The 71550-nt window shown below is 34.6% G+C and overlaps 4 protein-coding genes and 1 long non-coding RNA gene across 14 annotated transcripts; 3 read left to right on the forward strand and 2 right to left on the reverse strand.

The window, feature by feature from the left end:
• The first annotated feature begins 1231 nt into the window (after positions 1–1231).
• On the forward strand, positions 1232–35185 carry LOC126698793 (uncharacterized). Of its 3 annotated transcripts, none has more exons than XR_007646589.1 (14): positions 1232–1665; positions 4156–4265; positions 5240–5302; positions 5385–5577; positions 5804–5908; positions 6083–6213; positions 6330–6897; positions 10085–10150; positions 10333–10409; positions 10912–11190; positions 13084–13423; positions 13535–13687; positions 33301–34204; positions 34737–35185. XR_007646589.1 is itself a non-coding variant. In XM_050396249.1 (14 exons), exons 1-14 carry the CDS (start codon positions 1396–1398, stop codon positions 34923–34925), a joined length of 3081 nt encoding a protein of 1026 aa, XP_050252206.1. In that variant the 5' UTR covers positions 1235–1395; the 3' UTR covers positions 34926–35185. The 3 variants fall into 3 exon arrangements, 2 of the variants coding, with proteins under 2 accessions (XP_050252206.1, XP_050252205.1); XM_050396249.1 differs by lacking the exon at positions 33301–34204 and adding an exon at positions 14595–15131 and having other exon boundaries at positions 1235–1665; XM_050396248.1 differs by lacking the exons at positions 33301–34204; positions 34737–35185 and adding exons at positions 14595–15131; positions 15681–16171 and having other exon boundaries at positions 1239–1665.
• LOC126698798 (uncharacterized) lies at positions 17741–32373 on the forward strand. 4 transcript variants are annotated; one of them, XR_007646592.1, is made up of 7 exons: positions 17746–17925; positions 18045–18211; positions 18826–18992; positions 19295–19369; positions 28622–28833; positions 31780–32119; positions 32222–32373. It is a non-coding gene; the product is annotated as an uncharacterized LOC126698798 (long non-coding RNA). The 4 variants fall into 4 exon arrangements; XR_007646594.1 differs by having other exon boundaries at positions 28628–28833; XR_007646593.1 differs by having other exon boundaries at positions 19295–19362; positions 28628–28833.
• A 2780-nt stretch (positions 35186–37965) lies between the features above and the next one.
• LOC126698797 (uncharacterized) lies at positions 37966–41316 on the reverse strand. 5 transcript variants are annotated; one of them, XR_007646591.1, is made up of 4 exons: positions 40735–41311; positions 40472–40497; positions 38831–38954; positions 37966–38556 (listed from the first exon to the last, which is right to left on the reverse strand). XR_007646591.1 is itself a non-coding variant. In XM_050396252.1 (4 exons), exons 3-4 carry the CDS (start codon positions 38901–38903, stop codon positions 38067–38069), a joined length of 570 nt encoding a protein of 189 aa, XP_050252209.1. In that variant the 5' UTR covers positions 38904–38954; positions 40472–40497; positions 40735–41316; the 3' UTR covers positions 37966–38066. The 5 variants fall into 5 exon arrangements, 3 of the variants coding, with proteins under 3 accessions (XP_050252209.1, XP_050252210.1, XP_050252212.1); XR_007646590.1 differs by having other exon boundaries at positions 37966–38563; XM_050396252.1 differs by having other exon boundaries at positions 37966–38563; positions 40735–41316.
• A 12083-nt stretch (positions 41317–53399) lies between these two features.
• On the reverse strand, positions 53400–56162 carry LOC126698796 (ras-related protein RABA5b). The gene is made up of 2 exons (XM_050396251.1): positions 55651–56162; positions 53400–54069 (listed from the first exon to the last, which is right to left on the reverse strand). The coding sequence occupies exons 1-2, from the start codon at positions 55982–55984 to the stop codon at positions 53756–53758; spliced, it is 648 nt and encodes a 215-aa protein (XP_050252208.1). The 5' UTR covers positions 55985–56162; the 3' UTR covers positions 53400–53755.
• Positions 56163–65773: 9611 nt separating this feature from the next.
• LOC126698795 (cysteine-rich repeat secretory protein 55-like) lies at positions 65774–66887 on the forward strand. Its single transcript, XM_050396250.1, has one exon. It carries the CDS (start codon positions 65797–65799, stop codon positions 66592–66594), a length of 798 nt encoding a protein of 265 aa, XP_050252207.1. The 5' UTR covers positions 65774–65796; the 3' UTR covers positions 66595–66887.
• Positions 66888–71550: the final 4663 nt, after the last annotated feature.

A 71550-nucleotide genomic window follows, 5' to 3' on the forward strand; every position in this document is an offset into this window, starting at 1 on the left:
CTTAGACCGTAAGACTTACTTTGTAAGACTTGTTACAATTGGAGTGATAATTATAATTTTTCATTATTTAAGGTGTAAAGTGTAAAGTACCCTTATAATTTGGGGTAGATTATATAATTTGACTTTATTTTTAAATTTTATATAAGAATTGTTGTGATAGATTTGAAACCCAAAATATCATTCTAACCTCTTATAAATAAATAAAAATTTGTAAAGAGAAAAGTAATTTTTTCCCCATATGATAAGGAGAAGGATTTGAAACTACATGTTTGCATTAAAAACACTAGAAAATGTCAAGTGGCCAACCACTTGAGTTACAAAATTCTTAATAGGGCTATCTACACATGCTCCACTCAACCAAACTCGATTGGGATTGATCTGTTCTAATTCAAGTGAGAAAGCCCATCTCTTGGAGATCTTGTAAATCTCTGATCCAACTGAGAAAGTCCATCTTTGGATCTCTGGCCAGATTAGCCAAAATCTCTCTTTGTTGATGTGTCCTTTAATTTCATCCAAAATCGATAACCATTGGACAACTGACTCAGCCTGACCCGTCACTTCTCTTTGGTTTAGTGCAAGTCTTGTTTTTTTGCCACTCGACAAGATCAAGTTGTGTTTGGATTGAGCCTAAGCTTGTCTTAACTTGACCCATGGACAACCCAAGCTCTTGACACAAGATTGATTTTTGAAATAATTTATAAGGGCCAAGTTAGGGCATCTATTAATAATTCATCTTCGAAAACTTTTTATAGAAAATTGAAAAAATTGTCAAAAAAGTTAGTCATTTTTTTATTTTCCTATAAAAGGTTTTTTAAAATAGTTTACTAATGTATATCTTAAGAGAATATGTTTGTAATACTCTATATAAAATGAAATATGTTTGTAATACTCTATATAAAATGAAAAATGTTATGTTCACAGTATTTTTATAACAAATCATGTGTATCAAGTTGTTACTTAGGGCAAGAAAGTAATTTTTGTGGTTGATTCAAATTAAAAATCCATAACAATTTACCACTTAAGATTTGTTGTAAAAATATAAAAATATTGTTAACGTAGCATTTTTTTTATTATTTATAAAATACTAGTAATTTGGTTTTTCCTAACTAAAGACACTTTTTAAATTCCACACGCAATCATTTGGAGAAGTTTCTTCTTCAATTTTTTTTTTTGGAAAAGTTAAGTTGGAAACGAATAGAAGAAGAAAAGATTAACAAAAAAAACAAAACAAAAAACAAAAAAAGAAAAGATTGAAGCCGCGGCATATGCTTTGTATTGAAATATCGACACATAGAGATATTCCCCAACACAATCGCAATCACTCCTCTCCTCTTCTCTTCTTCTTCTTTAAAGACAAATCTCTGTGATTGTGTACGGACAAAATAGTATGCAATAATGGAGGGCATACAGCAACGACTAGAGACGTGGATGAGAGAGCAACGAGCGAAGATCCTCAATGCCTCTTCCTCGTGGGGTCCACTGCAATGGCGAGTGATGAAGTGGCCATGGAACAGCAACGACAGAGAGCAGAGGAAGCGGATCCAGGAGGAGTACGAGCGTCGCAAGAAGCAACTCAAACATCTCTGTCGTGATCTCAAGGCTGAGTCTGTCTCTGACTTGCAAGACATCCTCTGCTGCATGGTTCTCTCCGAATGCGTTTACAAGGTAAGCTTCTCGCTTCTTTTATGGAAAACAAAACATGGGTCTTTTTTTTTGTTTTTTTGTTTGTGTGTGTGTGTGTGTTGAACAATGAATAATTCATTTTTCTGAGACCAACCCAGTTGGAATTGGTTAACTTATCAAACAAAGAAAACAAACCCAGTTGAAATTGGTTATTGGGTTTGTTAGAAAAGTGAAGAAATGGGAAGGAATATAGGATTAGGAGGAGTTTGTGTTTCTTAAACGACAGTTTTAGGTTTTTTTGTTAATGGGATTTCTTGGTTTTTAAGAAATTTGTGGACTTCAGAAATGAGACTGATATGTGCATGCTTAAGAGGGGTGTTAAAACTTTTGAATGATAAACAAAATGTACAAGTACTACATTTATAGGCATAGTCTAGGAGTAATTCATTTTGTGAGACCAACCCAGAAGGAATTGGTTAACTTATCAACCCAAAAAAAAAAAAAAAAAACAGTTGAAATTGGTTATTGGGTTTGTTAGAAAAGTGAAGAAATGGAAAGGAAATTGAGGATTTGGAGGAGTTTGTGTTTCTTAAACGACAAGTTTAGGTTTTTTTTTTTGTTACTGGGGTTTCTTGGTTTTTAGGAAATTTGAGGACAGGAAGGGGAAATGAGATTAATATGTTGTGGTGCATACAGAGGGAACGTAATCAACGTACGTTTGAGGATGTGGAGAGTTTGGGAGACCAGTTGCTTGCTTCTTTCATTGGTTATTGGTTTGACTGGTCTCGGGTTTGGGGACTCACATCTTGTGACTCCATCCCTTTGTTCTTTAGTTCTCTTCTTTTTTGTTTTTCCCATCTTAATTTTGTACCTTTTGACTGCTATGTGCTTTTCTTGCATATTGTAGTGTCTTTAATATATTTTTTTTTACCTATCATAAAAAAAGAGAGAGATTAATATGTGCTTGATTAAGAGGGGTGTTAAAACTTTTGAATGATAACCAAAACGTTCAACTACTACATTTATATTTATAGGCATAGCCTAGGACTAGTGGTATAACTAATACAATATATGAAGTGCAGTGGGCCTAAAGAGAACATAATCTAATAGTGGGGTTTATTACCTTAACTGTATACCTATATTTATAGGTATTAAACCCACAACTTCTCCTTCCATCCCGTTATTATAGAAGGAGTACTTGCTATTTTAGCTTGAGCTCATTGGTACATTATAACTATGTTTTATTTTTCTCACTTAGCTCTATGTGGATCGTTTGGAGAGAGAGAAATAATTCCTTCAATGGTGTTGAGTTTTCTACCATTGAGCTGAAGTTCTTAATTTCACATACTTTATATGACTGGTCTAATGCTCTAGGCAATGTTTCTTCTCATCCTTTTGTATATTTCATTAACTGTATCTGATTCTAATTCTTTAAGGGACTCCTCTTCAAACTTGACATATACTAAGGCTCTCCACTTAGTGTGCATTTGGAACGCAGGTTGAATGTGTGTTTCTGCGTTTTGCTGAAAAATGGTGGCCCCATGCACTGTTCACGGGACTCGCAAGTATGGAATTTAGCAAAAGAACCTTTAAAACTAGTTCCCACATGGCACTATTCATATTTAAAAATTATTTTGCTATAGTGTTTTCAGCAATAAGTTTTTAGTTTTCAGCAACTAAGTGGTATCCAAACAGACCCTTATTATAAAATTTTCATAATAATAATAAAAATGTATAAACTTTTAATGAAAATGACTAGAAAAGTGTAGCCATAATAATTGAGTAGTATACAGGAGATAAGTAAAGTAGAAAAGCTAAGATTTAAATCTACAAAGATCAATCAAATCAAGAAATTCAAAGATGCATTGAGATGAAAAGTGATCTAAAAATAGTGACTTAAGTCAATCAATGAGAATTCAATTCCACAAAGTTCCAAGCATACGTCTCACTCCAGATAGCACACATCAAGCATAATGGTAGTAATAGTATGGCATTCCAAACGCTTGAAGTTTTTTCCTCTCTCTCTCTCTCGCTCTCTCTCTCAGTTCAAACAATACAATATTGATGTCTCTTGAAATAGCCTCTCCAACATGCAATTGACCACACTACCAACTTAGGCATAACCCAAGAGATCACATACAAAGAAAATACTAATGATTGCAACACCCTAATAAGGTACGGTGAAGAAGGCGATGGTCCATTGTTTCCTCACTTTTGTTTGCACGTAAACACCAGTGAACTATATATAGCTATCTTGCATTTCTTGAGGTAATTCATGGATCACTACAACATTGTTTTCCCTTGAGCCCTTTTGTCATTCAGATTAGAATGTGGCTATAATTAAATGGGAGAGATGTTTGTCAGTGTCATGTATGTGTGTTTCAGTTGACCTTACAGTTTACAAAATTGGAATGCAACAAAAGCTTTGATAATCATGACATGTCTTTTTTGGTGGAATAGTTATGAATAAATGTTCTGTAGGCACTGAAAATGAATTTGCTTATATTTACGATGTTTTTCTTCATTATGAAGAGACCTGCTGCTGATATGGTACGGGCCGTAAATAAATTTAAGGCCGACTTTGGAGGGCAAGTTGTTTCTTTGGAGCGTGTGCAGCCTTCTTCAGATCATGTTCCTCACAGGTTTATTCTGCTCTATATCTTTTAATATTCATTTAAAAGATTTCTCTATACTGCCAAATGTATTCCTAATCCTTTTTTGTTAAAAATGATTGCTGGATTGGCTTTCTAATATCTTTTACCATTTCTGAAAAAACATAGTTAGCTGCTACCCTCTTACTGTTTCCTTTTTGTCCTTTTTCTATTGGCACATTTTTAGGTTATATGGAGACATTGTGTATATTAAGTTTTTGGGCAACAAAAGGCTACACTTTTTTGATACTAATAAACGTATCATTAAAACAAAAAATGTAAAAGGGTTTCCTAGCACATGGGATGTATATTGCCTAGAAACAAATAGAAAAGATTAGTTTCTAAAATTTAACATATCTAGAAAATTAAGGAAGCTTGAGGGAGAAACTGTATTGATTGCCTGTGTCCACTCAAAGAAGGCTACATTTATAAATATTCGGACTTTGCATTACCTCAGTCTTTTATGAGTTTTTTTTGAGCAATGTATATAAGCATAAATCACGTCATACCACATGTCAAGTGGTGTACCATACCCCTTTCTTGTCCTGTGTACAATGATAATCTTCCAAGTAGTAGAGATTTTTTTCATGTTAATAAATGTAAAACACGGAAGATGCTGATGAATTAGAAGATCTTTATGCCTCTTGCCTAAAAATGCTTTGGATATGTCATGCGTGGTTTCCAGTGGCAGCTGGTGCAAACCAAAGTATGGAACTTTATACAAGTTGAAACTTCAAAATTCTGTAGTTATTTTAGTTAATGGTATGAATGGTAGTGGTGATGTTAAATTTCCATGAAATTACTCTAGTTTCATTTAATTACTAAAGTTATTTTTCTACCTATGCATACTTTTGTTAGTTATATGTCTACTTATGCATACTCTTGTCTTTTTTTCATTTTTTGAATAATCACTCTTAATTTTTTCTGTTTATCATATAACTTCTTTTTCATCTTGGTTGTTGCAGGTATCTTTTGGCAGAAGCTGGTGACACATTATTTGCTTCCTTTATTGGAACGAAGCAGTACAAGTAAGAATGATAGAATATATTGATTTAGTTATCTCAGTCTCTATAATTTTATAAGTATGAATTTTATTTTGTGCAAATCAAGGGATGTCATGGCTGATGCAAACATACTGCAAGGGGCTATATTTCATGAGGATAGTATGGAAGTTGCTGAGGAGATTGAAACGGTTAAGTCTGAACAACATGAAAGTCGAAAAGGAAATTTGGAAAACTTGTGGAATCCCCTTGAATCAAAATCTAAGCAACTAAAAGATAAATCTAAACCTGCTGCCCATCGAGTAAGATAGCAGTTATTGTTTTCATGGTTTTGTTGATTGTGTTTCATCAACATATGTCAAATATGTTAGCGCGTTATACTTTTTTTTCCCCGCGTTTTCTAAGCATATCTAATTCCCTATATGCCAATGTATTGGTTGGTTATTCCTAGATTCTACAGATGCTCTTATTTTGTATAATTGTCTATGTATTTTTCTGATTTTTTTTTTCTCTTTCAAAAATTTTCAGGGCTTTTTGGCCCGTGCTAAAGGGATACCTGCTTTGGAGTTGTACAGACTTGCTCAGAAGAAGAAGCGAAAGCTTGTATTATGTGGACATTCACTTGGTGGAGCAGTAAGTCTGATTAGACTGCTTTGCTTCAGTTTTAGCCAGTTCTCTGCATATAATTAATTGACGTAGTCGGTGTACCTGGGCTGCTGCCCCTTGGTCTACTCAATTAATTGTATATTATTAAAAAAATATAATTAATTAATAAATTTATTATCTGCTCTTATTTTGTCTTTGTAGGTAGCAACATTAGCTACCCTTGCCATTTTGAGGGTTATAGCTGCCTCATCATCTTCAAAGGAGAGTGAAAAAGTTTTAGTTAAATGTATAACATTCTCCCAGCCCCCAGTTGGAAATGCTGCTTTAAAAGAGTAGGCATCTTCTTAGTAATTATATTATTTCTGAATATTTGAGTTCCTGATATTATTCTTTTTTATTTATTTAATTATTAGTTTAAGACAACACATCCATATTTTTTTTCTTTCAGCTATGTTAATAGAAAAGGATGGCATCACTATTTCAAGAGTTATTGTATTCCAGAAGATCTGGTGCCTCGTATCTTGTCTCCCGCGTATTTTCATCATTATAATGCACAGGCTCAATCAATGCCTTCTGATGCTGAATCTACTAATATATCTATGTTAAAACGTGAGGAAGGGATAGATAAGCTAAAAGAGAATGAGGGGGAGCAGTTGGTTTTGGGATTGGGTCCTGTACAGAGTTCATTTTGGAGGCTTTCAAGGCTTGTTCCTTTGGAGGGTGTAATGAGACAGTTGAATAAATACAGAGGAAAACGATTTGTACCTGCGGAAACGTCTACGTCTGCTGATTCTGTTGCAACATCTTTGGTTGAAGATGAAGTAGTTGGGCCACAGTCTCTTGTAATCCAAGAGGGTTCAGATGGCATTTCCCTTAAGCCATTTTCTGACACTGATAAAGCGCCACCAGAGGTAGCAACAAGTGGAAAGGTAGCAGAACAAGGTGACATTAAAGGTGGGGATAGCAAGAGCTGGCGTAGAGTGCCCTATTTACCTTCTTATGTACCTTTTGGGCAGGTATATATAATGAATTCCTGCTTCATTTATTTGTCTGTTTGTTTTTCATTCGTTTATTGTAGATTATTTTTGCCAGATAGAAATAAGCTGGGTTTGATTGACTAAACTGTTCTTAGGAAAAAGTGAATCTTTACAAAGCTGTAACTAAGAAAGTAAGCTGCCTATATTTAGGAATTAAGCTGTAACAAATGAACATTGCACAAGAGATGGAAAAGGAGCTGAAATTATATCAGTACTCTGAATGCTTTGGTGTCCGCTGATGTATTTCATTGTGAGTCTGCATTAACTATGCCTCCTTGGGTTAGTTTTTGATAATGATCTCCTGTCCCATCCTTAGCCAAAAAAAATTCCCCAACAAACTCTATTAACTATATTAGCCATGCTAGTGACAGGAGATCATCATATTGGTTGAGATATCCATATGGTCTCAATATGAAGCATGTCTCTTAATTGTGAAAATGGATTTTTGTAGTTTAAAATATTAATGGTCTTGCTTTTGTTATGTGATAGCTTGGAACAAACCTCTTCCGGGTTAGTGGCTATAGAAATAAAATAGACTCAGTCCCTTTTGGGATTTGGTTGCAAAGAGCAAGTAATGCCTCTAGCAAGATGGTTGGAAATTATATATGGTACCTGGGTAAACTGCAGCAAGATAGAAGGCCACTCTTGAAAATGGTTTTCTTCAAACAAGTTTGACTTATGAGTTTGGATAGTTTTTTATTTTATTTTATTATTATTATTTTTAAAATATTTCTGGGGAAATTACACTCTATCCCCTAAATTATACCCCCTTTTACACTTACCCCTCTAAACTATTACCCGTGTGACACTTTATACCCCATCTCATTGGTAATTGTTTAGGGAAGTGTGTATTCTCATCATTTAAGGGGGTAAGTATAAAAAGAGTATAATTTAGGAGGGTAAGTGTAAAAAGGGGTATAGTTTAGTGGGGTAAAGTGTGCATTCTCGTAGTTTATGTGGTATAGTTTGGGGGGGGGGGTTAAAGTGTAATTTCCCCTATATTTTTATTACACTATTTGCTTATGTAATTTTATTAGAGCCTCACTTTTTTTAGTTACACTTGTACTTTTGCCAACTTTTAGCAAAGAGCTAATCCAAATGCACTGTATTGAGGAAGAAAAGGAATAAGAAGAAGTATCATGAATAATGGAAACTGGAAAAGTTAATGAGTTCTAGCTTAAACGGCACTTACTTTTCCCACAATAATGGGATGTAGGGTGAGGTAGTGGATTCAAGGCCCACTGAGTGCAAGTATGCTTATCATTCAAATATAAAAAAAAATTAAAGAAGGAAAAAAAAGATAAAAAAAAAAAAAGAAATACTACATAAAAGCAATTAACAAAGAGTTCTCAGGTTAATAGGACAGAGGAAGTGGACACTTAGAATCTGGGATGCACGGACGCGGCTCCCAGGCCGGCGCACCCGTGTCCGACGCGGCGGGACGCGGCGACGCGGGAGGGACTCCGCAGACTGTGCGTCCGTCCCGCGTCGTGTCGCGTCGCGCCACGTGGCGGATCCCGACTCGGGCCGATGCGGCCGAAATCGGAGCCGACGCGGCCGAAATCGGAGCCGACGCGGCCGAAATCGGGCCGACTCGGTCCGTATCGGCCTGTATCGGCCGTATCGGCCGAAACGGCCGAGTCAGGCCGAAATTCAAAAAAAAAAAAAAAAAAAAAAGGTGCAAACGCATCGTTTGACTTACCCAGACCCCTTAAGTCACTCACACTTCATCCAAATCTCCTCTCTCACTCCGTCCCTCATCTCCTTCTCTGTGTGCTTCACTGCTTCGTCCCTCATCTCTGTGTGCTCCGTCCGTAGTGATTGCTGTGTGCACACTGCACTGCTTCAGCCTTTAGGTGTGCTCTCTCTGCTCTTTTCTTGAATTTTTATTCTTTGTTCTTTACGATTTCTCTCTTTCAAATTGCTTAGAAATAAATTTGTGAATCTGAAAATTTACGTTTTAGTTGTTATCTACTATTACTCTTAAATTTGGTATTTGTTTATATAATGTGAAAAAGTAAAAGTATGCTTAGCAATATATTAAATATATATTATAAAAATATTTTTAATAATTTTTTAATCGCCGAGTCCTGCCGCACCCGCACCCACCTTTTTCAAAAATTGCCGAGTCCCACACCCGCACCCGAGTCCCGAAACGCACCCGTGCTTCATAGCTTAGAATGCATCTATGGAAGTAAATGGTTAGTTAGTAGCTAGAGCTGGATGAGTACCATACCAACACAAGTGATCCATCAATGCTAGAAGAGTAGATGTCAGAGTAAAGGGATGATGTTTCAAGAAGGTAGCACAGCAACAGACATGGAAGATGGAACTTAAGGGCCGGAATGTGGCATCAACTCAAGAAAAAAATGCATTGTAGATTTAAGTCAGCAGTTGAGAGCTTTGAATGAGAGCATTGACTAAACTACTCCAAATTTATAAATGGGAATCTAAGGGGTTGAAAACAAAATTGTTGAGAAGGAGAAATGACAACAAAAGAATTAAGTATAACCTCAGTATAAATGGAGGGGGAAAAGGAAAGACAACCATGTTCTAGCCTTTTAGGGCTTTGACATTGTGTTACATGTAAAAGTTGTTGAATAAATGTAGAACCAGTTTCAAGTCATGAATGTTAAAAATGAGCATGCAAAATGCATCTAATTCTGTGGATAAGATGTTGCTGGCTTGTATAGGTTGTTTCATTCTTTTTCATTGCTTTTTTGTAGTCTATTGATTCTTGTAGGGGTCTCTGATCATTTGTTTGTGACATTATTGACTTGCTAGTAAGTTTGAGTTCCTGGGAATTACCTTTTTGTCCCTCCACTGCTTATAAGTTTGTGAAATGACCTGAGAGGTCCCAACTCTTTTAAATTCCAACACAAGTGGCTGCCTTCTAGTCTTCTACCCCCAAACAAGTTCGACACAGTCTTTGAGAGTAATTTATGTAAAAGTAAATTTCGCTGGCAATTAATATTTTATTGCGTGAGGTATTAGTGTGCTTGTCTGTTTTCTCTCTCCAACATCAGAGGCATCATTACATGTTGTTTGCCATAATAGTTGTCTTGAACTCAGTCTTCACACATCTGTTCTTTATATTGGGTCTGTAATTTTGGTGTGTTTGATTTTTATTTTATTGACTTCATTGGAATCTATTTATTTACTACAGCTTTATCTCTTGGGGAATTCATCAGTAGAATCACTATCGGGTGCTGAGTATTCGAAGTTGACATCGGTATGTCTTCCTTTGTTTAGAAATCTCCCTCTCTCTTGGTTGGGGGTGGCAAGATTTTTAATAATTCTGCGGCCTAAATCTTATGATTTCAACAGCCTTTTGTGATACTGAGTGGTAGCTTGTAGTAGTATCTTTTGGGATCTCTCATTTTGTTTACTTTCTTCTGGCAAAGACATTTTCAGGTCAGATCTGTGATTGCGGAATTGAGGGAACGGTTTCAATCGCATTCTATGAGGTCATATAGGCTCCGATTTCAGAGGTGTGGATCGTTTTTTATTAAAAAATATACCTATTACATTTGTTAATGAGTTAATCACACAATTTAGTTGTGCTTGTATTTTGTTCCCTTTTTCTACCAAATTGGTTGTCAATGTTTACATTGGTTGGTAGGTTCTTGTTTGCATAATTTCCCTGGTATTGGACCAAGGAGTTTTCATAGGCAGTTCAAGGGTTGTTAGTAAAATTATTGATTGCTAATACTGTAGTAAGATTTATTCAACGTGTTTTAAAACATATAAAACAGTTTAAGTTCGTCAATAAACTACAATTATTCACCCTCTCGCTAATGCAACTTATATACATTTTTTCAAGAAGATCTTGAAATCATTATAGTTCCTTGCGGTCTCTACTTGGATATGTGACAGTGGATGGTCATTTTTGGAATCATATTTAGCAAGAAATTTCAGGATTCATAAGTCTCATATTTGATGGAATTGTCTTCTTCTTCTTCTTCCTTTTTTTTTTTTTTTTTTTTTTTGCAGAATCTATGACCTATGCATGGGTGATAATCCTTCATCTTTCTTGGGAATTGAGCAACTGCAGCAGTATACACATCTGCAGCAGTGGCTTGGTCTTTCAGTTGCCTCTGTAGAGCTTGGGCATATTGTAGAGTCTCCAGTTATTCGCACAGCTACTTCAATTGCTCCTCTTGGATGGAATGGAGTACCTGGCGGGAAGAATGGAGAACCTTTAAAAGTCGATATCACTGGATTTGGCTTGCATCTGTGTACACTGGTTCACGCTCAAGTGAATGGTAACTGGTATGGTCCTTGGCAATTTTTATGGCTCTCCCCACCCTTCTTTTGTGAATTAATTTTACAATTAAGCACATCCTACATGATATATTAGGATACGATGACTTTAGTGCAACCTGCCAGGATTGCTTCATTGTCATCGTGCATATCATCATTCACGATCAGTGTCTTTTTTAGATCACCTTTAGGACTGACTACCAAGGCTTGATTGTTGTTGTCGTGTTTTATAGATCACCTATACTGAACACAAAGACCTAATTTCCTGATACTTTTGGCAGCGGCCATTTTTTTTTTCCTTCCCTTTTTTTAAATATATGCTTCTCACTAATGTTTCTTGATTCAATTGTTTCTTTGCTACACCTGTTTGAGCTTTGACCTGACCAATATGCTCTTCACTTCTGTACCGGTTTCTATTGAGTGCATTCATACATTAAGGGATCATATTAAAGGAATATTTATCTTCTAAGCTTTTTTGTTGCTGGAGCATTGCCTCATGATCATCATAAATTAAATTGCAAAGTGAATTGCACATTCTTTATTCTAGTGACTACCATATAGGTTCAAGGTACACTTACTGTAAATCTTGTTAATATAACTTTGTATTGGATTAGTATTTTTGACAAATCTAACGTTGGATTATGCCGTCTTCTTTAAATCTCCAAGCTTGCATATTATCAAGATATGATTAGATGTCAATAACTATCTTATTTATAAAATGTTTTGCTTTCAAATTTTTCCTATTTTAAAAATTTATGTTAAACATGAATTTATAGACATGTAGTAAGTAATATATGATTGACATGAAATTTGGCATGCTATGTATGTGTTAAGAATCAATAGAACATGTAATTCAATAGTGGGGTTTTCAATTATTTTTTTATAAGTATATAAATTTATTAAAAAAAAAAATTCAAATCAAGTACATGGGATGTATACAAGAACAGAGTGCTAAAGAAAATAAAAGCAAACCAGAAAAAACACAACTGTTATCTAGAGCCCAGGGAGTCCGTGAAATCTGGGAGCTCCTTAATTGAAGAAGACATTGAGCATGTTGGCCACACATATAATGACTTCAAAAACAAAAACTTCATTATGTTGAGCTCTTGGCCCTCAAAGCATCTCATGTTTCATTCATGCCATATATGCCACATGAGACAAAATGGAACCACTATATATATATTCCCCACAGATTGGTTTAGCTTTGTGTTTATTATCAAGTATATATGTTTATTTGCTCCAGCAGCCTCTCCTTGATTGGTTGAGAAAAGGATTTTGTGGGGTTGACCGTTTGTATTACTCACAATTGCCAATTGCTAGGCCCAAGAAAATTTAGAAACTAGGTTAGCCATAGGCGGAGAGTATTACTATATGGCGTTGTTCAGCTATTATTTTGTTTCAACTTTATCTACAGGATTTGATATTTGTTTATTTATTTTTAACACCCGAGTATTTTTGTGAATGAGAGTATTCTTAGGAAGGTAACACTACAGAAGCTATGAGTCATTTGAGATTGTTGGTGATGTTTTAGAGAGAATGATCAACATCCCATTTCAACAAATGGTGCGTTCTGGTTCACAGTAGTGGATTTTGTATGGCCATTAGAGTTTTATGAAATGGTATCTAATTGCTTTCCATGTCTTGCTGTTGAAGTTGTCCTGACACTTGGTGCAGTGTTTATGGTTTTTACTTTTCAATTGTTCTGTTTTTGGCCAACATAATTTTGATAGCATATTTTCTTCTGTAACACAACTCTACTATCCACCTGTCCATATGCATATGTGTGGGCGGAGCTTGAGAATGAAAAAAAAAGAGGGGGGTGGGAGGTTCTTTTTTTCCCAGAACCTCCATGGGTGTCTTTTGGTTTGAGATACATCATGATTTTGTATTTATCCTATTCAGGTGTTCTACTAGAGTGGAATCATTCCCCTCAGTTCCGAATTATTCTTCAAATTGTGAAATGGAGCGAGAATTACAACAAATGCGAGTTTTGGTTGGAGCGCCATTGAGACAACCACCAAAGCATCAGATAGTGGCAGATCCATTGATGCCTTTGTTTTCTTCTATTGATTCAGATGCTGCCCATCTCAATCATGAAAATACTTCAGGTTCCTTTCATGATGAAAAAATTATTCGCCCTGAAGGTTTGAATGATTTTTTTGTGTTCTGCACCAGTGATTTTGCTACTGTCTCTAAGGAGGTTCATGTCAGAACTCGTAGGGTCCGGTTACTTGGCCTTGAGGTACTGATGTTTAAATATATATGAAAAATATGATTTACAAAAGATGTTTCTTTTTTTTTTTTCTTTTTTTTTGTTATTTATATAGTGACACATGACTTATGGGCCATGTAGGGTGCTGGTAAAACTTCTCTTCTTAAGGCAATACTTAGTCAAAGTAGAGTAAACACTAATGCCTATGTTGAGAATATGCTTCCTGAGAGTGATGATCAAGAAGGGATTGCTGGTGGTTTATGCTACTGTGTTTCAGCAGGGGTAAATTTGCAGGTATTCATTTTTTTTTTTTTACTGTAAAAGATGTTACTTGTTTATACGAAATTTTTATTCTCCTCTATTACACTTTAACATTGGCACTATATTTGATTGGTCTTGGGTTTGGGGACTCACATCTAGTGAATCTCACCCGTTGTTTTGTAGATTCGCTTCTTTCTTGTATATAGTTTCTGATTTCTTTTGTATTTTTTGGCTGCTTTATGTTGTTTGCATAAAGAAGTCCTTTATTAATAATATTTTTTCTTATCTATCAAAAAAAAAAAAAAAAATTGCTGTAATTTCTACCAATTGTACCATACTACACTTATAGCTGATCAAGCTGTTCTGTGTGACCCAAGCATGCCAATGAGTTTTAGTTCAAATGGCACCTCCTGCTTGTAAGAGTAAGGTGGAGGATAAGGTTGTGGGTTTGAGATCCACTTGCATGTATAACTTACAAATAAAGAAAAGTAGTGACCCAGGCATATTGACCCTGATAATCTATCTTGGACATGCTTGATATTAGTTCACTTGTGGGGAGCCAATTAACTGTAGTTCACAGGATACTTTCTCCTGCCATAAAGAATGGGTGGAGGTGGACATTCTTCTACCAGAGGTTGCTAAGTTGTTTACATTGAAAAGGACCTTGTTGAAGTGTTTATATTTACCAACTCATGGAGCAATGTAGATGCTTCATGCTAGTTAATGATTTTGATGAGATAAGGCCTCTAACATTAGGATAGATGGAGTTTAGGCAGAGTATGCTCTCAGCTTCTAATTATATCATTGATCTGATTAGGTCGAGAAGGATTTCTCATGTGTTTATCCTCTCTCTCATGGTTATTATTAGTATATTTCTCGACTTTTTGTCTTTAATTTCTCTCCCCCTGTTCATATATTTATTTAATTATTTTCACTGCAGGATCTGAATAGGGAAGTTTCTCGTTTCAGAGATGAACTATGGATGGGAATTCGTGATCTTAGTCGGAAGACAGATCTGATTGTTCTTGTGCATAACCTGTCCCATAAAATACCCCGATACAATCACTCAGATTTGTCACAACAGAAGCCAGTCCTTTCTCTTCTGTTGGATGAGGCCAAATCTCTAGGAATCCCTTGGGTTCTTGCCATAACAAACAAATTTTCTGTCAGTGCACATCAGCAAAAAGCAGCAATAGATGCTGTTGTGCAGGCATACCAAGCATCTTTAAGCTCAACTGGAGTTATCAATTCCTGTCCATATGTTATGCCTGGTGTTGCAAGTGCTTCTTTGTCTTGGGGTGCAACTGGCGGAGATTCTGATGGGAGGATGGGTGCTCAAAAACTTATTTTTGCTCCAATCAATCTTGTTCGGAGGCCTTTCCAGAAGAAAGATATTGTTCTTTCAGTGGAGGGTGTTGCCTCTCTTTGTCAGCTAATCCATCGTGTGCTTCGAAGCCAAGAGGAAGACTCTTTCCAGGTAAAAGCATTTAAATGGATTTTGTATTAACAGAATGTAATGTTTGAACCCCTTCTTACTAATGGTTTTGTGTTAAGTTATGACTATGGGCACAAATTTTTTGATGCAGTAGCAAGGGGTGTTGAATTTGCTGACAATATTCAAAAATGAATTTGGGCATTGAATTTTGTTTTTATGATATTTTTTTTGGGGGTGGGGGAGGGAGGGGGTCTGCAACAAGGGTTGATAAAAGAAATTGGGTGTTTAGAATATTGGAGAATTTCATGAATGATTTCATTGTCGCTGGATTGCATTAATCACCCATGTATGAATCTAGTCTAGGTCATTGAGGAACTTCGTGACTTCTTGTTGTTGGTTAGGTCATATACTTTGCAATCTTTTTTATATGTTGGTACTACTTTAGTTGATTATCCCAAAAACCATTTTACTGGTTACTTTGATGCTCTCTGGTTCTATTAATAACCATGTTGTAATATGTGTTGTGGTTTGTTGTTCATATGGTTTTCTTTTCAATATTAATTTTAATGTTTTTCTTTTTTCAAATAAAAGGAATTTGCTAAAGATAGACTTATGGTGGAGTTGGCACGAGAACAAGCAATGGTTATAGGAGCAAGTAGAGATGCTCAGGCCAAGGCATCCTCCTTAACAGCTGCAGCTGTGGGTGCTTCCCTCGGTGCCGGTCTTGGTATTGTCTTGGCTGTTGTGATGGGTGCAGCATCTGCCTTGAGGAAGCCCTGAGAATTTACTCCATTTTTTTTTTTCATTTTAATTTTTTCAGAATTGAGAGTTTGGTAATTTTTTTTTTTTAATTTTTAGTTTTCCCATGTGGCCATTTTTGTCAATACTAGAGTTAATCATCTTACAAGGCATTGCTTCATATAGGCAAAGGGGCTTAGGCTTCTCTTTGAAGTTCTATTTGTTTATTTATAGTTTTGAACCTATGCCATCTCTCCTGGATGTACAGATTGTATATGTTGGTGAACAATGCCATTGATGATTTCAAGAATATACCCCAGTATAAACTACCTCCCATTAATAAAGAGTTGAGCACATTTAATCTCTAACACCTCTAACCCACTACTAATTAATAAAATATTTTTATTTCTTTCATTTTGGATTTTATTATTTTTACTATTTAAATAAAATAAATGTCAATTCCATGTAAGACACTAAATCTATGGGGAAATATAACGGGGCACTAACACAACCCCACCAATTCACGCGGATAGAGGTGTTCACTAAACTGCATAAACCGCACCAAAACCGCTCGCAAAATGGTATAACCGCATCGCACCACAAGTAATAGTACACCGCATCGCACCACACCGCATGGTGCAGTGCAGTTTGCGGTTTTATTATAAGAAACCGTACAAACTGCACCGCACCCTCTTTATATATTAATATATTTATTTATTTTTAATATTAAATATATTATTAATAGTTTAATAACCCTGATTTTCAAAAAAAAAAAAATTGTTTAATAACCCTAGCAAGTGTTGACTAGAAAAGCTAACCCAAAATAAAGAAAAACTAGCTCAATAATTTAAAACGTGGCCCAAAAAAAGGGAAAAATTAGTTTTGGGCTGAGTAAAAAAAGCCCAAAATTTGAAAAATATATAGACTTCAAACCGCATCTTATACATAGTATCGCACATGTGACTGTAAAAATAAGGTGAGGTGTGGTTATAGTTTTGGCTAAACTCTGAACCGCACTGCATATGTGACCGTAAAAACAAGGTGCAGTGTAATTATAATTTTAGCTAAACCACACTGCAAAGTGCGGTACTAAAAATGGTCCAAAACTGCACCACATCGCACCGCAAACACCCCTACATGCGGGTTTGTCCCAACAAAAAGTTGGTGGATTGAGGGTGGGGCCTCTCACATACTTACTATGATAAGGCTAGTGATACAGGACCAGGAAAAAAAAATGCAATGACTCAAGCTCGTGCCATCACATATACAAATAGAAATTGTGGACTCAAAAGGAATTGGTTATTATTGCAAGAAACAAGATTTTATTGTCTTGGTACTTATTGACCTCATATCATCTTGAAATGTTACAAGCATAGAAGTTATAAAAAGAAAGTGTAGTGCGAATGTGTATTTGTCAAAATTCACATTCAATAAAAACTTGAAATTCAAATATTTTATTGATATGATCATTATTTTTCGTAGAGTTTTAAAATTTTGATTTTACATCTTGAAGATGTATATTGTTTACATCAGTAGCCTCTTCATTTATACTTTTCCACACTTTTCCACTAAGTGCCACAAAATAATGTTGCACGTGTTTAGTTTGTCTAATAAAATAATGTCACGTGACAGACTAAAAATGACGTGAATAATAGACACAATTGATCCTTATAATAAATTTCACAATAAATTTAATTTTTCACAAATACTTATGATATATTTCACAACAAATTTCATTATAGGTAAAATAATTAATTATGAAATAAATACTTAAATAATTTCACAAATACTTATAAAAAGTTGCTTTTGTATAATTATTTAATCCTTAAACTTAAATAATTGTTTGTGGCCAGCAGCCAAGATTCAAAAAAGTTATTCACTGTATACTGTGTAAGCCCTTACGAAAAAAAAAAAAAAAAAAGTTGTGTGGCTCTTTTCTTACCACGTATCCACATGAGGTCATGAGGACAACATTATTTCAGAAAGGGATTGTTGTGTAAGGGAACTTGTTTCAGCCAAGGCATAACTTGTTTCATAAATTTTGTCCTCCTTTCCACTGCTACACCGCAATAAGGGAGGAAAGTCTTGGTCTTCAGTGGTAAATGTTTCTTTCACTTTCAGTTTCACTACACTTTTTTTTCTTTCTTTCCTTCATTTTCTCTCAGATCCCATCTCTTGCTCTGTCTTTTTTCTTTCTTTCTTTCATTCCCTCAACAGACAAAGACCGCTGAAATCAAAGAGAACTCAAGCACGAAATGGGGATGGCTTCAAGGAACACCCGATCATGAACCACGCCTAGCTGATGCACCCATTTCAAGGCACCTCCTGTCGTCGGCAACAAATAGTTTTTCAGCTTTGAACAGTTCCGGCGCTGAGATTCACAAGTATTTAAAACCCATATCGATTTCTTTTAAAAAAATATTTAAGTCATAATTTTTTTTTAGTGATTATATGTTCTGGTTTTGTTCTATAACATCTGAAATTTGTATGAGTTGTAATTTTTGTAAGAGGATATTTTTTTAATGAGACTTTTGTAAGAAGTTGTTTGGTAGTAGAGTGTTGTTTTTGGTTAGCTTGTTTCAGGTGTGTAGTTTGCGTTTCAACCTTCGAGGAGGAGGGGGAGGAGAAATGAGTGAAGGGTAGTTATGTCTTTTTAGAAAAATATATTTTGTCAGATACTTTTCCTTGTTCCCATAAAATCATTGCTGTCCTGTGAAAAAGCAAAACACAACAAATAAAGTATTCCTGACCCAATCACAAATTTTTTTGTTTGAGAGGTTGACCCAATCACAATATACATTACATTGAAAGACCATTAATATCTCACCGACACACACCAACCATTACAAGATAAAGTCAAATTCAAAAAGTTAGAAAACGGACAAAATATTAATAAAGCTACAGCTTCAGTTAATCACAGTTCAGATTAAGTTAGTCTTAAAAGAATAAATCAATAAAGAGAGATCTCATTCATTTCAGTTCCGTTTAGTGATTTCAGGTAAAGAGAGAGAGAGTCAGAGAGAAAAACCTTGAGGGAGCACCGGAGCAGGGAGGCTGAAGGTTGAGGCTGTGGCAGTGACCGTCACTGACGAGCGATCTCCGATGAGGGGCGACGATGTGCTCTGGACTGCGACTGGAGCGAGGGAGGCGTTGCTCTGTTTTTAGGTTTGCTTTAGCTTTTAGTGATTTGCTCGGTTTTTTTTTTTTTTTTTTTAAGAATCCGTAGGTTTGCTTCCTCTATAGTCTGTTGGGTTTGCCGTGGGCGGCTAGCCGTCCGTTGTTTTGCTCTGTTACAATTATTTATTTATTTATTTTTTTCAGATTTTAGTTCAAAATTTTTTTTTGGGCTTTTTTTTTTTTTTTTTGCTTGAAAGTAGAGCAATAAATTAAATTTTTTTTTTTTAAAAAAAAGGAAAATTTGAGGGTGTTCCTAATTTTTTTTAAAATTATTATATATATATTTTCAGGTCAGGGTGTTGCTGGGAACACCACACCCTGAGCATAACGTGGCGCCACCACTGCTTGCAGCAAGCAGGTACACCGTACGTGCATTACTATCATGTTATTCAAAAAGTGTAAAACTTTTATTAATTCTTGTTATACATAATATTTTGAGGCCTTTCATTCCTATTATGAAATCAATTGCTCAGGTTAATCTTTTTATGGTGGAGATATTAATATTTGTAATAAAAAATCCAATTACAAATAATTGAGATCATATTATCATTGTTAGACTATCTTAAAGCAAAAAAAATAATGTTGTGTCCCTAATATGGTGTATATATTTAGTTTCTAAACCGTAAATTAACTAGGAAAGTAGCAGTTTTTTTTTTTTTTGGTTTGCTGAATGAAAAGTAGTAGACATATAGACAAACAAAACCAGCAATATTGAATTATAGAAATACATAAAGTGGCATGGCTTGATAGAAATACAAAAGTGGCATGGTATGAATACATGAAGTGGTGTGAAACAATTGTGGCATGGTAGAAGTACAAAAGTAGTATACAAATAGACAAACAAAACTAGCAAAACCTAAGTGGTATGATAGACCAAAAAAATTTAATAGTAGCCAACAAAGAAATTAAAAGACTAGCAGACAAAAAAATACTAGCAGACTACTTGTGAAAAAATAGTAACACTTAATCATCCATTGTCCGACAATGTCCTAAAGCACGAGTGCGTTTCGGGACTCGGGTGTGGGTGCGGGTGCGGGACTCAGCAATTTTTGAAAAAGTAAGGTGCGGTGCTGCGGGACTCGGCGATTAAAAAATTATTAAAAATATTTTTATTTATATATTTTTACTATTAAAATATTCTTAAAAAACACATTACCATGCCTTGATTCACAAAACAAAGAAAGAAGAAGGCAAGAAACACGTTACTATGCGTTTGAGGTCAGAATTTCGGCTGTTCCGGTGAGTTTCAAGGCCGATATCGGCCTGTTTCGGCCGTTTCCAACCTGTTTTGGCCGTATTAGTTGCCGGCTGATACGACCCGATATGGCTGATACGGCTCGATTCTGGCCGAATCAGCTTGGTTCGGCGCAAATCGAGCTGAGTCGGCGCGAATCTGAGAAAAAAAAAACAAAACTTAGACGCGGCACCGACGCGCGGGCAACCGCGTCCCGTGTCGGGCTGCATCGGACTCGGGTGTGGCACCCTCACAGTCGCGTTTGTGCTTTCTAGGTTGTATTCTTGGTTAATATTCTTAAAAATGTCTTTCATTGTTGGCCTTCCATCTGGTTCTTTTTTTACACAGCATCTTGCCAATTTATAGGCATTTGCGAGCTTCAACTTTTCTAGTATTGTGGGAGCTGAAGCGCGCAGTCCAACACATCTTCATCAGCAAATGAATATTTCTTTTTTTGATTTTTTTGAAAAATCAAATGACCAATTTGATTCCTTCTTCTGACATGATGAAACCATATCATCTAAATACTTGCCATGGACGAGTTCCAATATTAGAACTCCAAAACAATAGACATCAACTTTTGAAGTCAAAATCATTGTTCCAACACATTCTGCAAAGACAAAGACAACAATCCAACATTATTTATAATCTAAGCCCTATGTTACTTCAAGATAATAAGAACTATATTACCAGGCGGAATGTATCCAGGTGGGCCTGCACATCGTTTCTCATATGGGGTATTAAAATCCACAAGCCTGGCTAGCCCGAAATCTGATATATGGGGCTCGTATTCATCATCCAACAGAATATTTTTGCTATTTATATCACGATAGATAAGTTGCTTTTTGCAATCATGGTGCATATAAGATAGCGTTGCTGTCACACCTTTGATGACTTTAAACCGGCTAGACCAATTTAGGCCTCTAGCAGTGTCTTCATTTCTCAACACATTTGCCAAGCTTCCCGTTTCAAAGTACTCATATATGAAAAATGAGACCCTTCTATGTATGCAATAACCATAAAGCTTTACAATGTTTCGATGTCCCGTTTCCTCTAGTGCTTGTAGCTCCTTTAAACTTTCTTTTGTCATATCCTCTACCATCAGGCAAGGCATGGAGTTTCTTAATAGCTACATTGCCAATTGATTCCAACTGCACTTTGTATACACTCCCTTCTCCTCCAATACCAATGCGAAATTTGTTATGAAAATCCTCCGTGACTTGAATTATTTCGTCAAACAATTTATTTCCTTTAGCTGAAGATTGAATTGGGAGGTCGTCTTCATGAACTTCACCTTGTTGGTGAATCTCACATTCTTCTATTATTTGTTCACCTTGTGAGTATTTTTTTCTTCCATAGATCAAGTAAATTACAATGAAAATGAATGGTACAACTCCAAAAGAACCAAAAATAAATGAAATGACATAAATTCTACTAGCCAAAACATGATGGTGTTTCTTGGAGGCATGGCTGCACTGTGTCATCTCTATTTGATTGCCACATAATCCTTTATTCCCCCCAATGCTTCAATGGGAGCAAGTAGAAATGCTGCACTGTTGGGAATAGGGCCTTGCAATTGATTGAATGAGACATCAGCATACATTAGCCACTTCATATCTTCAAAAGAAGAAGGAATTTCACCAGATGATGTTGTGGGAGATGTTCAACATCACTAAGTTTTGCAAAATATCTACATTGCTTGGAATTTCCCCTTCAAGACAATTGTGACTCAAATCTAGCTGACACAATTGTGCAAACTGTACTAGCTGATTAGGAATATTTTGATTGAACTTATTGTAACTCAAGTTCAAGTAAATAAGTTGTGTGAAATTACCCAAACATCCCGGTATTGGTTGGCTAAACATGTTGGCAAACAAGTCCAAAAAGAGAAGCTTGGTTAAAGCTCCTGATTCTTGTGGAATGATGCCGGAAAGTTGATTGCCATTCAATAGCAGCTTGAAAAGGGATGTCAACTTCCCAAGTTGCCTAGGAATTTCCCCAACCAATCTATTCCAAGACAAGTTAAGTACACCTAATTGGGTTGAGTTTCCTATTATTGCCAGTATGGTGCCGGTGATGTTATACGCAATAAGGAGCATATTTAGTTTCGGACAACTTGCCCAGTTGCTTGAGATTTCACCAAAAACATTATTATGGCTAAGATCAATAAAATTGAGCCATGGATAGGCACCAAAATCTTCAGACAGATTTCCGCTCAATTTATTTCCTTTCAATTGGAACCTCAACAAGGCAGAGAAATTTCACAAGCTTTTGGGTATTTGACCACTGAATTGGTTGCAGTGAACTTTCGAAGTAATCCACCTTGGCAGATATTTTGAGGCAATGAACCAGTGAAGTAGTTCATATTGAGTATCAATGCAGTTAAATTCACCAAGTTTCCCAACTCGAGGAATGGTTCCAAACAGTTGATTATCACGAAGGAACAAAGTTTCCAAATTCTTCAACTTACCAATTGAAGTAGGCACTGATCCAGTAAGTTTATTTTCATGTAGTTGTAATCGTTTCAAGGAATTTAAATTTCCTAGCTCCTCAGGAGTACAGCCAGAAAGATTATTTGTATTGACATGGAAAAGTTTAAGTTGGCCAAGTGAACCTATGGAAGCTGGAATTGAAACACAAAGACTATTGTTTTCAAGACTTAAGCTAATCAAAGATTTCATGTTGCTAACTTCATGTGGAATTGGGCCTAAAGTAAATTGCAAAATAAATGTACTAATGTACATTTTGTAAGGTTCCCAAAGGTGGAAGGGATTGGACCTATTAGGCACATAATCATCCATAATGAATCGATGAGGCAGTTAATAAAAAAAGTCACCGAACAGCAGCGATAGCGTGAAGAGAACAGCAGCAGTAACGAAAAACAACAGCAGCAGCATGAGCAGCAGTGCAAGAATGATAGCTACATTATTTTGTACGGCTGGTTGAGAAAAAAAGGTATTGTGATGTGTAAAAAGGGCTGAGAAGAAGATGTGGGTGTTATTGTTATAGATATGATATTGATGTTTGGAATTTCCATTATTCTGAGATCTTCTATTGTATTTAGTCACTGAGTGAAGGAGTATAAGACTTAGCAACCAAATTCAAGCTGTTTTTCCTTTGGACAACCAAATTCAAATTCATCTTTAGAGGTCAATCTTTGAAGTGATATATCATGGAATAGATCTATTTGAAATAGTAATTGTTTATGCTATTTGTATTCCAATTACAAAAAAAAGAAAAAAGAAACTAAATAGAGACATTTAAAACTCCTACCAAATTCAAACAAATGAAATTAATATTTTGCTAATGAAGTATCTCGCGCATTGCAAGGATTATTGCTTAGTACTACATATAATTACAGAAGACAACGTTAAGGCTTTGCAATTTGTTAAGTTTGAGGCTTCTGTTGCTTCACATGGGTTCAAATGTTATCAAGGGGAAAAATTTGTAGACAATATCCAGTAGGCTCAGTCAAAATATGTCCTCATGGACTGGACTGGGAGGGTACAAAAATACAAAAGTTCCCAACTTTATTAATATCATCTTACCTTTGGAACAGAGTAAGTCTAGCACCACACTAATATTTAGAACTTTACCACAATTTTGTCATTTGGCGAGTTCTAAGGGTGGAAATAAAATGGTGGGTCCATGTAAGTCTATGATTCCATCACTAATGAGCCATTACATTACAAATTTATGTCAAAATTGTAGAAATTAGTGTAGTGTTAGATTTACTCTTTGGAAAAAGCTACAAGCAGAGAAGTAAGGAACTTTTTGCTTTTTATGTGCATGGTCCTAGTCCTACTTAATAATTGCTTGTTTTTGGTTTTTGGTTTGATTTTATGCTTTCCAACCATGTCTTTAATATTCCAATTTCCAAATACAATATATAATGGGTCCTACTCATGAGCCTATCACATTTGCAAGTGCCATTGATATTGTGTTATACTTTCAAGTTGCTCTCTGATCATAATTCCTGAACTCTCATTACCTGTGTGAGGTTGGGTTCAGTAGTGTGTATAATCCTGTTCTACTTGAGTAGCGTTTCCTCGTTCAAGCATAGCGCCAATGTCATTTTCGGTTTTCTGGGTAGCATTATCGTTCATGTTCACAGTTTTGGCTGCAGACTCTACTTCTCAAGCCAATGGTTTGATAGAATGGAAATCATCACTTGATGCTCGAAGCCAACAAGTACTCTCTTCTTGGCATTTGCTCCAAATAATGGCAGCCCATGCAACTCGTTGGGTGTTATGTGCCATCGTGGTCCAACCAATACATTATGTGCCTAACAAGTCCATTTCCTTCCACCTTTGGGAACCTTACAAAATGTACATTAGTACATTTATTTTGCAATTTACTTTAGGCCCAATTCCACATGAAGTTAGCAATATGAAATCTTTGATTAGCTTAAGTCTTGAAAATAATAGTCTTTGTGGTTCAATTCCAGCTTCCATAGGTTCTCTTGGCCAACTTAAACTTTTCCATGTCAATTCAAATAATCTTTCTGGCTGTATTCCTAAGGAGCTAGGAAATTTAAATTCCTTGAAACAATTACAACTACATGAAAATAAACTTACTGGACCAGTGCCTGCTTCAATTGGTAAGTTGAAGAATTTGGAAACTTTGTTCCTTCGTGATATTCAACTGTTTGGAACCATTCCTTGAGTTGGGAAACTTGGTGAATTTAACTGCATTGATACTCGATATGAACTACTTCACTGGTTCATTGCCTCGAAATATTTGCCAAGGTGGATTACTTCGAAAGTTCACTGCAACCAATTCAGTGGTCAAATGCCCAAAAGCTTGCGAAATTTCTCTGCCTTGTTGAGGTTACAATTGAAAGGAAATAAATTGAGCGGAAATCTGTCTGAAGATTTTGGTGCCTATCCATGGCTCAATTTTATTGATCTTAGCCATAATAATTTTTTTGGTGAAATCTCAAGCAATTGGGCAAGTTGTCCGAAGCTAAATATGCTCCTTATTGCGTATAACATCACTGGCACCATACTGGCAATAATAGGAAACTCAACCCAATTAGGTGTACTTGACTTGTCTTGGAATAGATTGGTTAGGGAAATTCCTTGGGAAGTTGACATCCCTTTTCAAGCTGCTATTGAATGGCAATCAACTTTCCGGCATCATTCCACAAGAATCAGGAGTTTTAGGGTCCGTTTGGATGGAGGAGTGGAAAATTGGGAGGATGGAAAATTAGTGGGAGGATGGAAAGGAGGGAGGATAGAAAATATTTAGTTTTCCCTCGTGTGTGTTTGGTTGGAAGGATGGAAAAGTAGGAGGGTGGAAAACTCTTTTGTTTGGTTGAAAAGAAAAGTGAGAGGATAGAAAATGCAGTTTATATAAATTGACTATTATACCCTTGTTACATAATAGGTAAGAAATAAATTTATTTGTACTTATTAAATAATATAAAATTTACCAACAATTATATTTTTCAATGAGAAGTGTTACGTCCACAACATTTTTCGCAATACTTTCACAACAAAATTTATGTGGAAAGTTGTTACTAGTTTTAATTTGAACCCACTATTAAAATTATATTTTTACTCACCAACATTAACTAATAACAATCTGTTACTTGAAATTTATTGTGAAAATATTGTAGTAACATTTCTCAAATAGGATTTTTATTCTTTATATTATTTCTCTTTTCTCTCTTTTCATTTCATCCCTACGTTTTTCTTTTCTTTTTTTTTTTTTCTTTTTTTTTCTATGCTATCTCCTCCACACACGTTGTATCTCTATCCCACCCCATCTTTTTCTTTTTCTCCCTCATTCAAGTCTCCAGCACTCTCTCTTTTTTTCTCCAGTTTGCTCTCTCTGGTTGGTTTTTTTTTTTTTTTTTTTTTTTTTTTTCTCCACACGTTGTCCTTATATCTCTATCCCCTTTCTTTTATTTGCTTTGTCTTCCTCATTCAAGAACGTTCCAGGCTTCCACAGGTGCAGCTCACATTCTCCAGCACTCTCACTTTTTTTTTTTTTTTTTTTTTTTTTTTTTTTTTTTTTTTTTTTTTTTTTTTTTTTTTTTTTTTTTTAAGCTTGATTCCAGAGGGCATTATGGACAAAGTCTTCTTCATCAGTTTTCCACTCAAGCTTTTCCTCCGGATTTGGGGAGACGAAATTTGTGGGCCCGGGAGAGAAAATTTTCTCCCGGGTTTTCCACTCTCCCTATTTTCCTCTCTTTCCCAAACAGTGGAAAACACTGTTTTCCACTCAGTTTTAAGCTCTATGTTTTCCATCCCTCCTAAAATCACTCCAACCAAACATAGCCTTAACCAAGCTTCTCTTTTTGGACTTGTCTGCCAACATGTTTAGCCAGCCAATACCGGGATGTTTGGGTAATTTCACACAACTTATTTACTTGAACTTGAGTTACAATAAGTTCAATCAAAATATTCCTGATCAGCCAGTACAGTTTGCACGATTGTGTCAGCTAGATTTGAGTCACAACTATCTTGAAGGGGAAATTCCAAGCAATGTAGTTATTTTGCAAAACTTAGTGATGCTGAACATCTCCCACAACAATATCTCTGGTGAAATTCCTTCTTCTTTTGAAGATATGAAGTGGCTAATGTATGCTGATGTCTCATTCAATCAATTGCAAGGCCCTATTCCCAACAGTGCAGCATTTCTACTTGCTCCCATTGAAGCATTGGGGGGGAATAAAGGATTATGTGGCAATCGAATAGGGATGACACAGTGCGGCCGTGCCTCCAAGAAACACAATCATGTTTTGGCTAGTAGAATTTATGTCATTTCATTTATTTTTGGTTCTTTGGGAGTTGTACCATTCATTTTCATTGTAATTTACTTGATCTATGGAAGAAAAAAATACTCACAAGGTGAACAAATGATAGAAGAAGGTGAGATTCACCAACAAGGTGAAGTTCATGAAGACGACCTCCCCATTCAGTCTTCTGCTGAAGGAAAAAAATTGTTTGACGAAATAATTCAAGTCACGGAGGATTTTCATAACAAATTTCGCATTGGTATTGGAGGAGTAGGGAGTGTATACAAAGTGCAGTTGGAATCAATTGACAATGTAGCTGTTAAGAAACTCCATGCCTTGCCTGATGGTAGAGGATATGACAAAGTAAGTGTAAAGGAGCTACAAGCATTGGAGGGAACGGGACATCGAAACATTGTAAAGTTTTATGGTTATTGCATACATAAAAGGGTCTCATTTTTCATATATGAGTACTTTGAAAAGGGAAGCTTGGCAAATGTGTTGAGAAATGAAGACACTGCTAGAGACCTAAATTGGTCTAGCCGGTTTAAGTCATCAAAGTTGTGGCAGCAGTGCTATCTTATATGCACCATGATTGCAAAAAGCCATTTATCTATCGTGATATAAATAGCAAAAATATTTTGTTGGATGATGAATACGAGCCCCATATATCAGATTTTGGGCTAGCCAGACTTGTGGATTTTAATACCCCATATGAGACACGATGTGTAGGCACACTTGGATACATTCCGCCTGGTAATATAGTTCTTATTTTCTTGAAGTAACATAGGGCTTAGATTATAACTAATGTTGGATTGTTGTCTTTGTCTTTGCAAAATGTGTTGGAACAATGATTTTAACTCCAAAAGTTGATGTCTATTGTTTTGGAGTTCTAATATTGGAACTCATCCATGGTGAGTATTTAGATGATATGATTTCATCATGTAAGAAGAAGGAATCAAATTGGTCATTTGATTTTTCAGAAAAAACAAAAAAAGAAATATTCATTTGCTGATGAAGATGTGTTGGACTGTGCCCTTCAGCTCCCACAAAACTAGAAAAGTTGAAGCTTGCAAATGCCTATAAATTGGCAAGACGCTGTGTAAAAAAAGAACCAGATGGAAGGGCAACAATGAAAGACGTTTTTAAGAATATTAGCCAAGAATACAACTCTAGTAGGACATTGTCGGACAATGGATGATTATGTGTTACTATTTCACAAGTAGTCTGCTAGTATTTTTTTGTCTGCTAGTCTTTTAATTTCTTTGTTTGGTACTATTAAATTTTTTTGGTCTATCATACCACTTAGGTTTTGCTAGTTTTGTTTGTCTATTTGTATACTACTTTTTTATTTCTACCATGCCACAATTGTTTCACGCCACTTCATGTATTCATACCATGCCACTTTTGTATTTCTATCAAGCCATGCCACTTTATGTATTTCTATAATTCAATATTGCTGGTTTTGTTTGTCTATATGTCTACTACTTTTCATTCAGCAAACCAAAAAAAAAAAAAAAACTGCTACTTTTCTAGTTAATTTACGGTTTAGAAACTAAATATATATACACAATATTAGGGACACAACATTATTTTTTTTGCTTTAAGATAGTCTAACAATGATAATATGATCTCAATTAGTTGAAGATGAAGATGAAGTAGTTGGGCCAGAGTCTCTTGTAATCCAAGAGGGTTCAGATGGCATTTCCCTTAAGCCATTTTCTGACACTGATAAAGCGCCACCAGAGGTATCAACAAGTGGAAAGTTAGCAGAACAAGGTGACATTAAAGGTGGGGATAGCAAGAGCTGGCGTGGAGTGCTCTATTTACCTTCTTATGTGCCTTTTGGGCAGGTATATATAATGAATTCATGCTTTGTTTATTTGTCTGTTTGTTTTTCATTCGTTTATCATAGATTATTTTTGCCAGATAGAAATAAGCTGGGTTTGATTGACTAAACTGTTCTTAGGAAAAAGTGAATCTTTACAAAGCTGTAACTAAGAAATTAAGCTGCCTACCTTTATGAATTAAGCTGTAACAAACGAACATTGCACAAGAGATGGAAAAGAAGCTGAAATTATATCAGTACTCTGAATGCTTTGGTGTCCGCTGATATATTTCATTGTGAGTCTGCATTAACTATGCCTCCTTGGGTTAGTTTTTGATAATGATCTCCTGTCCCATCCTTAGCCAAAAAAAATTCCCCAACAAACTCTATTAACTATATTAGCCATGCTAGTGACAGGAGAGCATCATATTGGTTGAGATATCCATATGGTCTCAATATGAAGCATGTCCCTTAATTGTGAAAATGGATTTTTGTAGTTTAAAATATTAATGGTCTTGCTTTTGTTATGTGATAGCTTGGAACAAACCTCTTCCGGGTTAGTGGCTATAGAAATAAAATAGACTCAGTCCCTTTTGGGATTTGGTTGCAAAGAGCAAGTAATTCCTCTAGCAAGATGGTTGGAAATTATATATAGTACCTGGGTAAACTGCAGCAAGATGGAAGGTCACTCTTGAAAATGGCTTTCTTCAAACAAGTTTGACTTATGAGTTTGGATTAGGTGTTTATTTTATTTATAATTATTTTTTATATTTTTTGGGGAAATTACACTCTATCCCCTAAATTATACCCCCTTTTACACTTACCCCTCTAAACTATTACCCATGTGACACTTTATACCCCATCACATTGGTAATTATTTAGGGATGTGTGTATTCTCATCGTTTAGGGGGGTAATTGTAAAAAGAGTGTAATTTAGGGGAATAAGTGTAAAAAAGGGTATAGTTTAGTGGGGTAAAGTGTGCATTCTCGTAGTTTAGGTGGTTTAGTTTAGAGGGAGGAGGGGGGGGGGGGGGTAAAGTGTAATTTCCCCTATATTTTTATTACATTATTTGTACTTTTTTTAGGTACACTTGTACTTTTGCCAACTTTTAGCAAAGAGCTAATCCAAATGCACTGTATTGGGGAAGAAAAGGAATAAGAAGTATCATGAATATTGGAAACTGGAAAAGTGAATGAGTTCTAGCTTAAATGGCACTTACTTTTCCCACAATAATGGGATGGAGGGTGAGGTAGCGGATTCAAGGCCCACTGAGTGCAAGTAAGCTTACCATTCAAATAAAAAAAAAAAAAAAAAAAAAAAAAAAAAAAAAAAAAAAAAATTAAAGAAGGAAAAAAAAAGAATAGACTACAGAAATGCAATTAACAAAGAGTTCTCAGGTTAATAGGACAGAGGAAGTGGACACTTAGAAATGCATCTATGGAAGTAAATGGTTAGTTAGTAGCTAGAGCTGGATGAGTACTGTACCAACACAAGTGATCCATCAATGCTAGAAGAGTAGATGTCAGAGTAAAGGGATGGTGTTTCAAGAAGTTAGCACAGCAACAGGCGTGGAAGATGGAACTTAAGGGCCGGAATGTGGCATCAACCCAAGAAAAAAATGCATTGTAGATTTAAGTCAGCAGTTGAGAGCTTTGAATGAGAGCATTGACTGAACTACTCCGAATTTATAAATGGGAATCTAAGGGGTTGAAAACAAATTGTTGAGAAGGAGAAATGACAACAAAAGAATTAAGTATAACCACAGCATAAATTGGGGGGGGGGGGGGGGGGTAACTATGTTCTAGCCTTTTAGGGCTTTGACATTGTGTTACATGTAAAAGTTGTTGAATAAATGTAGAACCAGTTTCAAGTCATGAATGCTAAAAATGAGCATGCAAAATGCATCTAATTCTGTGGATAAGATGTTGCTGGCTTGTATAAGTTGTTTCATTCTTTTTCATTGCTTTTTTGTAGTCTATTGATTCTTGTAGGGGTCTCTGATAATTTGTTTGTGACATTATTGACTTGCTAGTAAGTTTGAGTTCCTGGGAATTACCTTTTTGTCCCTCCACTGCTTATAGGTTTGTGAATACAAGTGGCTGCCACTCATATAATGACTTCAAAAACAAAAACTTCATTATGTTAAGCTCTTGGCCCTCAAAGCATCTCATGTTTCATTCATGCCATATATGCCACACGAGACAAAATGGAACCACTATATATATATTCCCCACAGATTGGTTTAGCTTTGTGTTTATTATCAAGTATATGTGTTTATTTGCTCCAGCAGCCTCTCCTTGATTGGTTGAGAAAAGGATTTTGTGGGGTTGACCCCAATCAGTTTGTATTACTCACAACTGCCAATTGCTAGGCCCAAGAAAATTGAGAAACTAGGTTAGCCATAGGTGGAGAGTATTACCATATGGCATTGTTCAGCTATTATTTTGTTTCAACTTTATCTACAGGATTTGATTTATTTATTTATTTATTTTTAACACCCGAGTATTTTTGTGAATGAGAGTATTCTTAGATGGTAACACTACAGAAGCTATGAGTCATTTGAGATTGTTGGTGATGTTTTAGAGAGAATGATCAACTTCCCATTTTGACAAATGGTGCATTCTGGTTCACAGTAGTGGATTTTGTATGGCCATTAGAGTTTTATGAAATGGTATCTAATTGAGTTCCATGTCTTGCTGTTGAAGTTGTCCTGACACTTGGTGCAGTGTTTATGGTTTTTTACTTTTCAATTGTTCTGTTTTTGGCCAACATAATTTTGATAGCATATTTTCTTCTGTAATACAACTGTACTATCCACCTGTCCATGTGCATATGTGTTGGCGGAGCTTGAGAATGAAGAAAAGAGGGGGGGGGGGGGGGGGTGGGTGGGTAGTGTAGCCTTTTTCTTTTTTTCCCAGAACCTCCGTGGGTGTCTTTTGAATTGAGATACATCATGATTTTCCTATTCAGGTGTTCCACTAGAGTGGAATCATTCCCCTCAGTTCCGAATTATTCTTCAAATTGTGAAAGGAAGCGAGAATTACAACAAATGCGAGTTTTGGTTGGAGCGCCATTGAGACAACCACCAAAGCATCAGATAGTGACAGATCCATTGATGCCTTTGTTTTCTTCTATTGATTCAGATGCTGCCCATCTCAATCATGAAAATACTTCAGGTTCCTTTCGTGATGAAAAAATTATTCGCCCTGAAGGTTTGAATGATTTTTTTGTGTTCTGCACCAGTGATTTTGCTACTGTCTCTAAGGAGGTTCATGTCAGAACTTGTAGGGTCGGGTTACTTGGCCTTGAGGTACTGATGTTTAAATATATATGAAAAATATGATTTACAAAAGTCGTTTTTTTTTTTTTTTTGGTTATTTATATAGTGACACATGACTTATGGGCCATGTAGGGTGCTGGTAAAACTTCTCTTCTTAAGGAAATACTTAGTCAAAGTAGAGTAAACACTAATGCCAATGTTGAGAATAAGCTTCCTGAGAGTGATGATCAAGAAGGGATTGCTGGTGGTTTATGCTACTGTGTTTCAGCAGGGGTAAATTTGCAGGTGTTCATTTTTTTTTTTTTTTTTTTACTGTAAAAGATGTTACTTGTTTATACAAAATTTTAATTCTCCTCTATCACACTTTAACATTGGCACTGTATTTGATTGGTCTTGGGTTTGGGGACTCACATCTAGTGAATCTTACCCGTTGTTTTGTAGATTCGCTTCTTTCTTGTATATAGTTTCTGATTTATTTTGTATTTTTTGGCTGCTTTATGTTGTTTGCATAAAGAAGTCCTTTATTAATAATATTTTTTCTTATCTATCAAAAAAAAAAAAAAATTTCTGTAATTTCTACCATTTGTACCATACTACACTTATAGCTGATCAAGCTGTTCCCTGTGACCCAAGCATGCCAATGAGTTTTAGTTCAAATGGCACCTCCTGCTTGTAAGAGTTAGGTCTGCTTGTAAGAGTAAGGTGGAGGATAAGGTTGTGGGTTTGAGATCCACTTGCATGTATAACTTACAATTAAAGAAAACTAGTGACCCAGGCATTTTGACCCTGATTATCCATCTTGGACATGCTTGATATTAGTTCACTTGTGGGGAGCCAATTAACTGTAGTTCACAGGATTCTCCTGCCATAAAGAATGGGTGGAGGTGGACATTCTTCTACCAGAGGTTGTTAAGTTGTTTACATTGAAAAGGACCTAGTTGAAGTGTTTATATTTACCAACTCATGAAGCAATGTAGATGCTTCATGCTAGTTAATGATTATGATGAGATAAGGCCTTTAACATTAGGATAGATGGAGTTTAGGCGGAGTATGCTCTCAGCTTCTAATTATATCATTGATCTGATTAGGTCGAGAAGGATTTCTCTTGTGTTTATCCTCTCTCTCATGGTTATTATTAGTATATTTCTTGACTTTTTGTCTTTAATTTCTCTCCCCCTGTTCATATATTTATTTAATTGTTTTCACTGCAGGATCTGAATAGGGAAGTTTCTCGTAAGAGTAAGGTGGAGGATAAGGTTGTGGGTTTGAGATCTACTTGCATGTATAACTTAGAATTAAAGAAAAGTAGTGGCCCAGGCATTTTGACCCTGATTATCCTTCTTGGACATGCTTGATATTAGTTCACTTGTGGGGAGCCAATTTACTGTAGTTCACAGGATACTTTCTCCTGCCATAAAGAATGGGTGGAGGTGGACATTCTTCTACCAGAGGTTGTTAAGTTGTTTACATTGAAAAGGACCTAGTTGAAGTGTTTATATTTACCAACTCATGAAGCAATGTAGATGCTTCATGCTAGTTAATGATTATGATGAGATAAGGCCTCTTAACATTAGAATAGATGGAGTTTAGGCAGAGTATGCCCTCAGTTTCAGAGATGAACTATGGATGGGAATTCGTGATCTTAGTCGGAAGACAGATCTGATTGTTCTTGTGCATAACCTGTCCCATAAAATACCTCGATACAATCACTCAGATTTGTCACAACAGAAGCCAGTCCTTTCTCTTCTGTTGGATGAGGCCAAATCTCTAGGAATCCCTTGGGTTCTTGCCATAACAAACGAATTTTCTGTCAGTGCACATCAGCAAAAAGCAGCAATAGATGCTGTGGTGCAGGCATACCAAGCATCTTTAAGCTCAACTGGAGTAATCAATTCCTGTCCATTGCCTGGTGTTGCAAGTGCTTCTTTGTCTTGCGGTGCAACTGGCGGAGATTCTGATGGGTGGATGGGTGCTAAAAAAGTTCTTTTTGCCCCGATCAATCTTGTTTGGAGGCCTTTCCGGTAGAAAGATATTGTTCTTTCAGTGGAGGGTGTTGCCTCTCTTTGTCAGCTAATCCACCGTGTGCTTCGAAGCCAAGAGGAAGACTCTTTCCAGGTAAAAGCATTTAAATTGATTTTGTATTAACAGAATGTAATGTTTGAACCCCTTCTTACTAATGGTATTGTGTTAAGTTATGACTATGTGCACAAAAATTTCGATGTAGTAGCAACGGGTGTTGAATTCGCTGACAATATTCAAAAATGAATTTGGGCATTGAAATTTTTTTTTTTTTGGGGGGGGTGGTGGAGGGGTTCTGCAACAACGGTTGATTAAAAAAAATTGGGTGTTTAGAATATTGGAGAGTTTCATGAATGATTTCATTATCGCTGGATTGCATTAATCACCCATGTATGAATCTAGTCTAGGTCATTGAGGAACTTCTTGTTCTTGGTTAGGTCATATACTTCTGCAATCTTTTTTATATGTTGGTTCTACTTTAGTTGATTATCCCAAAAACCATTTTACTGGTTACTTTGATGCTCTCTGGTTCTATTAATAACCATGTTGTAATATGTGTTGTGGTTTGTTGTTCATATGGTTTTCTTTTCAATATTAATTTTAATGTTTTTCTTTTTTCAAATTAAAGGAACTTGCTAAAGATAGACTTATGGTGGAGTTAGCACGAGAACAAGCAATGGTTATAGAAGCAAGTAGAGATGCTCTGGCCAAGGCATCCTCCTTAACAGCTGCAGCTGTGGGTGCTTCCCTCGGTGCTAGTCTTGGTATTGTCTTGGCTGTTGTGATGGGTGCAGCATCTGCCTTGAGGAAGCCCTGAGAATTTACTCCATTTTCTTTTTAAGTTTAATTTTTCTAGAATTGAGAGTTTGGTAATTTTATTTTTATAGTTTTCCCACGTGGCCATTTTTATCAATACCAGAGTTAATCATCTTACAAGGCATTTCTTCATATAGGCAAAGGGGCTTAGGCTTCTCTTTGAAGTTCTATTTGTTTATTTAAAGTTTTGAACCTATGCCATCTCTTCTGGATGTACAGATTGTATGTGTTGGTGAACAATGTCACTGATGATTTCAAGAATATACCCCAGTATAAACTATCTCCCATTAATAAAGAGTTGAGCACATTTAGTGCTGGGGTCTCAACCAAAATTCACAACCATTGGCCTCACCTCACACGTCATTAAAAAATTTAAAGTTGCAGATTGTATGTGGTGGGCTCAGCTGTGAGGCAGTAGGCAAATTATGTTGCTTTAGCACCTACAACAGCTCCAATTACTTTTAACACTCGAAACTTATTTCAATTGACACTTTACTTGATTAGACATATGTATCTTATGCCATAACATCACTTAAATCTCATTTTTCTTATTCTTGCCAATGCCTCAAACACCTTCAATTTTTATTAGAATGGGAGAGAAGGAAATTCAAAATTAGACATTGTTAAAAGAAATTAAAGCCTAAAAGCCAGACTTTTTGAAGAATTAACCAATAATAACAAAAAACCATCCTCATGACCAACTCAGAGGACAGGAGTGGAGGGTATATTCAAAGCCACTTAAGAAAGAGGCTCTCACAACAAATCTAAGGGGGTGCTGTACATGTTCAGTACCATACCACCAAGATCCAAATAGAAGGAAAATTTTAAGGTTGGCTGGAGTATCATACAGCAGGTACAATGTAAAGAGAGAGAGATCAAAAACCTACCATAGTGTGATTAGGCAACAGTTCTAAGATTCTTTGGATCACTCCCAAGAAAAAATGCAACAGACATCAAGCAATGGCAATTTTTCAGATAATTTATCCTATAACCTTCAAATATATGTCAATCCTGTATAAAGAGCAGAGACCAAGTAAACTTAGAAGCAAGCAAACTTGCTAGGAAAGCCAACAAGAAACTTCAACCAGTCAAGACCTACTGTAAATGACTAGGCAGTATTGTGACCCACCGAACAATTTTTTTTTTTTTGAAAGTAATGTAATTTTTATTGCCCTCAAAAAATAGAGTTGCCCAAGTATACAGGAAGTATACAACTGGGGACCATACGATTAATCACACAAATTACATGAATTTATCGAAACAATAACAGACCACAAGGACTGACAATGCAAATCCGAGATCCAACTCATCAAAAAAAATAAATTGCAAAACTGACATTCAATCCAACAAAATCTGAACTCAACTAAACACAACTCATAAAGCAAATCTATATAAGACTGCCCTTAAACAACAAAATTACAATATTTTCAATATGGCTGTGAACCTAAAGAAAGTCAGAAACTATCTTATTTTTTTAAAAAAATTGGGACTGTTCATAAATATAAATTCCATATATGTCAGGCGTTTTAATCTGACATGTTTTATACTACTAACTCTTTAGGATTGCTCAAATAATGACCTTTATTTCTGCAAAAGAAAAACATCCCAACTGGTTACCAACATAGACATGGTATTATGATTAACTGATTCAATTCAGTCATTTGATGAAGCCAACAAAGATTGTTTCAGAAATAAAGAAGGCACAAACACATTATTAATCCTAGGCAACCTGAACATGGAACAACATGGGCAAAATCTAGGCAAGGTAGTTTCGGTCAAGTCTTTAAGTTAGAATCAAGCAAGACAGTTAATCAACATTAGCCATCAACGAGGCCAATGAGCTCTAATTCAAATGGCACTTGCTTCCCCCATACAAATAAATGGAAGGCCACCAAGTTGTGGGTTTAAAAGTTAAAACCCCATTAGGAGCATTGAAGCTTACCAACCTAAAAACATTAATCATTAAATAGAGAAGCTCTCTGGGTTTTACAAAATCATTTTGGACTTTTATCTTTATTTTTAGTATGTCATATAATCCAATTAACCATCCAGCCAATTGGATGGTAAAACCATTACACCTGTGATTAAATGTTATCAAGGATCAACGTGGCAGAGAGTTATAAACCATCACAAAGTAATCCTTTAATAGTTCAATTTTGTTTTCTATGGGGAATTTAGTGAAGTGGGAAGTGGTGAGGAACAACCAAAAACTGGAGAGCCAGTCATATAGACTTCCAAAGAAATTAAGGGGTTTACTCATCAATTAAGGCCACAAAACAAAAGAATTCAGGGCATACCAAAGAGCTACCCATAACGACCATGCATGTCCTACATATATAGCAAGTGATTTCCAAGTTATAAGAAGCTGAGTTCCAAATTCCACACCTTGACAAAAAAGGAATATTAATCTCTCCAAACAGAACCCACATAAACCCCATTAGGACATAGTTTTTACATCGGTAAGATCAGTAAACAAGCCAAACAAACTGATTGGGTATAAACAATCCCACAAAGCCAAAGAAGAAACCAAGTATCTAAACTTAACATGAAGAGCTAAAAATGCTCCATCACAACAGAAACCACAATCAATAATATTATATATTAAAAAAAATATATATATCAAATACTGGGGAACCTCACAGAGTCACAGTAGTACTCTTGGACTTGGATTGAATGGCTCCTCCACATACAGTACCAAATTGGCATACTCCATTCCCGCCAACACCAACCCTACATTCTGTTTTCGCAACTCTCTCTCTCTATCTCGCTCTCTGCTCTGGTGTATTGTAATTGAAGTAAAACTAAATAAAATTAAAATTTGTATTAAAAAAAAAAAGTGTCACGTAAGAGTAAATGTAAAAAGTGAGGGGTAAAATGGAGAGTAAGAAAAATTAAATAAATGTTGCGCTAATTTCTTGAATTGCTTATGGTTTGGGTTGTGAATGATGAATAAAAATCCCTTTGTTTTGTTCACTCCCACTCAAAGTCGGATAGATTTGCATTCAATACAAACAAATGTTATACATCCAAACGTAACAAATTAAAATGGTAAAATTATCATCTTGATTACTTCATGAACTATAAGTACAAAGAATTAAAAAATCATATACAAAAAGAATCATCATCAACATGTAGATCATCATCAATGACGGTGATAGCACTTGGATTTCTTGGAAAGATTAATCTCTGGCTCAGGCTTAGGGATGTCTCTCAAATCCACCAATTGAATCTTTCTTTTGGCCTTTTGAACTTGTTGGTATCCAAGTTGTAGCTTTCTTTTTGATGCTTCAAGTTTCAACTCCAATGACTTCCTCTTCTCCTCTTCCTCCTTTTGCGCTTTCCTTTGCCGCCATGCAGCCAAATTAATCTTGACCACAATCCTCTCTTTCTTTTCACCATTCTCGGCAGCAGAAGACAACGTTGAGATCGCTTCCTTCTTGTTACCATCATCTTGCTGCTTTGAAGGAAACCCAGAAGCAGAAGCAGAAGCAGAAGCAGAAGAGAGAGACTTCTTCAAACCCATACGAGGGTTAGGATCTAAACCCATAGCCACACGAGTTCTTGCATCTAAACCCAAAAGCATAGCCATAGCCATGACTACCGAAATCTTCAGGAGAGAGTATTTTTGCGTACTGAAATCTTCAAGAGAAAGTATTTTTGCGTTTAGGTTTTTTCTTGCCAAAGTGGGATAGATATATATATACAAAAATTTACTACATCACTCTCCGACTCCCGCACGGAGACGGAGAAACTCTCACTCTCTGTTTTGTTATCACCGACTCAGAGGAATACTTTCATCCCACGCAACCCCAACTAGCCGTTACTATTTCAAATATTATGCATTACAAGAATTAATAATAGTTTTATACTTTTCAATGACATGATAGTAATGTACGTACGGTGTACCTGCTCGCTGCAAGGGCAATACAGATTTGAATGAATTGACTAAAAAGAGAGAAATTTCCAATTGAATAATCATCTTGAAATGGGCCGTGGATCTTTCTTCTTCTTTTTCTTGAAATGTTTAGAGGCAGTGGCGGCGCCACTCAGAGGTCAGGGTGTTCCTGGGAACACCCTGACTTCAAAAAAAAAAAAAAATTATATATAATAATTAAATTTTTTTTATTTGTTTACCCTTAAAAAAAAATAGGAACACCCCCAAGCAATATCAGGAACACCCTCAAAATTTTTATGCCAAACAAATTTTGAACTAAAATCTAAAAAAAAAAAAAAAAAAAATTTGTAACAGAGAATCTGAAAAAAAAAAAAAAAAAAAAAAAAAAAAAAAAAAAGCCAAAATCATCAGTTTTTGTCGTCACAGCCACTCACCACCACATCGCCGGTCACTTCCATGTCTCCGGCCACTTCCATTTGGTCAACCGCAGTCTCCCCACCTGCTTCAGCTTCTTCTTCCTTGCTGTTTCTTCTCCGTTCTCTGTTTTTCTTCGACTTTTCCGCTTCTCTGCTCTTTGTTATTTCTAGTTTTGAACGCTAATTGCCGTATGTTCTTTGTACATTAGAGTCCTACTCCCCACGTGAATACTGAAGCCATTGAATGAGTCAACAGTTTTCAAAATTTTCAACCTTATCTCCAACCACCCACGTGTTTGGCTATAACTTTTGCACATTAATTTTTATTTCTCTTGTCTTTTCATTATTGCATTTAGTAAGTACATTTACCTTTTTTTTTTTTTTGAAATAAAAAGGTTGTAAGTACATATACTTGATAATATTATTAAACTACAACCCTTTTAAAAAAAAATTTATACTACAACCATAATTATTAATATATTTAAGGGAATTATTACGTCAGACTTTAAAATCATTTTATATTTTTAAGAGAATATATAAAATTTTTAAGAAAATATATATATTTAGTAGTAATTTTAAAACAGTACACCGATATTAATTGGTATCAAAATATTTCGTTTCTCTAACTAAACCAAAACGGCCTCCGGTATGGTATCGGAGAGGCACGGGTGTGTGCACACATGAGGTGTGTGCTAGTGTGTGCTAATGCACAGTGGGGTGTGTGCTAAACTGCTAGTAGTTAGTAAAAAAAATTAACGAAGCAACTAAACATCAATAATTAATAATTTAATTAACTAATACATTATAAAAAACAAAAAAATTAAATTATATTAGGCTAAACATCAATTAATAATTTAATAATTAATGAAACAACAATACAACAAATTATAGTTTATAAAAGAAAAACAAATTTATGAAACAACTAAACAACAATAATTAATAATTTTATTAATATTTCAAATGAACTTATAGTTTATTCTATAGGTACCTTTGTTCATTTCATTTCTTTTTATTTTTATTTTTTTCCTTTTGAGATTTTTTGGTGTACAGAATGCAAATTTGTTTTGGTTTTAAGAACATTTTTTTTTTTAAAGCACAAACTTCATGCGGGCCAAACCTTGAATTTCGGTTGATATTTACCAAAACGTCCTAAAACAGACTGAAATTACCCAAAATTTTTTCAATGTGGAATAGGAACACCCTGGACAAAATTCCTGGAGTCGCCACTGTTTAGAGGCAACTTTCAACGCCTTAGTCCAAGCCTGTAATGAATAGCGTAAAATAAAATAAGAAAAATGCTTTTTGTTTTTGTTTTTAATAAAATGATGAACCAAAATAAATTGCACTCAATAGAGACAAAGTTTTCCTACAAAATCTTTTATTTTTTTCTCTCAAAAGGGCTTATTAATTTCAGGTTAATTATCTCAAAATTTCAGATTAAAAAATATAGAAATAAAGAAAACAAAATAATAGAAATTCTCTAATAGGAATAGAAATACCTTTGTGGTGTGTGGGAAACAAGTAAAAGTGGGCTTCAGAGGAGTTGGGGAGAACTCAGATGCCTTGGTTTTGTTCTTGTGCATGTGCTTCATCTTCAAAACATTAAGATTAAGATTGATGTTGAGCTTCTTCTTGATGTTGGAAGTGACTTTCTTCAACTTGGTTTTGTTGCTCAACACCATAGCACCACCACCAAATGAGATCTTTCTATTTTTGGGTGTCATGAAATCCAAATCTTCAAAATCAGAATCCAAGTCCATGGCACTGTAAGCCCGAGGGACCAAAGGGGACCATATTGAGCTCTGCGTGTAGTCGAAGTCGAAAGCCGATGACTTGTCAGGGAATTTGCAGAGAAGCTCTTTTGACACTAATGGTTCTAAGTAGTACACCACTTTTGTAGTGCCCATAACAGACCTCTCTGTCTCTTCTTCTTCTTCTACTTTGGACATAGCCATATCTAAGAGAGATCTTGTTCTGAATCTTCTATATAAGATACTCTCTACATAGAATGTTGTGATATTTTTTGCCTTTTTTTTGCTTACTGTTTCCTTTGTGGGATTTGGACCGTTTGGGACTTGTGTTTAAAGCAAACGTGAGGGAAGAAAGAACAACAGGATGTTTTGGAAAGTTACCGTTACATTTTCAATTTTAAATGAGATGTGCCTGCTTTGTCCCTTGTTTCTTAACCTTTTTCTCGATTTTGCCCTCCATTTTTGCTTTTTTATCATTTTGGTCCATGGAGTGAGTGATATAGGTGTCATGTCACGTGTACCATACCCACAATAGTTTAGAACAGTGAATAACCTAACAAAAAGTGACCATAGGAGAATCTTAGGAACATGTAGTCAATTTTTGCTACAACCAATAAAATAAAAAATAAAGTATTTACAATGATTTGCTGCTTGTGAATTTATATTACATAATAATACTTGAAATATGTGATGAAATCATAAAAGTGTTCATCTCTTTATATATTAACTAGTACTCAAAAAAAAAAAAAAAAAAAAAACACTAGCACTTTCCATAAAAAAATACAAATACTAGCACTCAAAGTAAATATTTCTTTTTAGAAGAACTAAAAGTGGAGATTGATCAAGAAAGCTACTTACAGCTTGAGGCTAGATCAAGCATCCTGATATTCAAATCCAAATTGTCTTATTTTCTTTAGATTTGAATATTGTGGGTCTTAAAAATTTAGAGCCCTAATTTGGAATTTGGATGAATGGTGAGTCCAAGCTTAATGGCTCAGAACATAGTAGACCTACTACCAAGAAGATCATACCTCAATGACCACCCCTAGCCATGGAGGTCGACTAAGTAGGCCTCTTTTACTGTATGTTTGTAGTCATCGCATTTTTGTATGTATTATTTCACTCACCATCAATCTTATTTAATGCTACTTGATATGTGATTAGTTCTCGAACTCATAATGCAAAAAGGTTGATAGAGGATGTTGTCCTTCACTCACTCCTATTTGGAGTCTCTATGAGGCATAGGGTGACTAACTTGAGCCCTATATTCAAGAGATAGTAAAATTCCAATTTTACCTCAACAGAGGTCTTACAAATATCCAATCACAGTTGTAGGAAAATATATGAAATCATAAGCTTATAGTCAAAGTTTCAATAATTTGTTAAAATTTAAGAGTTTTCAAAATGACATTAGGCCTAACCGATAATAATAAGAAGGCCATGTGACCACGTGAATTGATATATTAATAATATAATTGATCACATGACCTGATATATCCATAAGGTGACTTGATTTGATATATCAATGTGATGTTGGGTGGAGATACTCACACTAAATGACAAAATTTGAAAAGTTAAATCAATTTCTTCTAATTTATTTATATCATTCACACTAAACAACAAAAGCTTGAAAAGTTGAATTCAACATTTAGTTTTCTTCTCATTTATTTGATAGCATTCACATCGAGTGGACAAAAAAAAAAAAAAAATTATAAAAAAAAAACTTAATAAAAAGAAGACAAAGAAACATAGTTGAAATTTCGGTTCGGTACTGATCTACCTACTAGAATGGCCTATTTTCACCAATAAGTCTGATATTTAGAATGATACTATTTGAATGTGTTTTTGTATTGGTGGACTGACTGGTAGGATAATTACTAATTGTATTGGATGATTCAATACTTTTATTAACTTCCTTGATCAGACCTTCATGGCTGATTATAATTTATGGGTTTGATCTATGTTATTTGTTTGCTTATGGGTTTGGTAATTACAAATGGCAATGGCTTTGTCTTTTTCGCCAACGACTCTATTTTTAAGAATCATCTGGTGGTTTTAAGTGACGGTGCAAATGGTAGTTTGAGTGGTTTGTGTGACGATAGTGTCTGTGTCTTTTTGGCTGAAATGGGTAGAGAAATTATAGTACATTCCTATCAACTAGTGGGGGGGGGGGGGGGGGGGGAGGTGTTCATTTCACAATTATGATTTGATTTCCTGAATTTAACAGTGTACAGAAAGAATGTGGCACTCGTTACATCTTTAGCTTTGTAATATTTAATCAAAGCCATGAAATAAATCCATTTCAAATGGAGATGAACCTAATACAAAAGTTACAGTTTAAACTTAAAGCCCTATCTCAAACAAATTAAATACATGAAAAAAGGCATGCAATATGCATATCTAACTGAAAAGGAAAGGCATATATTACAACCACTATCATGCAAATTTCAAACCTTGGCCCAAATATGTTTGGTGCCTCCTATTTCATACATTATTTGTCTATCAAAGTTATACACATAGCGAGTGAATTTCACTCCATATACAAGTAAAAGCAATGTGTAGAATACCTAATATCTTTCAATCCTTCTTCAGCACCAAAAAGTGCTTCCTGATTGTCCTGTTTAGCAGAAAAGGCAGAAATGCTATCAAAAGCAAAGTCCAAGTCCTCTCCCATGTCCGTGTCTATGGATCCTAGTTTCTGAGTTGCCATATTTCATCCAGAATAATTGTCATTTTGAGAGAGATCATCTTTAGGCCTTTAGAAGGCACGGGGCATTAGGGGGGGATCTAGGACTAGTTTGATGATGTCCTCACCCAGGGCTGGCCCTGGGCCTAGGCCACTTAGGCCACCACCTAGGGCCCCTTACTAGAGGAAGGCCCCAAATTTTTTTTTGGGGGGGGGGGGGGGGTTGGAAATTGATATATATATATTTTTTAAAAAATTTGGAGATATAGAAAAAAAAAAGTTTATATTTTTCCTTTACTTTTAAGAAGTCTTAAAGAATTGAGTAATGCTAGAGATAATACAACTTTAAATACATGAGTCTTACAAATAGAGTAATACTACAGTTACAAACTATTTTACAACATTTTTACAAATTGTTGTTATAGCCAACTTTTTACCGGTTCTCATCTAGACCCACCAATAGCATCACTTTTTTATATATCTATAATCATTTATCACATCATCAGTTTGTAAAAGTTTTTGTAAAAGAATTTGTATCTCTAGCATTTTCCCTTACAAATATATGTTTCACTAATCACAAGAAATAATTTAGATAAGAAAATATTAGAAATATTATTAATTTTACTTGAAAACTTTACAAATTGATATGACAATTAATATGATACGTGGACATAAATGCATTTTTGAACTATTTTTTGTGATTAATGATACATCTTTGTAAGCCTCATGTTATAAAATTTATAATATTTCTAACATCATTAATTCAAATGCTTGTTTATTATCTTCTTGAGGTGTCATTAATCGCATTCATTTTTACATCGTTTGAAAGTTTTTTTTAGTAAAATTTGTTATAGCTTTAGCATTTCCCCCCAAAAAAAAGCATATTACAAAATGAAAGGAATAGATTTTTGTTATATAAAAAAAATGATATTAAATACTAGTTAAATATTATTTAAGTGATAACAAAAAGGCCTCATTTAATTATATCGCTTTAGGCCTCCAAATTTGTTGGGTCGCCTCTGTCCTTACCAGAAGAAATTTGATGCTCACTTGCTCTGAACCCCCAACAGCAAGAATGCCAAATGGCTTTAGCAATGGGGCAATTGAAGAATATGTGGCTGCTTGATTCTGAATCTTGACATCATAGAGGGCATGCAAGGTTCATAGAGTCGATCCTCATGAATATGTTTTCTTTGGTTGGAAGAGTGTTAGCTCCAATTCTCCAAAGAATCATTCTTAATCTTTCTGGAACTTTGATCTTCCATAGCCTCTTCCAATGGACTACAACTAAAGGTAGGGAGCTGTCTTGTTCCGCTGCTCACTTGCCTTAGAATTAGATACCCATATGTGCTTGTCTAGTTTGAATCTTGTAGGCAAGAGGAGGGAGAGGCCGGTTCATCATCAAAACAGTTATGGAAGTTGGTTTAGTTTGGTTATGACACTAAATAGACATCTGCATTTTAGTTCAAAATAAGCAAAATAAGAATCGAACTTTAAAATATTGATTGGAAGCCCAACTTCCTCAAACATAAACAAAGAAACATTAAGATTAAATGTAATTAGTAGAATTTTTTTTTTTGGGGGGGGGGGGGGGGGGGTGGGTGTGGTGTGGGGGGGAGTCAATAAAATTTTTTTATTCAACAAAATAGAACACAAATCCAGCAGACAAAACAGTAGTAACTCTACTAAAGACAGCATAAGACATAGCAACTTTAGCTGCTATAGACAGGTACAAGACAAAGAACATAAACCCCGTCTCCACACCAAAGGTGACGGTATATACTGGGGTTAAAATGAATCCCCTGACTTGGCCCAAAAAAAAAAAAATTATATATAAATTTTTTTTTGGAAACCTTAAAATAAAATTTGATCACCCTGACTCTAATTATTTTAAAACCTAGCTTAAATAAACTTGAATATGATAATCTTAGTGCTACTTTCATAATAAAAGTTAAGGGGTAAGTTGTAACTGGTTTTTATCTGGACCCATAACTATCATCACTTTTTTTACTTACCTTTAATATCTTACCACCTAGATTTTGTTGTAAAATTTTTGTGAAAGTGTTTTGTTAGTAACACTACTCTTAAAAATATTTGATTTTATAAGAAAAAAAAATGTTTCCAAATTTTCGCTTATTCGTTAAAAAAAATAATAATAAAATAAAAACTCTTTGGGACTTCGGTATTAGAAGTGGAACGAAGTTGTTTTTCACTGCACTTTTCTTCTTTATTAGCAAAATATTATACCACCGATACAACCAACAAATTTATATCTACATTTGTGATTTTTTTCTCATTCTTTGTATTTCTCTTTCTCCCTTTTATGTTTTTCTTGATAAGATAAGTCTCTGATTCCAAAAGAATGACCGTCATGTATTAAAAAGCCATACTAGGTTCAAGACTCCCACTTGGGCTTATCAAAAAAAGAAAAAAAACTCCCACTAGGGGCAAAATCTACTTGTAAATTTGTAAAGCATTCCAAATAGTCCGGGCCACTGGATAAGGAGTTCGGTTCGGTCAAGTTTGGACAGAATAGAAGGAGTGGGTTTTCAATTTGTTCACCCCAAAGCCGACAGTAAAAGTGAGGACCCCTAAGTAAATCGGTTAAAGTTGGGTTTATTCACTTCGGCAAGGAGCATCGGTTTGGGCTGGGCTTATCCTGCGGGCCAAAATGATAAATTGGGTCTTAAATTAAACTCCCAAACATTTCAAAAGAATATATATATATATTTATATATATATAATAATAATAAAAAAAAAATGGCCCAATACAAAGTGAAACGAAGAATTTTCATTACCGTGGGGGCCTAAAAAGAAAAGAAATTTTTTAAATAACTAATGATAGGCCCATGCATTGCACAATTTTTTTTAAAACGTTTTTTGGGTAAATTAGTATTGTAATTATGGTGATGCATAGAAACTCATAAGTATTACTATTTTTTGAAACCAAAGTATTACTATTTAAAATATTAAGTAAAATTAACGGTTAAAGATTTAATTATAATCCTAGAAAAAAAGTTATTGCTTTTGCTTCCAATAGTTGCGAATTAATAGGCATTATCAATGAAACAATGAGTAAAATTTTATTTCTATTATTTGAGTTAATAATATTACATAAAAGGTCAACAAAAATTTCTTAATATTTTAACATTATTTATATACACACACGCTTTTTTTGAGAAAAAATTATATATCACTTAGAAAGATTATTATCTAAAATTTGAGACTATGCTATGATATATAAAATTTTAATATTACAATATTTATATCAATTTTTATGTGAACAAAAGAAAAAGACATGATAGTAAAATTTATTTAATAATGAGATAAAAATTCTAGGGAAAATGAAACATCTAAAAAAAATTGTTTTTCTTTAAATGTAGAGCATCAAATTTTACCATGTATGTCAATAGTGAGTTTCAATAAGAATATATAAAAAAAAAAAAATGTAACCATTTTTTAGGAGGTTGCATTTGCATAAAATGGAGATGAAACTTCTTATTTGAAACATGAAATGAAAATGTTGTATGATTTAATGACGAACATAAAAAATTATAAGTCAAATATTGTATACGAAAATGTTGACATAACTATTAGAAACTTTCATATACATAGTGAATTCCACAATCATTAGAAACTTTCATAACTATTAGATTACACATATACTACACAATTAAAGTACATTTTTTTACTCAAAAAAAAAAAAAAAAGAGTACATTTTCTACAAATATTTTTGTTAAACAAAATACTTTTTTTTTTTTTTGAGAATACTAAGGGCCCGTTTGGTACGAGTATTTAAATAACAGTTTTCAGTTTTTTTTTGGAAATACGTGTGGGTGAAAAAGTGTGTAAAAATGCATGTAATGTTGTTTAAAAATTGAAAACATGTGTTTAAAATAGTGTACCAAACATGGTTTAAGTATTTTTAACACATACACACAAGGAGGGGGAGAAGGTTTTTTTAAACAAAATACTTGAATAGCCTTTGGAAGGGGAATGAATAGAAAAATAAATAGGCAAATGAAAAATTAAGAATTAGTGGTTATAAATAAGAATAAAAATGTGAACTTAAATACCATACTAAAGAAAACCATTTATTTCATTCAAAACTTATAATTATATGCCACGTTTCTAGTATTATGGCAAACATATTGACATTTACATATGATTTTTTGTCATGTGGCATTGTTTGTCCATATCATACCAATTAAATATAGAAATTTGTCACATGTCATTGTAATATGCTTTGAAAATGAATAAGTGTCATTATAGGATGCATCCACCAGTTATGAAATCCAAATTTTATAATATATTATTGACAGATAGATGTGCTATATAATTAAAGTTGGGTTATAGTAGTTGTGGTTGCACTAAGTGACTCGACTAGCTACACTTTCGAAAAGAAACCTTAAAGTATCCATTAAATTTTTATCTCTTCCATCTCTTCACATTTACATAGTTTCAAACTTTTTTAGTCGCTCTTTGTTTTCTAAGGTTAGCCACGCTAACTCCTAGACCAGTGGAGCTTTTATGTTCTTCTCCACATACAAGTCTTAGTAGTAGTGAAGTCAATTTCGTACCATACCGGCCGATACGACTGGTATTTACTGTGCCGGTATTGAAACAAGGTTGTTTCGTGCTGAAAAAAATACCGGCCCATATCGGGTCATTTCGTCCATATCGAAGAAGATATTGGATTTTGGCCAGTAAATACATACTAGACTTGGGAAAAAAAAGTGTTTCTTTCTCACTCTCACCTTCCACCGACAACGATCTCTACATTCTCAACCTCAAGTCAGTGTCATGGACTAATTTTGGCTGTTGCTACTACATCTTCATCTTCTTCTCCTCTCTCTCTATCCGTCTAACTTTCTCTTTCCTCTCCCTTTTTCTCGATTTTTCAAAACTTTCAAACTGATATTTACTGCTTATTTTGCACGCCCAAGAAATAGATAGCAGATAGTTATTACTTTACATCTAGCATGTTTTGACTTTTTTTACCAAACTGATTAAATATTTAAAAGCCTTCTTATCACTTTTAATAAAATATTAATTTGATTGTTATTATTTTTTAATAAACGTATCTCTATTTTTTTATTAGTCTTGGACTAGAATTTCAGGTTAAGAATAGGGTCATTGATAATATAGAATTTCGATTAACCAACATTCGGGTGGCTTAGTTGGTAAGATACCGGGCCGGCAAGTCTCACTAGCTGTGTATTGGTGCTCCTTATATCCCATCTCCATTCCAAACGGTCCAAAAGAATAATAAGTGAGTTTCTCACAGACTGGGAGTATGGAGTCTCGCTCGGAAGCTGGTAGGGTGCTACTATGGTCACGTCCAGGTAGGGAAGTCACATTGGTCGCCCCCCTCTACCCATTTTTTTTTCACCTAAAAAAAAATTATGAGATTTAATCAATAAAATTTAATTAAATGAATATATATTTATTTTTAGCGGTAATTCTGTAATGGTACACCGGTATTGACCGATACCAAAATATTTCGTTTCCATGACCAAACCGAAACGGGCTCTGATATAAATTGACTCACTTGCTTAGTAGCCCTTAGTGGCTGACTGCTTAGTGAATTTTTTTTTCTTCTTATTTTTAAGCCATTTTTCTTTTTCTTTCACGCTTTTTCAGTACCATAGACTATCCATGGAAGCACTAGAAGGCCTAGGGAACAAGTTTAACCTTTCAAACAATGCGGAGAATGGTGTGAAATGTTTTAAGGAATCAATTTCCCCTTGTCTCCTACTAGTTGCTAAATTTGTGACCAAGGGGCCAGGTGGCAAACATTAAATAAGTGGCTACTTTTCGTCCCCTCTAGATAACACAAAAAAAGATTTTGAGATCAAAGACATGGGAGAAAATAAATTGTTCTTTGATTTTGAGGAAGAGTATGATCTTGTGCGAGTTTTGAAATATGAGCCATGGTTGTACAATAAACATCTAGTTATTCTCGAGAGGGTGGTAGAGAATGTTTGTATCTCTGCTCTTCCCTTCCAATTCTCTTCCTTTTGGGTACAACTTCATGATCTCCCAATCCATTTTCTGACTCGGGAGATTCGTGACTTAATAGGAAATTCGCTAGGAACGCTCCTCCATAGGACGGAATCCAAAGAGGAGAGTGGCAAAGGTAACTACTTACCAGTGAGAGTTCGAATTGACATCTCTAAACCTCTTAGTCAAGTTTGGAAAATATGGTCAAATGGTAAGAGCATTCTCATTGGTAATTATAAATGGTATATGTAGGGAAAATTTAGCATAAAGGCACAAAAAGAGTTCAATAGCCGGACTTGTAAAATCTTACAATTGCAATTTTTACATTTTAGTAAAAATTATAATATATTTAATTGATAAAGTGGAAGAGAGATGGGGAGAAGAAAGAGAGAGAGTTGTGTTGGAATATATTATATTATTTTAGTGGGTAATATATATTATTTTAATGAGTAGAATAGGAAAATAAAAATTGGGATACTGGTTGTGTTGTAAAATAGTATGGTATAATTGATAAAGTAGCTTCTTAAGATGATAAAATATAGTAGAATAAAAGTTGCGGATGCGAATGCTCTAAGGTCATTGGATGAGTTGCCTTGAAGTATGAATGATTACCCAATTTTTGCTACTGGTTTCAGAATGTAGCTTACGATGATCGAGACTCTGAATGTTGGCTAAGGAGCAAGGGAACTTTGAGAAAAGAAGACCGGAAATATGGGGAATGGCTATGAGTCAAGGTCGAATTTTCAAACAAGAAAACTTCTGTCCTTGTATTCGAGGCTAAACCTACTAGCTTGGGATTATCTGCAAAAGCCCATGCAAGTGCCACCCCCAGCAAGTCGGGCCTCCTATGCTGATTTAGAAATAGTGTGAGAACTCCAAAACTAAACTTCTAGTAACGTCGACTACAGTAAGCTCATCGACAGAGTCATTCCTCCTTAGGATGTGGATTCTAGTTTCCTTTATGAGACAGTCTAGCGTAGCTTGTCCAATGAGGGCCACCTTCCCCTCATAGCCCAAAAAAAAAGAAAAAAAAAAAAAAACGAAAAAACAAAAACCCTCCCAAACATGGGTTGCCTTTGGATGCAAAGCCCAAGGAAACCACCAACTATCTGTCTAGAGGTCCTAAAGCTATTGGGTTAGGTATATTCTGGGTACAACACAAAGCATTCAGGAAGTTGTTATAATAGACTTGAGGCCTAAAGATGCACATAAAAGATGGCATGAAATTAAAATAGCAAGAAAAATGATCTATGATGCATTAAATTTCTAATTCTTCTGTTAATTACTTTAAGACTCAACTCTCCTTTTTCATTCTTTACTTCTTTATACAGTCTATTGTCTGGCATTAATTCTGGATGCTTGGGATTTTCCAATTCATGAGTTTATGGTGCAAAGCTACTGGCAGAGCTTATAACACTACAAGTAAGAAAAAGGTGTGTAGCAAGCAAATAATTAAATTGAGACAAGTGTCTTGCTGTCAAGTAAACATAGGTTTTGTCTTCTATATTGGGTGCTTCTATTAAATTGTGACCATCATTTTCTTTCTTTTCCTTCTATGTACCACTACAATTAAGAGTCTTGTTCTTGTAATGATATAATTATAGTGATAAAATATATTAGCTATTTTGTGTAAATAAGATAGGGAACTGAGATGTGGGTACCCCACTTATTTTGCAATTAATTTTTTTTAATAATGAAATATTATTTAGGAAAGGAAAATATACATGTGTTGAGTTTAAAATTACCCCCCTTTCTCTTGTTCATTTTTTATACCATCGCTTCTTGGTAGTGTGTGCTTTAAAAGTTTAATAAGAAGCATGATACTGACCGTATGCTGAAGGCATTGGACTACAAATTTCCAAAAAGGCCAGAAACTGGGCGGTGGAGATGGGCAGTGGCCCTTCCATAAGGTACAAAGTTTTGCATTTGGCTTCTCATGCAGCCATTTTTGGATGTTAGTAATGACGAAGACAGTTTGGAGCTTGATGGAGATGGGCGGTGGCCCTTCCGTAGTTTTTTTTGAGTAACTCATCCTTGATATGTTTGATCCAGGAAAGTGACTTTTTACCCCTTCTGTCTTTTTCTTTTTGGTTGGGGAAGGGGGGTTTGGTTCACAAGATGTAGATCTTTCATCAGGGTCATTATGCTTCTTATAATCTTGTTATTTCTTTTCATTTTCAAATGACAGTTTGGGAGGTTCGCCGCGGTAGTGTCATGGCCTTGAGGGAATTTTTAACTCATCAAGGTGCTTCTGCTGGGGTGTTTATGCCTGACTTGAGCTGGGACGGTGCACTTTTTCTTGAACTAGAAGATAAAGGTATATCAAATACAATGGGGGAGTGAGAGAGAGATTGATTTGAATATGCAAGTTTCATCGGATGGGCTTCGGCCAGATCTGAAGAGGCCTAAGTTTGAAGATGTCTCATCCTCAGCAATGGCCAATATTGTCTCTTCCAGTGAGGTTGGCAATTTTGATGTCTGCATGAAGGTTGATCATGGGTGGAACTTACCTTCTGGGCTGGGTAATGGCCAGTTGAATGCGACTTCTGTTAAGGTGGATCTGGAATCTTTTCTTGATGGTGTATGCTATTTATGTAAAGATGCTGCTGATACTGCAGAGATGAAGGGTTATGCTGAGGACAAGGTTTCCATTGGAAAAGCAGACATGCTGAAATATATTCCCGAAAATTGTGAGCTGATGAACTTGGTTAAACTGGCTAGGCATTCTTGGCTAAAAAACTGTGAATTTCTTCAAGAATGTGCAATTCGTCTATTGTGTGTGTTGTCTCTTGATCAGTACTATATATGTATACTTTTGCTTCGTTGGTGATTTGGTTTCCTCTTAATCTATATATTTCTGATACATGTTTGGGTACTCATATATTAGTAAATTCAAAATTTATTTTATTTATTTAATTTTTTGCAGATTTGCTCCTGTACGGGAGACCTGTGCACAAGCATTAGTTCATGAAAGCTTAAATATATTAGTAGGCAACAGCCCTTTTTTGTGATGAACCACCTCCACAGTTTCAAGTAGGCCACAGCAATTGCCTCCCTGCGAAGAGCCCACTCTAGATGAACTACCTCTAAAATAGTCAAGAATCTCCTATGATGGAAACAACAATGTCAACATCACATAGCGGCTTGGTTCCATTAGACAAATTAACAAAAATGTAGAATGTTGTGCATCCCAAACACCCGGAAATCATGCTGTATCAATTCATTTTAAATGGAATTTTTCTGCTGAAAAGGTCTCTAGTCAACAATCAGAGGCTTAGTGGTAGAACAAAAAATACTACTAATCACATCAAATTAATACATCCTGTAAAAGATATACAACTAATTTCTCATCCAAAATTTTAATCAACAGCAGAGAAAATCTATTTTCGCAGAAGTGGAATTTAGCAACAGAAATAGCAGCTCCATTCCCTTCTGGCTACATGCTCTAAATTCCGCACGAAATATTAGTACTTCAGCTAGATTGATGTTTCTCCCTTTCACTTGTTAAGTTCAACAAAAAAAAAAAAAAAGGGGAGTGGGAGGGTTGTGTATTAACTGTTAAACAAACAGGATCAAAGTGGTAACACCAAATTTCATATTTTGGCATGTGAATTTTTTATTGTAACATATCCAATCAAATAGGGACACCTGTAATTTAAATCAAACCATACTTATTCACTTAGAAGTCACAAAAGTCACAACATAGTATACCACATGAAAGTCATTAGAGAAGCTTATCAATGAATTAGAGTCTGAAAAATAGGAATTCCCGGAGTACTAGATACAGAAACATTCATTATGCGTCTAGGCTGTCTAGTGCAAATGCGAGCATATCTAAAGACCACTATTGCAAATCCTTGTGCTTATACTTTCGACCCCATAATAGAAAACAAGAAAAGAAACTAAAGTTCCAAGTACAATCTTATCCGATACAGATTCATTTCATGAAAGCACCAGAACCAATAAAATAAACTTACTGGAGAGACTGAATTGGGCAGGTAATTATCTAACAGAAAGAAAGGGAAAAGAACACAATGAAACACTGTATAAATTTGTAGTGTAAAACTGAAGGAACAAAAATCATTTAGCACAACAAGAGAACATCTGACTTTGCTTTGATGAATCTCCATTAACCAGGCTTACTCGATTCCCAGATAACTCAGCCTTATAAGAATCGGAATTAATGACTTTTCTGCTGATATTGTTGTAAATCTCCCGGATGACAACCTCAAATGCAGCTTCAACATTAGTGGAATCAAGTGCAGATGTCTCCATAAAGAACAGTCCTTCTGCTTCTGCTAGGCTTTTGCCGTCCTCTACACTTACAGCTCTAATATTCTCCAAATCACACTTGTTCCCAACCAGCATTCTTGCCATTGTGGTATCACAATGAGCTGCATTAATCCAATTAAAAGTTCACTTAGTTCACTTTAGAGTTGAACATACAAGAAACTATCTTCATATTACAAATCAAGGGCCACAAATGGAAGAAAAAAAACATATGATAAACATAAAAGATTGCAAAACAATGGCATCATAGAGAGAGAGAGAGAGAGAAGTGGCACGGCACAAATTCTAGAAGGGAAACAATTGAAACAATACAGAGTTTCGTTTGAAGTAAAATCTATAAATCCTGTGCTAAATTTGTTGTGGCCTTCCTTCAACTGAGATAGTATGTTAGGCCTAAATTCTAGTTGAAAATTTATATGCCTCAATGAAGCAAGGTTTAATAGAAAGTTAAACAAAAACCAAGGGATATGCATTTTAAAGTGACTAACATATCCAAGAGTAAGATCATCACACTTCACTAAGGAGAAAAGTTGGCTCATAACCCTCAAATTTCCACTTAGAAATAGGAATGCTCCTGAAACAAGATTTTCAACACAGTAAAGGAAAACTGGCCACAAATATATGCAGTCACCAAGACACCAACCTAATGTAACAAAACTAGATGCAACACCTTAAGTAATCTATCCAGCAGTAATGGAATTTTAGATTAACAGCTTTATTGTCTTGACATTCAATATGTTTGCATGATGAATATCCAGAAGCTCCAACTACAACCTAATAGCTAAAAGTTTTGTCACTTTAGTTTTTAATCTGTTTCCAGCTTTTTTCCACTTGCCTTGTTCATGTTCCAATACAGATTTGGCCAGAAAAACCATTAGTTTTGCAAGGATGCTTGTTTTGTATACAAAAGCCCAATATAGTGTTTTTGATAGCTGTGCTAACATTTTCATGAGCATTAATAAAACTACTGGTGAAAAACATTCTTCATGGTGTAGTAGAAGGCATGGACTCAAAGAAAACTAATGTAAGGGGAGTATAAAATAAGGGGGAAAAGCTAACCACCAGTGTTTTTCATCTTTGCTATTGGACCTTGTAAGTTTCTAATACAATGCAGCTTGCACCAGAAAAGAATACCAATATGAAAATTTGCTGCTTATAGAGTCATTTCCAGTAGAATTATGAAGATTTGTTTTAACAGAGAAACACATTGAAGATTCCTGATCTAAGCAATGTTAGTCATGAAAATAGAGACCAAAAAACAGATTTACATGGTTCGGCAGTCTGCCTACATTTACGGGAGCAAGCATATTTATTTGTGCCCAAGAATCCTAACTCGGTGCATTGAATTTCCCAACTACTTAAGGACACTAGTTAATTCAAAAGCTTAAACTTATGGATTTGGGCTCACTTATTCTTGTTAATTCCTCAACTCCTTTACTTTTTCTCCATGTGAGACCCAACAGATAAGTCAATCTTTCATTACACAATCTATAATCAGCCATTCATATGAAACCTATGATTTAGTGTTTTACTTAAGTACTAAGCAAGGCATCAATATCAAATCACCCATTTTCAATACCCAAAATGAATCATCAGCAGCAAAGCAAGCTCGTTATAAATCTTAATTCGATAAAAAAGCAGAGACCCAATAAAGATTTACACAAATCAAGAAAGAAAAACCATACTTGTGAGTTCATCGAGCCATCTTTTGACACTGTCAAAAGTGGTGGTACGAGTGATATCGTAGACAATGAGAGCACCCACAGCGCCTCTATAGTAAGCAGAAGTGACAGCCCTGAAACGCTCTTGCCCAGCAGTGTCCCAGATCTGGGCTTTCACCTCCTTCCCATCGATTTCCACAGCCTGGGTCTGGAACTCGACACCAATGGTGGCCTTGGAGTTAGTATCAAACTCGTTTCGAGCGAAGCGTGACAGCAAGTTGGACTTGCCAACAGCAGAGTCACCAATGAGAACTATCTTCAACAAGTACTCCTCACCGCCTGAAGAATGCTCATCCATTTGTAATGTAAAAATATCAATCAATGGATTCTCAAATGTTATCAGTATAAATTGTGTGTGCGTGACTATAAAAAGTCTTGGGTCTTTCTTTGCTTGCTTTTTTTTTTGGTTGTGGAGATGGGGAGTTGGGAAAGGAGAAATGCGTGTAAATGGTAAATGAGAAGTTTGTTTTGTTATGTAATGAGTTGGAGGAGTGGAGGAAAGGTAACCGACTAATCAATCAATCATAGACAGTGGAATTAATGCAGACAAACTGCGTAATTGCCGGGCAAAAATTAATGAGAAAGTCTATACATATAAAAATAAAAATGTTTGTTTTACGCGATTTTAGTTTATAATTTTTTTTTTGGATTTTACTAACGTGTGTTCTAAGACACATATTAACCGGATTTTTTTTTTTTTTTTTTTTTAAGTTTTAACTTATAGATTCTGCTACTGAGATAGCTATATATCATTGCATCAAAGTATAAATAAAGTTCATATCATCATACTGCAACAAAAATTTTTGTTAGTTAAACTAATTAGAACTCACTCGGTTCATAAAATTGAAGTGTGTATTGTGTTTATAGAGTGTGTGTGATAAATATTTTCAAAAAAAGTTTTGCATCGACTAACATGGTTGATTGTTAATAGTAGGTGCAAGACTGGCCCAAGGTATTGTGGGATATAAGGTGATAACTTTAAGTGAAGTCTATTTTTATACTTTGAATATTAATAGAATATTTATTTAACTTTTGTTTTTTTTTTTTTCCATTTAAAATCTATTTTTTTTTAAATACAAATTAAAACGAATTCATTGCATTACTCAATAACTATACAACTAAAATAAATACTATTTATTGAATGAAGTAACCAAATATTGAAAAATTATGATTGAAAAGTGATGTTTCTATATAGAATTTGAGTATCAATTTATTTACTAGTGTAAGATTAATGAGTACTTTTAACATTTATGTGTTAGAGATTAAATGATTGACCCATCCAATGGAAAAAAAATTTCTTCAACTAGTTTTTTTTTTAATAATAAAAAGCAACTACTCTTTATTTATTGGTGAATATTTAGGATTTAATTAATACTTCTATTAGTATAAGAATATCTTTATTGGTAAAAATTTAGGGGCCTTTTTCATTGGAGGCCTTAGGCAGTTGCCTATTTAACTCACTCATTGAGCCGGTAGTGAGTAGGTAAAACAGTGATATTAGTGGTGAGTTCAGATAAAAACTAATAAAAAATTACTAACTCAATTATTTTATATATATATATATAAATAAATGCTCTTTTATGTTTGTTTGAGACTGGAGTCTAGACTCTAGAACTTAATGCTGGTCCAAAGACACTTAATAGCATTCACACCTTATATAGTAAGGTTTGGATAAATTCCCCCCCCCCCAAAAAATAACAGATTAAAAGAAGTCATTTTTTATCTATTTGTTATAGAAAAATAGAAGTAATTCTTTTTATTTTTCCCTCCATCCGCCAATAGTAAATTATTTTATGATGACTCGAAATTAAGCTACTCAATTGAGAAACCGTTAAAAAAAAATAGGGACATTGGCCATCATTAATTTTGTTCTTGAGATACTCCATGCCTAGATGGATAATTGTGACACCCATAACCAATCGGCTGCCCACAACCATATCAATCACCACAAAAGCAACCTTGATGCCCATCAACGTCGGATACACTCGACACCACCTAAAACTCATGGCCAACACCTTCCCATGGTGTGTGTATGAGAGAGAGATGAATAAAAAAGTAACAGAAAATTTTTATAAAAAGCTACCACACTATGCATTTAAAAAAAAATTGAGCTTCCCTTTGGTAACGGCATTTTAATAATGAAAATTGTTATTTAAATATAACAATACGTATTTTTATATATATATATATATTTTTTTATATATATATTTTCATAAAACTTAAACAATATATTACTACAGATCTTTTATCAAAGAGGACCTGAAAACAAGAGTCAAATGGAGGAGCTTTTAAGGGTGATTTTGTATACAGTACTCTATTTAAATTTTTGAAAAGTCGAATACAAATGCACTAATAAGTGAGGAAATTCTTTCATATGAAAATAATGGATGATATGGTTTACACCTCAAAAGTTCATCATCGTAATGTGTGGTAGGGATTTTCTAAAGAATAGTGCTATGTAGGCGGCCGGGAAAAGACAACTTCAGTCTTGTCAGTCTCAAAACCTAGGAATGAAAATGAGAGCTAAGAGAATATACTCTGTCCGGATGCCAGTAAAAAATAAAAATATTTTAATATTCAGTTTATTTTTATTATTATTTATAGGTCCGATTATTTTTTTTGATAATATTCAAGAGTATAAGTTTTTAGTTTCAGTGAAATAAATTATATTTAAACTTACCCTTATTACCAAAAAAAAAAAAAAAAAACAGAACGTCACAACTGCTATTGTCTACTCTACTGTTTAATAGAATTCTTTTGTTTAGAATATTTTTTTTAGTTCAAAAATGTTTTTATATCTTTATATTTAAGTAGAGATAAGGATTAGGGTTATTTTCATGTAGATTTTTAAATTATTTTATCCACTTATAAATTAGATTCTTAAAAGAAAAAAAAAATAGAAATATTTTTTTTTGCCACAAAATAGGACCACTAAAAAAAAAATTTTATTGCATTTGCAAATCGCGTGTAATAAGGCTAGTAACTTTTTACTACATTAAATTTACATATTGATGTGTCACCAATCATAAAGAGATAATTTGAATATTTATTTATAAGGTTGTTAAGACCCACTAATCACTTTAATTGTCACATTAGTTTGTAAATTTTATGCAATAAAATTTGTAATACTTTTAGTGTTTTCCTTTTCTAAATTAGTTTAGAAGAAAATTTTTGTCTAAAAGATTTGACTTATTATGTGCATATATATATATATATATATATTATACAAGATAAAAAATTTCTACTCTAGTCTAATCTAAGTCTAATCTAATTTCTACTTCACAAATATTTATACTTGTATAATGACTATCACACCAAGATTACGAATATGTGCATATTTTAAGATGCTTGTTAGGAGCATTTGTCCAGTCATGTGCGGTATCTTATCTCACAGGCATTAGGAAGTTATCAGAATATATAATACGTGTATGGTGATCTGAGAAGTTAACTGTACGTGCTTTTATTCAATAGCTTTTAATTGCATTCATATGAGGGTTCATGAAGTTGGTTCGGTATGCACTTCTATTGAAAATGGATTCCATCAACAAAGCTGATTAGGTGGATCTGTCTTGTAACTCTCACTGTCTTCAATAATGAATCACCACAAACAAACTGTAAAACTTCTTTAGCCAATAAGGGCATTTGTTAACATGAGTCGATATGCTTTCAACAAGGTGGTATTTACTGAGTGCTGAAAAGTAATAAAAACAAACAAATAAATATATTTTTAATTGATTTATTTGTAACTGCATCTAAAAAAGTGATTGATTACAATAAAAAAAAACTCAACTTTTTTCACCGCCTTCGTACAGTTGTTAATCGGTTCTAGCATTACTCAAATATATTAGATTCCCCAATTATACTAGAAGACTATTTGTTATCTTGATAGATATCCATCCATTCCTTCCCTATGTTCTTAGATTTCCTCCTTGTGTTTGTAACTCGTATCAGAGTTTTATACCTACTTATCTAAAGAATAAAAATCTACTACTATCTTTTAGTGTTTGTAAGGTAAGCTTGTACTATATTTGCCCATATAAATACTTCATGTTTTACTAAGTCTTATATACGCTCCTCAAAAAAAAAAAAAAAAAAAAGTCTTATATATTGTTGAAAATTAATGTTGTGTGTTGTTTCATTTCTAATAAACTGTAACTAATGTTTACCCATCTCCAATAATTACTTAAATTTACCCAAAAGTAAGGACTTAAGGAGAACAACTTAGTAGTTGATGCTTGGAAGTTAAAGGTCGGCAAGCTCTGCACTAGAAACTTTGTACACGCCTCAAGTACTTCTTCCTAGACCTGTTAAATGGGTTAGATTGATTGGGTCCGGGTGTGAGATGAGTTGTAAAACTTATGAACCTTACGTGATCTTTTTAGGTTGGATCAAACCCGTAATTTTGTTTTTTTCATATGCAAACAATAATAATATAAAATAAAAATGAAACATAATAATATTATGTTTTTCTTTTTCCAAATATAAAAATGCTAAAAAAATAAAATTTATAAACATAAATTCTTAAGTTTACACCATCCAAAATTCATTAGATTGCCTTCAAGCATCAACCTTGTTAAGAAAAAAAATCTGCAGTGTCTATTAGAAGAAAAGAACTAAGAAAAGAAAGGAAGTAGAGAATATATGCAGTGAAAGTGTGAAACATGTTTACAAAGAGTTAGAAAGCCAAAGCAAGCAAAAAAGCAGCAAATAAATTCCATTTGAAAAAAAAAAAGGGTTAAACTTGTGTGACCCGTGGGGTAACCTACACATAATTTCAACGGATTAGCTTCGGGTCAACTCATTTTTTCACGGGCCAAAAATATCTCTATATATACCCATATTTTTTGACTTGACATCATTTCAACAGGTTGGCTATAGGTTGACCCTTTTTTACAGGTAAAAAATATCTTTATCTATACCCATATTTTTCCTTAGGGTTCAGATAGGTTATTGAGTCTGGGTCCAATTTTTCTAGGTCTATATTCCAAAGTGTTATTTTGGATAGTCTTATCCCCACTTTATTTATTTCAAACATTTTGTTTGAAGATTGATGCTTTTATGGTTTGTTTGGAAATAGAATTTTCTAATTCCTATGTGTGGTATTACAATTTCTATGTCTATGAATCCTTTGTTCAAGTTGAGCAATTTTCCATTTCTCTCGTAACAAAAGCTTGGGTTTGTCAATTTGATTCGGGGCCCCTCCTCTGAAGCTAAGCACTAGCTTTTCTAAGAGAAACCATATGTCATATGTGCAATAGAAGTTAATTTGAGATGAGTAGTTTTTGAAAGAGACTTAATAGGTGTTTAGACAAATTTTTTTTTTGGTTCATTGGGAGTTGGAATGAGCTAGTACACTATGAGATGGGGCTTGAATTGTAACTGGTTTGGGCCGGTCCTGATCTCAGCTTTGCCCTCTGCTCTGATTAGAGCTGGGCTCGGGCCCATGCCTTAATGTATCCCCCTCTCCTTTTGTGTAATAAACTTAATGATTATTCAGAAGAAAAAAAAAAAAAAAATCTACTCATTGACATTTGACACATTCAACGAGCTTCATTCAAACATAGAATGGATTATGTGCTTCATCAATCTTTTTGTTGATGTTACTTCTCTTGGCCAACTGTCCTTAACTTTTCAAAATTAATGTTTCATTTGTTTTGACAGAAAACATTTTTTGGAAAAAAAATTACATGTTTTATTGAAAATATTATTTGAACTTTTTTTCTTGTATTAGGTTGCAAGCCAGAGAAAAAGTTAGAAAACGTTTTCTATTGTGTTGGATTGTATGAGAAATCATTAATATTTCTTGTAACCCCAAATAAAAATATGAATAAACACTTTTATTTATGAAATTAGACTCTAGATATTTGGGAGTCTCAAATGGGAAATCACATCACAAATTCTGGAATTTATATGAAAAAGTGGGAAAGTGGTTGGTTTGAGCAAAATAGGTTATTTGGAAAAAGAAAAGAAAAAAAAGAACAATGGTTAATCAAATGATCTATCAATAATAGATCAATGGTCGGTTTGTAGAGAAAGAAAAAAGGAGTTAAGAGGGATTGAGATTTGGGGCAATATCGTGCACGTGCAATACCACTTTCAATGGTTGAGATTAAAAACACCTTTAATCTCAACCTTTGGAATATTTTTAGGTCAATCATACGAGTGCGTGTGTGTATATACATATTAGTTTGATATTGTTAGAATACTATTCAGATTGCCCACAATGGAGTCTTTCACGAGTATACCAAACATATTAAAATTGACTGCCACTTAATTTGTCATTATCTACACTTTGCCTTATTGTTGCAATAAGTTTCTTCCCAAGATCACCTTGCAGACATGTTCACTAAGCCTCCTCCACTAGGGCGCTTTCGTGCTTTGACTCCTATACTCAAGTTGACATCATTTCACCAATATGAGTTTGGAGGGCTGTTAGAATACTTAGGTCCATAGTTGTAAGTTACTTGTACAACACACCTTATCTATCGATATATAAGACGTACTCTTGTACTTTTAACTGATATTATAATGTGGCCCCAAGTAAAAATTCTTAGCAACACCTACACCCCTGGTTGGTTAATGCTACCTTTTCATCTGCTTCATCACTCCACGACATCTCTTCATTGAATCTAGAAACGTAGTCTCGTAAACACTCAATCTTCTTTCTTGCTTATCAGTTTTGAGGTATATATGTAGTTGGTTTCATGTTTCTCCATCCCCCTATGGAGTGGCTGATAGACAATCTGCTCAACTTGGCAAATGAACCCACTATGCTTTGTTTCAACTTATTGCACACTATTATTGCCGACCCCTTCAATGTGGTTTGAAACATCCGGCACATTATCTCAACAAGCACCACTTGTAAATGGGTCTTTGGTTTCGTCAATGGCTTTTAATTGGGGCATCTTGAATTTAGGATATCCCAGATTCCCATGACTTTGGCATCGTGTTTGAGTTTTGTGTTTATTGATGATGTTGTGTTTGGTTGGCAAGAAAATTTAAGAAAAATTGAGAAAGCTACTACAAGTTTTTTTTCTTAATCTTTAAAACTAAAAAGAAAAAAAAAGTTCTTCGCTTTTTTTTTTTTCCAATTTAAATTAAATTTATTTGTTTTTTATTTTTTAATTAAAATGTTGATGTGGCATTTTTAAATGTCAATTTTGTTTGTATATTCAATAGAATTATGATCATGACTGGTGCCTCGTGGTTGGAGTACACTGCTACTATGAAATGGACCCTTTGGTCCAAATCACCTCTATGATTTGTCTCAGAATTGTACGTCTGAAATTCTTTGAAAAAACAGTAATCATAGTTAACTTTTCATCATGAAATTCTTTGTGCCACTCAAACAAAAAGATATGTATTAAGGCACTAATTATTTTTTAAGATTGAAAAATACAGATTTGGCAGAAGTCGATAAGTTTATCCTACTGGCTGCTAATCAATTAAAAATTTGTAAAACATTTGGTGGGGGAATTTTTTTGAGTTCCAATGACCAAATAGCTAATAAAAGGCACTAGTGGTGTTGTTTTGTGACGTTAGAGAGCTAATCAATTAATTGGAAATCTTTCAAATTTGTTAACTTTTTCTATCGTGAAATTCTTTGTGCTACTCAAACAAAAAGATATGTATTAACGCACTAATTATTTTTTAAGATTGAAAAATACAGATTTGGCAGATGTCGATAAGTTTATCCTACTAGCTGCCGCTAATCAATTAAAAATTTGTAATACATTTAGGGTTCGTTTGGATACAACTTATTTTTACTGAAACTGAAAACACTATAGCAAAATAATTTTTTAATGTGTGAATAGTGCCGTGAGACCCGTGAACAGTGCATTTTGTCTCCTACATAGTGAACTCATGTGATGTTACTATTCACGCACTGGGAAGAAAAAAAAAAAAAAAGCCAGAAAATGCAAACGTGTATCCAAACCCTCACTTAGTGGGGGAATTTTTTTGAGTTCCAATTACCAAATCGCTAATAAAAGGCACTAGTGGTGTTGTTTTGTGTCGTAGTGGTGCTGTTTTGTGACGTCAAATAGCTAATTAATTAATTAGAAATCTTTCAAATTTGTTAAAAGTTTTGTAACTCAATTACATTCAGTGTTCTCTCTCTATAGAGAACATAGGTTTGAATTTCCTTTTCCCGCTTTTAATAAGAAAAAAAAAGGATTTTTGATTTATTTTTTTAGATATGATAGGACAACTGTAGCATCCGCTATATAATGATTGCTCGTCATCTTATGCTAAGATATTAATTAATGGGTTTATTTTTTTTCTAGATAGGGTTTGAATCTAGCTCTCTTGTCCAATGACAAAAAACTTTTTGGTTGAGTTAACTGTAACTTGCAGGAATCTTTGAACTTTGATAACACTCTTGTTTTCTTACAGTCAGCTTTTTCCAAGCATAGTCTGACATATGCCTTTTACATAAACATTCAACGGTCATTATTAGGGGCTAGCTATAACTAAAAACCAAAGAGGGACGACCTTCTAGAAAAAATATCTTATTTTTTTTACTCACAAGTCACAAGGTGAGTCCAACATTCTCTAAAAGGAGTGTCTTTATGGTTACGCCCAATGGGTTGAGTCAAACATGGTCACCCCCGCCCCCCTTTCATTCAGCAACCAAAAAAAAAAAAAAAATGCCACAAGGTGGTAGTAACCAAGCAAGTCAAGAATGTCTGCTAGATGTTTTATCCTCACATGCATTCACTTACCAAGTCCACTTCTCAGCCTAATTAAAAAGACCTTATGAAATGAAACTTTACGTGAGCTTGCTACGTACAAAGGAGAAGTATGAATTTGAATTAAAAGAGAGCAAGGACTTACAATCTCTTAAGATAGATGAACTTGTAGGGTCTTTGCAAACCTATGAAAAATAAGAAAAATAAGAACATGGTCCTAAAAACTGTTAAAGAAGAAGACTCCTACTCATCCAATGATGATGACGTTGAGGAAAACCTAGTTCTGTTAGCAAAGAACTTAAAAAATTTTCTGAAGTTAAAGAAGAGTCAAGGGTGTTCTAAGGAACTAAAGGGTAAATAGTTTAGGAAAAAGTCCAGTGGGAGTTCTAGAGTTAAGAAAGACTACGTAAAAGACTGTGAAAGAGTTGTAATCTCAAGTTTTAAAGTGCTTTGAGTGCAATGTCAATAGACACATCCGTAAAAAAGTGACCAAATTATATCAAGTCCAAACGTAAAGCTATGAATGCTACTTTGAGTAACACTAAGAGTTCTAGTTCTGAGGACAATAGTGATAGAGAAGGAAACTTCATAGCTTCTACTGCTATAGCTGAAGTTGTTGGTGGGAATTATGGAGAAACCTCTGATGTAGATGATAAGGAAGACATATAGTTTAAGGCTAGTGAGGGATTGGAAGATGAATCCAAAGGTAAGAAGGATCTTCAAACGGCTTACAATGAGCTGATGAGGATTGTTCTTATTATGCTAAGGCAGCTAAGGTAGCCCTTAAGAAGTTAAATAAGTCTGAAACAGAGAACGCAGTTGTTGTGGATCAATTAAAAGTGGCGAGGAAGGGAATAAAGAAGCTAAAGACTGATCTTGCTAGTTCTGTTGATAAATTCATAAAAAACAAAAATTGTAATCATAGTTAAATTTTCACAATGAAATTCTCTATGCAACTCAAGGAAAAAAAAGTGTTTTGCTGCACTAATTACTTTTACAGATTGACAAGTACAGATTAGGCATAAGTTGATAAGTTTATCCTTGTGGCTTCTGCTAAAGCTAATAAATTTTTTTTAGCAAATTAGACTGCTAATTAGCCAATCATAAATCTTTGAATTTTTCAAGAGTGTTTCAGTTTGGTGGCATTTCTTGACTCTCTCTATCTGGAAAACCTAGGCTTGAATCCCCCTCCCCTACTTATTGCAAGAAGACTGTATCATAACGTTCAAAAAAGTCTTTATTATGAAGCAACTAAAAAAAAAAAAAAAAAAAAAAAAAAAAAAAAAAACCAAAGAGGGGCCATCTTCTGGAAGAAAATGTCTTATTATCTCCACTAACAAGGTGGTAGTGAGCAAATAAGTCAAGAAATGAATCCACTTGCCAAGTCCACTCCTCAGCCTATTAAAAAGGGCCTTATGAAATGAATCTTGGTGTGAGCTTGCTACAAAGGAGAAGTATGACTTTGAATTACAAAATTCTTCTCTTCCTAGCTCTATGCATTTGTAATTCTGAATCTGCAGATCCCTTGGGGCAGTTTTGCAATATTGGTAGTGGTAGCCAAATATCAGCTAATATTGATCGCTTATTAGCTGAATTGGTTTCCAAAACCCCCTCCTATGGTTTTATTGCTACTTCATATGGTAAAAACCCATATCAAGTTTTTGGCCTGGCTCAATGTAGAGGTGATGTGAGCAGTACAGACTGCTCAAGTTGCATCCAAGATGCAGCAAAGCAAATCCGCCAACGTTGTCCCTACCAAGCCGATGCAAGAATTTGGTATGACTATTGCTTTTTACGTTATAACACTAAAAACTTCACTGGAGAAATTGATACATCTAATGGTATATTATATGGGAATGTGGAAACTGTAACTGATCCTGATACTTTTAACAAAGAACTAGAAACTCTGTTTGATCAGATTAGAGCACAAGCTGTTGAGACTAGGAATGAAGGGCTTGGGAAAGGTAAGACCAAGTTGTCAACATTTGTGACACTCTATGCATTGGTGCAATGCACAAGAGACCTGGCTTTGGTAGATTGTGCGCAGTGTCTGGCTGTTGCTGCGGGAAATTTTGAAAAATTTTGCAAAGACCGTAAAGGATGCAGAGTTCTATATAGCAGTTGTTATGTCCGATATGAGCTCTATCCATTCTTCTTTCCTCTTATTTTCAAGCCAAACCATACTCTGGCTGATACTGTTATGGCCATACTGCCATAGTCCCTATGCCAAATCAGCCCTTGTTAAGGAAATAAGGATGTTGCAATAACTCCTTGAAAGTTCCATTTGAATAAGTATTGCCATTTGTGACATTTACATGTTTGAATTGAAGCCACGGGCACGAGGGCTTCATGTTAAGTGGCAGTTCCTTGTGTTTCTAACGTGCCAAGGTCTTTTGTTAAATATTTTTATGTTATAATTCCAAGTATTTGTGTTTACTTCTTTGTTTAAAAGTGACTGTATCTAAAAAGCCGATTAATTGCAATAAAAAACTCAACCGTACTTGCTGCCTCCATGCACTTGTTAATCGGTTCTAGTATTACTCAAATATATTAGATTCTCCAACTATACTAGAAGATTCTTTCTTATTTTGATAGACTTCTTTAGTCTTCTCCATCTTTTTTTTTGTATTTTGTCTTGATGCATCTTCTTTTCTTAGGAAAATACTTGGGTACTTTTAGACGCTTTATTTGTTTTAATGGAAAGTCTTGTATATAGATAGTTTTCTATGTTATTCAGTATTTGGTAACATTAGAAAAAATGAATCAAAGGAAAATTATCTTTGCTCAACATAAAAATATGACTTATTTTTTAAAGATTTTTTTTTAATTAAATTTTTTTGGGAAAACAACTTTATTTTACAGTAAACTAAATAAGAGAAGTTCGGAGATTATTTTTTAACTCATTTAAGATTGCTACCAAACATAGGAAAACGATATAGATTTATAGAAAATACTTTTTGGAAATTGACTCATTTTTTAGAAAACATTATCACTAAAACAAACATAGTGGGAGTATAGTGAAATAGTACTCTATCCTCTCCCATTCATGATAGACCACACCATAAATCTAATGACTGGACTCCACCATGAATATGAGAGAAGATAACATCATTCACCATGTTCTAAAAATACCTAAAAATGACTCATTTTCCTATACTAGAGAAGCCATTCATTTGGAAAGAGCTACAAATGCAATAATATTACTTCCTTCCATATGATCTTAAATTTCATCTTTGGGGGTTGTAACTGGTATTGGAGTCTCTTACCTACTTATCTAATGAATAAAAATCTACTACCATATTTTAGTGTTTGTAAAGTAAGTTTGTAAGTGTGAATTAGTCTACCTACTATCTTTTAGTGTTTGTAAGGTAAGCTTGTATTATATTTGTACATATAAATATTTCATTTTTTACTAAATCTTATATACTGTTGAATATTAATATTGCACGTTGTTTCATTTTTAATGTACTATACCTAATGTTTACCCATCCCAATAATTACTTGAATTTAGCCTAAAGTTAGGACTTAAGGAGAACAACTTAGTGCTTGATGGTTGGAAGTTGAAGGTCGGCAAGCTCTACAATAGAAACTTTGTGCACGCCTCAAGTACTTCTTCCTAGACCCAGTAAACGGGTTGGATCGATTGGGTTCAGGTGAGAGACCGGTTGTAAAACCTATGGCCCTTATGCGGTCTTTTTAGGGTGGGTCAAACCCATAATTTTCTTTTTCACATGCAAACAACAATAATATAAAATATAATGAAACATAATAATATTATATTTTTGATTTTCCAAAAACAAATAAGAGAACAAATGAGCAAGAATGCTAAAAAAATAAAAGTTAAACACATCAATTCTTCAGTTTACATAACTGAAGGTTCATTAAACAGCCTTTAAGCATCGATCTTGTTAAGAAAAAAAATTCTATAAGTGTCTGTAAGAAGAAAAGAACTAATAAAAAAAGGCAATAGAAAAAAGAAGTGGTAAAAGTGTGAAACATTTTTACAAAGAGTTAAAATCGAAAACAAGCAAAAAAGCGCAAAATAAATTCTGGGTAAACTTGTGTGACTCGTGGGTGACCTAACCTAACTCAGCATTTCAACGGGTTTAGCTTCAAGTCGATACATTTTTCACGGGGCAAAAATATCTCAATCCATACCTATATTTTCTTATTCGACTTCATTTCAGCAGGTTAGCTTCAAGTTGACCCGTTTTTTCCCAGTTTAAAAAAATATCTCTAGCCATATCCATATTTTTCCTTCGAGTTTAAATATGTTATTGAGTTCGGGTCCAATTTTGCTCCATCTATGTCCCGAAGTGTTATCCTAGATAGTCTTATCCCCACTTTATTTATTTATCTATTATTATTTTTTTTTTGAGAAACAAACAGGCACACAAGGGAGAGGGGAAGGAAATAAAACTCACTTTCTTTATTTCAAATGTTTTATTTGGAAGATTGATGCTATTATGGTTTTGAAAGTTCAATTAGTGTGTAAAACACTAGTGAATGTTTAGATCCCCAATTTCAAATTAACTAACACAAGCTTATATTCAAATAATATATGTGCGGAAAATGAAATATAAGCAATATCCAATTTGGAAAACTACTTTAACATTTAATTAATCACAAACACAATAGCAATTAATGGTTAATGAGTAAGGGAAGATTGATGCAAACATAAGGATAACACCGGCATGTATTATTGAAGAGGAATTTGAAGAACTCATCGAAAAACCTCTTCGCCACCCTCCAAGTAGTAAAATGATCCACTAAAGAATAAAGTTGGGATACACGAATAGCAATAGACCCTCCAAGCCTAATTTACCCAATGCACCTAAGTCCTCTAAGCTTCTTGCTCCAATAAGGTTAAGCCTAATCATGTCTTCTTTAGCTTTTTGGATCCCACAATAAGCTCCATATTGCATCCGCCATCCTTGGCATCTTTTAATGCTTCCCAAGCTCCAAAAACACGTAGTGTTTGGGTACAAATCTCCTCTCAAAGAGTATAACAATGGGAAAGGAATGAGAAGAGACTACAAAGATTTCTCTCTAAGAATGAGTAGCTCTCTCTCTAATAAGGTGGGTGTGTTGTAGAAACCTTTCTTAGGGTTTTTCTCTTAATAGGCTCTGTGCCATTTCTGTGGATAATGAGAGTATATATAGTATAGGTGATGGGAAAATAGGTCACACTCAAAAATCCTCAAACTAGTGTTTTTCACGGGTCACTGGCGAGTTGATTGAGTTGCGAAAATAGCTAGCACAACTGGCACATGACTCTTCAACTTCCATAGCTGGCACTTGAATCTTCAGCTTCTGGCATGTGCTCCTTAGTGACTGTTAGTTGTCTTGATCAAATCTCCACCACTTAATACTAAACCCATTACAAATAAATCTCACAAAAATACAAGGAAATAAATTTATGCAATTTCAACAATTTTTGTCATGGAATAAGCCAATACTAATGTTATGAAAAAAATCATAACTTAACAAGTTTGTTTGGAAATAGAATTTTCTAATTCCTATTTGGGGTATTACAATTTCTATGTACGTGAATCATTCATTCAAGTTGAGCAATTTTCCCTTTCTCTCATAGCAAAAGCTTGGGTGTATCAATTTGATTTCGGACCCCTCCTCTAAAGCTAAGAACGAGCTTTTCTAAGAGAAACCATATGTCATATGTGCAATGGAAGTTAATTTGAGATGAGTAGTTTTTGAAGGAGACTTAATAGGTGTTAGACAAATTTTCTTTTGTTCATAGGGAATTGGAATGAGCTAGAACACTACGAGATAGGGCTTGAATTGTACCTGGTTTAGGCCAGTCCATATCTTAATTTTGCCCTCTGCTCTAACTAGAGTTGGGCTCGAGCCCATGCCTTAATGTATCCCTTTCCTTTTGTGGAATAAACTTAATGATTATTCAAAAAAAAAAAAAAATCTACTCATAGCAAAAAGAATATAGGTTGACACATTTAATGATGAAAAATTCTTAGGTAATCTTAGAGTATGGTGAAATAGACCCTACCATGAGTGTGAGGGGAGGAAGCACTGTTTTTCGTGCTCTAGGAGTACCTAAGTATTACTCTTCAATAAGCTTCATTCAAACACAAAATGGATTATGTGCTTCATCAATCTTTTCATTGACTTTACTTGTTTTTGCCAACTATCCTTAACTTTTCAAAATTAATATTTCGTTTGTTCTTATAGAAAACGAACTTGTTTTCTTGTATTAGGTTGCATGCCGGAGAACAAGTTAGAAAACATTTTTTATTGTGTTGGATTGTATGAGAAAATCATTGATATTTCTTGTAATCCCAAATAACAATATGAATATTTTATTAACAAAAATAAACTCTAGATATTTGTGAGTCTCAAATGGGAAAACACATAACAAATTTTGGAATTGATACAAAAAAATGAAAAAGTGGTTGGTTTGAGCAAAATAGGTTATTTTTTTGGGGGGGGGGGGGGGAGGGGGGAGTCAATGGTCAATAAAATTATCAGTCAGTAATAGATCAATGTTTGGTTTGTGGAGAAAGAGAAAGGGGGCCAAGAGAGATTAAGAAAGGGTGCAATATTGTGCACATGCAAATCACTTTCAATGGTTGAGATTAAAAACACTTTTAATCTCAATCTTTAGAAGGATCTATATATATATATATATATAATATGGCTCCAAGTAAATATTCTTGGCTACACTCCTAGTTAATGCTACCTTTTCATTTGCTTCATCACTCCGTAGAATCTTTTCATTGAAACTAGAGACGTAGCCTAGTAAATACTCAAACGTCTTTCTTGGTTATCATTTTTGAGGTATATATGTAGTTGCTAGTTGGTTTCATGTGTCTCTATCCCCCTATGAAGTGATTGACAGACAATATGCTCAATTTGGCAAATGAACCCACCATGCTTTGTTTCCACCATATTATTGCTAACCCCTTCAATGTGATTTGGAACATCCAACACATGATCTCATCAAGCACCACTTGAAAGGTCTTCGGTTTCGTCAACGGCTTTTAATTGGGGCATCTTGAATGTAGGATATCCCATGACTTCTTATGTAAAGGGAAGCAAGTAATGTTTATAACACCAAGTTGTTTTACACAGTTTTGTATACATGTGAAAAAAAACCTTTAAGTCAAGAGACTTTAAGTCACTATTACAGTTGCTTTTTCAT

The sequence above is a fragment of the Quercus robur genome, chromosome 9 (assembly GCF_932294415.1).
Source record: "Quercus robur chromosome 9, dhQueRobu3.1, whole genome shotgun sequence".
Lineage (NCBI taxonomy): Eukaryota > Viridiplantae > Streptophyta > Magnoliopsida > Fagales > Fagaceae > Quercus > Quercus robur.

What these genes read in the sequence shown, in the direction of transcription:
- LOC126698793 (XM_050396249.1), top strand. Translation starts at nt 1,396, where the DNA reads ATGGAGGGCATACAGCAACGACTAGAGACGTGGATGAGAGAGCAACGA. An exon ending in AGTATTCGAAGTTGACATCG is followed by an intron (nt 10,151 to 10,332) that starts GTATGTCTTCCT and finishes AGACATTTTCAG; the next exon opens with GTCAGATCTGTGATTGCGGA. An exon ending in AAGAGGAAGACTCTTTCCAG is followed by an intron (nt 15,132 to 34,736) that starts GTAAAAGCATTT and finishes TTCAAATTAAAG; the next exon opens with GAACTTGCTAAAGATAGACT.
- LOC126698797 (XM_050396252.1), bottom strand. Translation starts at nt 38,903, where the DNA reads ATGATTATTCAATTGGAAATTTCTCTCTTTTTAGTCAATTCATTCAAA. An exon ending in ATTGCCCTTGCAGCGAGCAG is followed by an intron (nt 38,564 to 38,830) that starts GTACACCGTACG and finishes TTTCTCTTGAAG; the next exon opens with ATTTCAGTACGCAAAAATAC.
- LOC126698796 (XM_050396251.1), bottom strand. Translation starts at nt 55,984, where the DNA reads ATGGATGAGCATTCTTCAGGCGGTGAGGAGTACTTGTTGAAGATAGTT. An exon ending in ATGGCTCGATGAACTCACAA is followed by an intron (nt 54,070 to 55,650) that starts GTATGGTTTTTC and finishes GGATTAATGCAG; the next exon opens with CTCATTGTGATACCACAATG.
- LOC126698795 (XM_050396250.1), top strand. Translation starts at nt 65,797, where the DNA reads ATGAATCTTGGTGTGAGCTTGCTACAAAGGAGAAGTATGACTTTGAAT.